The sequence below is a fragment of the Pinus tabuliformis genome, chromosome 1_1 (genome assembly GCF_031772625.1).
Source record: "Pinus tabuliformis cultivar Carrire ecotype Pingquan chromosome 1_1, CPIR1, whole genome shotgun sequence".
Lineage (NCBI taxonomy): Eukaryota > Viridiplantae > Streptophyta > Pinopsida > Pinales > Pinaceae > Pinus > Pinus tabuliformis.
The window spans coordinates 752,893,828-752,965,916 of NC_142297.1; the positions used below are offsets into that span (position 1 = coordinate 752,893,828).

Consider the following 72,089-nt stretch of genomic DNA (forward strand, 5'->3'; position numbering starts at 1 on the left):
TTATTTTGAAGGCATCTATCTCTCTTTTTTATCTTTTTGTGAGTTGGTTTCATAACAAAAAGGTAGCTGGTGGGGGTTCACAATGCCACCTCACATGAATATTATTTGGCATGGACATGGTGATTCAAGTGGATGGAAGGCCACATCATTATAGAACTTGGGACTATGAGAAAACTTGATGGAGCCATGTTGAAATAGGTCATGATATTAATAGTACCAGCAGAGTATATAGAAGTTATGTAACATAAGTGGTCTCCATTGCAGAAAAAATATATTCTCAATGCGTCATGGGAGGATTAGATAAGGTAACTCCAACAAATTGCATGATGGTGTTGTATCTTTGTGACATGGCGAGCACCATGGTGCACTCGGAGTGAGGTGGATGTGTTGTGTGGGAATCACATGGATGATCCTTGCCAATGTGGCAAGGTTAAGGGGCCCAAACATTATATGGCCATAACTTTTGATCCAAGAGTTAGATTAGGGTAAAATTCAAATCGCCAAAAATCTCTTGATGAGTTGGACACGATGGTGAGATTCAAGGTTAATTCTGCTAATTTTGGGAAAAGAAAAATAATTGCAATCCCGTATTCATAATCATACCTTGGAGGTTGGGTTAATTGAAGGTTAGACCTACCATCTAGTCAAGATTACTCCAATGGGGTGGGACAGGGCATTACATGAAGACATCCCATGTCACCCTTAAATCATTTTGTTCTAACTAATGGAAAAGGTATAGATCTCTTCATTTCTCAACATTGTATTAAAATTTAATAAGGATTTGCATGGATCATACACAATAACGAAAAATGGCATAGTGCAATAGGATGTATATTCCATGGAAAAAAGGGACTTTTATGTTATAATTCCCTCAAATATTTTGAACAAAGACTATTTATACAATGGCTTGCGATTCACTTGAGTTATAATTTGCAACCCTTTAATAAGACAAAGTTAATATGAGACCACCCTTTAATCCATTCTAGTTTAAAAACCATGAGATAGCTAATACATTCAGGACAATAGAATGAGCAAGTGAGAATAGGAATGACACTGTGAAAGAAAATAAAATTCATAATATCAACATTATATATTTTAGATAATGGAATGACTATGAAGCCATCATGAGCTGAAGAAAATAAAGCTAGTCAAACTAGGGCATTGGAAACTTATAGCTCTACATGTCAAACAATAAATTCATCCCAAGCCAACAAGTGAGAGACATTTTTCCATTACCCACATTTATACACTAGTGAAATTCTCTGACTATGGATATTAACATTTGGGGTTTTAAGCAGTGGAGAGGTAGTTGGTCATAGAACGAAAAGAATATCTCACAATATGGAATCATGGGTTCAATTCAAAGGTGTATAAGTACATGCAAAGGGGTACATTGTCCTAGTTCTTCATTGACTAACCAATAATTTCCTTAGCTGTAGTTTTAGTAGAGGAAATTGTTAGGTGGGATATAGGTAGTATCTACCTCCAAATTAGTTGAAAATAAGCATCCTATCAGTCCTATGAAAGGGTGTATCAAAGGGGAGACTCCCTTCATCCAATCTTAGGGAATCATTTAAAATTTTGTCGTTATTCTATAGCACCAGTTCTTAACTTGCAATAGAATTTAAATTGCATGACTCTTCATTTAAAATGGTTGAGCACAAATAAAAGGATGATGATGCGTATAGACTTATATACCATATTTTTGCAAAAAATTCTTCGAATAGGGATAATCTGTGATTGCTACCATAAGAGAACCCATTCAATACTACCATTTCATAGAAACCATGAAACATTGTGCATGTATGTTGATAATAAGTAAACAATGTCAAAATAAAACACATGGAGGTGAAATGGAATAGAGATAATCAATGAATGAGGGGATTAACGCAAAAATGTGACATTGACATAGAGACAACATATACCTTACTCCATCAACTATCTTTCAGGTGAAAATTTTCTTCCATGGAGTTGAAACTATGCATACATGGGCTAAAATTATCTTATATTGTCTTCCAATAACCTCAAAATGGTTACAACGCAGTTGGCAACAGCAATTCCTCAAAATTTTCCTTCATACACTAGGGTTCAAGTAGACCATAAGGGGAAAGTTTTAGTTGTAGTATCAAAAGAATGAGGAAGGGGGTTGGTGGCTTGCCTCTAAGACTCACCATCCTCCATACATGAGGCATGCATGATAAGGCATGTTTTCAAATGCACCTCATTTACCATATTGAAACATTCACCAACATAGCATTAAGATTATTTACAATTGGAATATGGATGTCCAATCGAATTCCACCAAGTTTTATCCCCAATAATATTGTTAGTTATCTATATATCCTCTATACCTAGCTTGGGAAGGTAGAGTTTGTCACAAGCTCCTAAATATCATTTTTTTTCTTCTATTTCTCCAACTTGTAGAAAGGCCATTTAGAGTTTATGAGTAAAGTGTAGGATGGTTTTAAGGCAAGGAATAGCTAGAAGAAAATATCTAGGAAGGGATTGGAAGATGGAATTGAAAGGCACCAAATGGCTTAAGATGTTAAGAGAATGGGGGGTCCAACTAGCAAGATTTAAATCCAACTTACTAAGAAAATCAAACCAAGGCCCTACTTTGAGAGAATTTACTACTAAATGGGATCCTATATTTTGATGGAATAAAATAGCATTGGTAACCAACCAAGAAGGAGACATAAATTTGCACAATATGTGGGTTTTTTAATAAGAAAATTTGGGACATGAATTTATTAATTCTAGTAATTGGGGCTTCCATAAAATCATCTAGAACTTGGATGATGTAAACTACTGCCCTAAGCAAGGGGTTTCTCGTAAAAATGGTATCATCCACAAATTGTTGGTTAGAGAATAAAATATCTTCTCCATAGATCCTTAAGCCTTTTACTTTTCTCATAAAGACTACCTATTTGATGGTGTGTCCCAATTATTCCAAACTTGGAACAAAGAGAAAATGGGAAAAGGGATCCCATTTTCTTATTCTATATGAGGGGGAGATCCTGGTTGTGAGAGAACCATTCAGAATTATTGAGAAGAAGATAACAAAGGTTAATTGTTTTTTTGAACTAACATAGGAATCAACAAAACTAAAATCCTTTAAGTTCTAAGGAATGAAAAACTAATTAAACCTATCAAAAACCTTGGAGAAATATAATTTAATGAGCACACATAGATTTCTACTTATTTTTGGGAATCAATTACGTCATGAGCAATCAAGATTCAATCTAGGAATTTTCTTACCTCCATATCGTGTCAAGGTCGAAAATGTATAAGAAGGTTGGAAAATCCTAAAAAATGTTCACTTATCTTTATATCCTCTCATAAGAGGTATACCTAACATGTTTTGTAGATTTTAATACATTAAAAAAGTGTGACAATGAATTACATATTCCTTCCAAGGTTTCCTATTCCTAGAATTTACTTGGAAAAGAGGAGATCCTGATCAATATTGGAGCTACTAGAAAAAAAAAAATTGAATTCCTATGTTTATCAACATATATAAAGAGGCCTACACATATGAATAATTGTGACCGATTCTCAAAAGCAGTGATTTATTTTTTTGAATATATGAAGAACACTTTTCCTCTAAGTTCTAGGTTGATCTTCGCTTTTTGTTTGCATCTATTATGAATTGAGCACATTAGGGCTATCTCTATGGGTAAAATCCCCATGAGCTTCCCCATTAAGGAATGATCCTACATAAATTGGATATATTCACCAATTCATTGGGATTTGACCTCATATTTAGGGTCTATATCTGACATTCGAAAATAATGGCTATGGTTTCTTCTTTTTGTTAGAATATTGGGACCCCAATTCCTCACATAACGCTATTTGTTGCTTCCTTCCTTTTTCCCTTCAAGTTGATCCAATTGATGAATAAATTATGTAGTGATTTTGGAATCTACATGTTGTCTCCTATGAGAAAATTATGGTAGTAAAGAGTAGAGATCCTTACTACAATGCTTTCATGCACTAACCTCACTAAAAACCATAATCCATAAGGATTATCGTAGTGTTTGAAAATCCATAGGAACCGAAAAACATTTAACTAGATTAGTTAGTTAATGGAAGGTAATCATTGCATGTTAGATGACTAACTTCTAAAATTTGCACCATAACCACTCTAGGCATTTCCAAAACTCATTACCTCTATTCCCATGTTTCTTTAATTTTAGGAATAGGAATTTAACATCCCCAATTAAATGAGACTTGGGAGATTCAACTTCAATAAAATGGGAGTTGCTAAAAGAATTATTAATATGGAAATATTTAAACTAAAATTATCCTTCTGATATTAATAAATGTTATTTTCAAATATTCTTAAATTTAAAATGTAAATATTTTCTATTTATTTATTACAAATTCCTACTTTGTACACATGTTTTTATTATATTTTTTCACAATATCACTATAACAAAAATATTTAGTGAAAAATAAATCATGCTCAAAATATTATTTAAATGAAAACTTAATAATACTCAATTTATAGTTGTGGAATTTCAAGTCCCACTAGCACAATTGATTGATGATGTGCCTCTTTAGTAAGGAAACCTAAGATAAAACCTCATGGGGGTGGTTGTGCTTTTGCTAGGGGGCTAAGACATGCTCAAAAATCTAGAATCATAGACAACTTGACAAAAAAAATACAAATTATAGTTGTGGATATAAATAACTTTTACTACATGTACTAAACATGAAAGCATTTTTGTTTCTCATTTTTTATATGATATTTATGAGTAAGTTTTAATATTTTGTTAAACATCTTCATATAATTATTAGCATAAATTATAAGGTTTGTTTTTGAAAATTTTAATACAACTTAAAATTCATAATTATTAATATTGAAAATATAATTGAGTATATTAACATAGTAAAGTCTAATATACTATAATATAAATATTATATAGAAAATCCATTAAATTTCAATTTACCTAAAATGATATTTAGCATTTATCGCTGTCAAAATAAATTATAGTTTACACTATTATTTATATTTTTTAATATATAATATTGTCAATATTGTCGCCTTTAAACTGAAGTTTTCTATAAAATTGACTGATAATCGTAGATATATTTTATGTTTCCTATAAATTTGAGTCAACTTTGTAAATGTAGCCAACATTGTATCTACATTTTACGTCGTTCATTTTACCTCGTTCCTAATGTTCTGTTGCAAAACAAGCTTTTTGCAATGCTTCTATTTTCCCTCATTCCAAAAGTTCATACAATATAAAAATCTGAAAATATTAGCAATTCCTCCTCTACGAAAAAAATAGATGTTATATATAAACATATTTTAAATTAAACCTGAAGAATATAAACCATTCCTCCCATTATCTACGATAAAATCAGAAATATATATTTGATCAATTATTTAAATAAAAATAAACGTATTTTATTTTTAACTCTTGTTAGTCCCTGCCTGGGACTCTTAGCGTTCGATTGTGCGTTGACCGCGTATTAATCTCTTGTTTGACCCAAAAATATCGCTGCGCATCACAACTTTAACCAAAGTTTTTATAGTAGAAAATAATATAAAATTTATTATGTAATTTTTTATTGGACAACAAAGTTGGGGGTCTTATTGCGGGCTTCGTAGCTTTCAAGACATTATGTTCGGTGTAAAAATAAGATATCCAAAGTTTTCGGAGATGAAAAGTTTTTGTTATCCAAAGTTTCCTTATATTGTGACCTGAACATTTTATCAAAAGCACAACTTAGTTTGTCCTAAGTTTTTAGTACCTGTTCTCCGTTTCCTGCATGCAGTGTCGTGCATCCTGCAAGTGCCAGCTGTTTGCATATGCAGAGGCGGTGGTCTACAAATGCCTTGTCCAGAGCCTGGAGTAAGTTCAGAGCAGGGAGTGTCGAACAGCTAATTCTCTGGAGTAACAGCAACCCAAGGAGCAAGTAGAAATGCAGAAAATTTATCTCTGGCTACAGTCCCATTTACATATGCATCGAATGCAACCGCAGAGCTAGTAATGGAAAGAATTTTATCACAATCTGTAAGTTTCTCTTGATCTTTTGTAATGTTGCTTATGGTCTGTACATTAAGCTTTGTTTTTCTTCAACGTTTGTATAACTCTGGTGCAAGATCCGTCATTGTCCTTGTAATTTAGATTGTTTTTAGTCAAAGAACGAGTATTTGGTAAGAGCATTTATTTACGCTCAGTCAGCGGAAATAGAAACCCCTCTATGTCAAACAAACTAATCAGTTTAATACCAGACTACAAGCCAATACTCTTAGCAAATGCTAGCTTCAAGCAGTAATGTGGATCTAGGCAGGTTTCTTTTGTTTTTCTGTGGCAATCGGATTTGTCTGTTCATTAGCACAGCCAGATGTTTTGGATGTTTGCTTGTTTGATGCATAACGAACTGTATAAGCTCCTTCTGATGTAATGTTTTAGCGATTTTCGATATACACAATTTATCAATCGAAAATGTTAAGGTATATATGTAGTGAAACTACCTGGTAAGGTATGCTGTCTGCTGGTGGTCTAATGTTTATTGTTGTGTCAAACGAGGTTCTGATAGAATGCTCCATGCGGTGGTTGAATTACTGAGTGATTGGTATAGATTATAAATATTGGCAGCTGTAGATTGAAATTGCTTTCGATTGAATGAAAATTATTAGAACTACGACATTTTTGGTTTCCACCCACTAATCCTGTTACTTAGCTGTGGAATCTGAACCATTAATTGTCTTTTTATTCACACCAGTGTATTCTATACCTTTTTCCTTAAAACCTGAAGATAAATAAGTAATTTAGCCATTGTTGGTATTCCATGCTGGTTCTGTCAAAAAAAAATAAGGCAATGTCTCGAAACTATAATGAGGACAAAATAACACTATAATGGCCACAGGGTGCCAAGCATGTATGCTAATTGCTGCTCAAGTAACTGTTCCGTGTTAGCAGGCACTTGTTGCATTATCTCTCTATCCTGCCACTTCCGCAGCGCAACACCCCTGTAGAGTGCACGGATATCTGCAGTCTTTCTCAAAGCTCTTTACTGTTTGCATAAGATTATACTGTCTTTAAGGGGTTTTTCATTATTTCTGACATAACGTGTGTCTTTATTCTTTTTAGAGGATATAATAGTGTAAATCAGAAGATGCAAGGGCATCTTCACACCCTTAAGAATAAGTGGGAAAGTTGAATAGAAATATATAATTTATTTGAATGATGGTAAAAAATCATAAAAGGGAGTAACATATTTACAGTTGTGTGGGGATAGTAATTTGGATCCAAGTAGGCTTCCATTGTATCCTTACTTTGCGGTCAGATTTCTTGTATTTGATGGGCTTAATGACCTTTTCTGTGGATTAATTTGTCTGACTGATATGTACCTTGCATGCTTCAGCTGCTTTGATGTTTGAAATGATATCAATGTAGATTTAGGGTTAAATTGACTTTAAATACAACTAACCTTACAAGTCTGATCTACATTTTTACTCGACTATGGAATTTGAAGTATTAATTGTTGCCTTTATTTTTGCGTTTAGATTTCAGAGATCCTTTCTAGGTTTCTGTCAGAGTCTTTGATGTCAAGATTGTCATTATATTTTGTATAGCTGTTTGTTGGAATCTCATGAATTAGTTTCCTTCACGGGAACAATGCCATCTGACATCAAGAAAGAGTCTGCATCGCAGTGGTCCACTGAGTATCCGAAGTGCTGGCTCATTTAATGGGAGTCCTCCAGTTTCACCAAGGGGATCTGATGATTTCAAGGTATGTTATTTTACAATGTTTTCTGGAGCAGATCATGAAACCTAATAAATCATGTTTCTTGAATGTATTCAACAATGATTTTATCACCTCTGTGTTGCCACACCTAGACATCAATTGTGCAAGAGAATTTTAGATATGTTATGTGGTTGACATTATCTTCTTCAAGCCTGGTTTACTGCAACAAGCTTTCAATTCTGATGTGTAGGTTTAGGTTCGTTATATGGTTCTTTGTTTCAATTTTTGTATTCTGCTACTGGGTACAGTTATGGTATTTACATTCAGCTTCCTTTACAATCGTTCTGGTTCTTATACATTTGAATGAAAAGTATAATAAATTTACAACGGAGAGCCTTACCTCTATCATTGCTTCAATCTTGGAACGCATTGGTGTTTTCATCCGTGCACAATGAAGATATTTTACCCTTTTTATGAATGTTTGATCTCTTTATAAAAATAGCTGGAAGATAAAATATATAAGCTTTTGATTCAAAGGGAATGTTTGATCTCTTTATAAAAATAGCTGGAAGATAAAATATATAAGCTTTTGATTCAAAGACTAGCAGGCGTTAGATATTCGACATTCCAATGAAAGCCATGAAGGTTCTGCGTGTTGAATGGAGTAGCTGTTATCCACCACAATAGGTCAACTTTGCCATTAAACATAAGAACAACTTTGCTATTGGGATTCTTGAATGTCTTAATATTATTTTCACTATATGGGTCACATTCCAGCTTCATTCTGGGAGTTTAAAATTTATATAAAATTCCTTTGAAACAAATTTTTGTCTGGAGTGGCGGAGGGATTATTACAGCCCCCTTCTCTTTTTCCAGTCATGCCACCTGTTGGGTAGCTCATCTAGAGAGTGCTATGGTACTAGGATACCTAGTGTTTGCTTGAAGACTCTAACCCTGCAAATTTTAATTTATTGGCAGTTCTGTAAGACTGTCAACTCAACAAAAATGGAAAACAGTAAGACGGTGGCTAAAAGATATAAAAGAGAAGAAAAAAGAAGAGACCCGGGTTCATAATGCACAAGTTCATGCTGTTATTTCAGTTGCTGGTGTAGCTTCTGCGGTTGCTGCAGTTGCAGCAGCAACTGCTACATCTTCTGGTAGTGGTGAGTGTAGTCAATCAAAGACAAGTATGGCAGTTGCATCCATACTTACCCAAAATTAAAATTTTAAAGTATTTCCCTGGCAGAATTAAGTATTAAGTAAGAAAGATGAAGGAGTATGTCAATTTTCACTGGCAGAGAGTGTCGAGCATCTAATTCTCGGGAGTACCATAACCCATCCCCATGTGTCGGCGAAGGATGGAATGCGAGCAGTATAAGGAACCACGTCTGTTGAACCACACATGTCATTTGAACGATCAATTTCTATGAAGTATGGTAATAAAAAAAACCAGTGTGGAGGGTGGCGGTGTCGGGAAGCTTACACTTAAAAACCTGTCTCAATGTGTTGTAAATGGATTAGAATACCTCTATGTGCGTTAAGACGCCTGCAGGTCCAGCCTGTCACAGTCCACACAAAGGGATAATCAGTTGTTGAATAAAGAAATTAGCTAATCGGAGCAGCCATGGACGATACTGACAGAATAAGCAAAGTGTAAGAAAGAAATGTGCGAAAGTGCTCTTTGTTTGGGTGTCAAGGTTGAGCAGCTAGTTTGGTGTAAAATTTAACTCTTTATTATTTATCTATAATTATAATTATTGATAATTAATTATAGTTTAAAAAATTATATTTTAATTTTTTTATAAATTAAAATATTTGAAAAATAATTTTATATTAAATTATTTATCAAATAAATTATATATATATATATATTAATTTATAGTCAAAATTTTATTTAAATAAAAATAATAAAGAAAAATATAATAAATTTATTAATTTTTAATTAATGAAAGTAAACTATTCTCATATACTTATTTGAATATACCTACAATATTTTTTTACTCGTAACATTTCACACGTTCTTACGTGAAAACCATGTTCTAGGGATTTCGAAAAATTTAAGTTATTGAGTAATAGGCCTAAACTATAAGGAAATATTATAACAATAAAATCACATTCATATGTTAGTTTTTTTATTATCATAAAACCATCTAATTTTATGTCTTTCATTATGAACATCCAGTTCAACATCTTATATCATGTATTCCAGAATGAACGAGTTATGAATAACAAGTTCAACGTCTTATATCATGTATTTCAGAATGAACAAATTATGAATAACAACTTCAGTGTCTTATATCATATATTTGAGAATGAACAATTAATTCAGTAATTACATCGTGTATTTCATAATGACCAAAAAAGTTCAATGTCTTATATAGTGTATTGTATTTCAGAATGAACAATTAATTCAATAACTATATTGGATTTTCTATTCATGGTTATACCACCACTGCTTTGCCAACAATAGACAAGACATATTTATTAAAAAATAAAAAAAAATTACTTCCCTTACCATTTCAGCATTGTACTCTGACCAATACAATTCGTTTAAAAACAAATCTGCAAAAATAATTTGAAAACAATTTTGACCCACCTCTTTTTATTACAAAATAAAAAATTACTCTTACGATTTCAGTATTGTACTATGAATAATACAAATCATTTAAAAATAATTTCGAAAAAATTTCGGCGGGTATGCCATCTGCAACGTAGACCTTCTAACAGACCCCGGCAGGGACTACCGGCTGCATGCAGCACTTGTTATATTTAAATGGGGAGAATATGGTTCGAATTTTCAATTTATGTTGTTTATGGTTATAAAATTTCTATTTTTATTTGTATATAAATAAACTATGATTAAATTCACCTAGCATTAACATAATATCATTTTATGAGGAATTGAACACAAGTTTTATATTATTAACTATTCTACAATGCAGTGATGTTTGATGTTCTATCTTACACTTCATTTACACTTCATCTTCTATACTTTTCAAATAGTAATATTTTCTTTTGTATATATATCTTATTTTTATTATATATATCTCAATGGTATATTATTTTTTCTATATTAAAAGACAAACTAAAAATTATTATTTTGTGTTAATATTTTAAAATCCATATTCATCAATTTATAACTCTGTTAATTTTCCAAACAATAGAAGCTCTTCATATTCCCTATTATAAGTTTTTCCATTTAAGAACTTCAATTATGTTTGGAATCAAATTCAAAGATATTTAATTTGAAGAACAAAATGCTTCAAATATGTCACCACTACATGCCATGCCATTCATGTTTAGTCACTTTAGAGATTATATGTTTAATCATTTTGGAAATTGTTTTTATAATTTGCCAATAACAAATGTGCATAATTAGCTTTCTATTTATATTCTTGTTTCCTTATCATTCATGATACAATGTTTTCATGTATTTATAAATATGACAAATAATGTTAAAAATAAGGGGAATAAACAAAAAGTAATCTCTTGTATCTTTCCCTCACAATGTCGAAGAAAAAATCCAAATATCCATCATAGTGATAGTTATACAGTGCCTAAACCCACCTAAACCCACCTTGGCATGCATGAGAAGCTACTTTGAAAAGGTGTAAGGGGATAGGAATGAGAAGCCTCTTTACAAAGGTGTTCCTAGTAAGAAATAGATATGAAAGGCCCACCCACAGATTTGTTCCCTTAAGAGAAAGGTAGAAGAAGATTCAATACAATGGCATGTCCCTTAATGGATAGGCATGTGAATCATATATACAAAGGTTCTTCTTTTGAAAAAAAACATTGACTAGTTTGAGTCCTTATTCCCTTCGAGTTGATCTGATTGATGAAGAAAATTTTTAGTGATTTTGGAATTTACATGTTGTCTCCCATGACAAAGTTATGCTACGAAAGAGTAGAGCTCCCTCCTACCATGCTTTCATGCATTGACCTCACTAAAATCCCTAAGCCATAAGGATTATGTTAGTGTTTCAAAATCCAAAAGAACTGAAAAGCATTAACTAGACAATTTAGTTAATGGCAAGCAACCATTGCAGGTTAGATGACTAACTTCTAAAAGTTGAACCATAACTACTCTAGGAATTTCCAAAACTTATTACCTTTGTTCCCATGTTTCAGGCATCTTAGGGAAATGAATGAAATATATCCAGTTAAGTGAGATTTGGGAGCTTCAACTTCAAAGAAATGCTAGCTCGGAAAATAATTGTTGATATGGAAAGATTAAAATTAAAATACTTATTGATATTAAGAAATGTCATTTTAAACTTAAAATATAAGATTTTTTTATTTCATTATTACAAATTCCTACCTTGTATGCGTATTTTTATTATATTTATTCACAATACCACTTTAACATAAATCTTTAATGACAAAAAAATCTTAAAATATTATTTAAATAGAAAATTAATAATACTCAATTTAAATTTATTATATATATAAATTTTACTACATATATTGAACATGAACGCATCAACAATCAACCACAACATTGTTGGTTAAAGTTTAATAAATTAATATTCTAGTGCGTTGTTTTATCTTTTTTGCTTAAGCAAGAGTCGTGCCTTCTATTTCATTAAAACAAGCATAATTTACAGAATTTACACCAAGCCACCAAACTGTGTGGTCTTAGGCTTGCTAGGAGCGAGCTCAATAGAACCTAAGCCCTCAAACCCCAAAAAATACACTCCCAAACCATTTGAGAACATACAAAAATAAACAATAGGAATCACAGGTTCCGAGAACCCTCCCTACAAAAAGCCCCACCATCAAAAACCTAATCGTGCCTTTAAATCTCTACCGTCCAATCTTCTTATGAAATTTGAAACCTGAGATCCATTTCGCACCATGAAGAAACACAATGGATAACCCCTGGACCCCACCAAACCACTCACTCAATCCCGATCATTGATCGGCATAATCCCATTGGACAACAGAGCTGCAACTCACACGGCTGAAGTGATCGAGCTTTAGTGTGCAATGAGGGTGGTTTTCAGGCTAGACCCTCATCCACGTGTCAAGATTTGAATGGAATCGCTGACCAAAATTCAATACCGTCTTCCGTATAAAAGAGGTGTGATCGCACCTAGACCACTTTGGAAGCGGTTTTGTGTCCCACCACTGAAAATTTTGAAATGTTTATCGCCGTCATTTGTTACTTTCCACCTCCCTTCTGATCCAGATATCCTTGTGCCCGACTCCAGGGATATTCAGGGAAGAGATTCCCACAGTTGCTGAGGCTGACCCTGACCTGTCTTCCACCATAGGCTTGTCAGACCATGAAAGTGAATCTTGCCGAAATCTGATCATTTCAAATTAGCTTCCTGAGTTTTGTTCTTATACACTTCTTTGTCCTCTTCCTCCTGGTTATGGCAAAGTTCTTTTAGGTTGCTTAGCGATATTGCTAGCCAATCCATCGAAATTATGTTGTCCTTATAGCTGACACCTTGGTTGGCAAAAATATCTACCAATTTGTTGGCCTTTCGATGCACATGGATGAATCTAAGAGTGCGCAGTCCTTGAAGATGTCCCTGAATTTTATGGAGAACCCGTAATAACCTCCAATGTTTTGTAACTTTCTCCAGCCCTGTTCCATGACTGATTCTCTTGGCCGCATTGATGACTAACTTTGAATCAGCTTCTATTATTACATTTTGGCAATTGTTCTGTTTCAAAAATTCTAAACCTTGTTCCAATGCCATTAATTCCACCATGTTGTTGGTGGCTTTTCCTAGATGACCATAGAAGAGGGAGATGATGCTTCCGTTTTCATCCCTAAGAACCCCTCCAAAGCCTTCCATGCCCGGGTTGCCCTTTGAAGCCCCATCGATATTATACATTAAAAAGCCTTCCAGGGGAGGATTCCAGAAATCTTTAACCGGTTCCCTCATGTTTATTTTCCTGTCTATACCTTGTGGAGTGAGCCCCTGCATGTCTAACCTCCTGAGAATTAATAACTCTGCTTTCGAGGGAGGATTTTTAAGGAGATCCCTTACTGTAGTGCTGACTGTCTCCTTAAGATGTTTTGAGTTTTGCTCCAACAAGCGAAGAGAGGAATTCTTCTCTTCTTTGAATATTCTTCTGTTTCTCTCTTTCCACACATTCTATATGATGAAACTTGGCAACAGAGCCCAGGCAAAGTTAAGAACTTCATAATCTGAAAAATTATTCCTCAAATTGTTCAGGGTTTTAGTGATGCTTCCTTTGTCTCTATCAGACTATTTGAAGATGGTGGCAAAAAAATCCCATAGCCTGGAGGTGAAAATGCAACTATTGAGAAGATTTTCAATGGTCCCCTCTTGGACTTCGCAGAGCTGGCATCTGGAGCATCCCAACATACCTCTCTTCCTGATATTATCCTAGCTTATGATTTTCCTACGGTGAACTAGCCACATAAAGATTTTGATCTTCATCCAGCCCTTGTGCCTCCATAGCTTCTACCAAGTTCTATCCATAGCTTGGGAATCTAGCCCAAGGAGAATACCTTTTGCCTCCTTAATGTTAAAGTTGCCCTTTTTGTTGATGCCCCATCTTAGTTGATCCTACCCTACAGTAACTAAAATCATCCTCTAATCGAACAACCTCTTAAGGGTCTCTGCTCTACTATTCAGGGTCTTCTTCTCTCTGCCATCTATTTTTTTCCATGTTCTCCATTTTTCTGTATTGTGAGAATGCTCCCAAAAGTCCTTTACTTTCACTAATCCTTGGTTGTCTGTCTCCTGTTTGAGGCCCAAAAATTCCTCTCTCAAAAGAGTTGGTTCTTGTTGCCATTTTTCCTCCCAGAATAATGCCAGATCTCCATCTCTGATTTCCCAGAAACTGTTTTTTTGGACAACCTCTCTATTCTCCCAGGCCTTGTTCCATATGGGAGAGCCATTTATGTTTCCAGACATTCTTATGATATCATGAGAAAGCTAGGCATTGGCATATTTTTCTTTCTAGATGCTTGCCCATTGAGCCTTAGGATCCTTAACCCACCTCCACCAAAGTTTGGCCCCTAGAACCTTACTTAGAATCTCTAGATCATCCAATCCTAGGCCTCGATGGTTATTGGGCTTACAAATCTTATCCCATGAGACTAAAGCCCATTTTTTCCTTGTTTCCTCTTTACCCTAGAGAAAATCTCTTTGGATGTTTCTAAATTGTTGTAATACTCCTTTTAGAGCTGGGAGAGCTGATAACATGAAGATAGGGATAGATTGGAGCATTGCCTTTGTGAGAACCAGTCAACGAGCCAGATTTAGAGACATGTTTGCCCATTTCCTGACCTTATCTTGCATCTTAATGATTAACGGTTCCCATATGCCTTTGAGCATAGGTTTAGCCATTAGAGGAACTCCCAAATACTTAGAGGGGAGACAGTCTCTTTGAAATCCAAGGATTCTGAAGACATTTCTCTGGATGGCTATATGGGTATTAAAGAAAAATATTTTTGATTTGGAAAGATTAACTTCCATACCTAATGCCAAACCAAGTCTTTCAAAATCTGTTTGTATGCTAATGCTTCCTTGACCGTGGGAATTCCTTGTAGCATGGTATCATCTACAAATTGTTGATGAGTCAGAACTTGACCATTCTCCGAAAGTTGGAGTCCTTGAATTTTTCTAGTTGCTCTAGCATGCTTAATGGACCGCCCCAGCCCTTCCATCATGAGGATGAAGAGAAAAGGAGAGAGTGGATCTCCCTGTCTGAGTCCTCTAGAAGGAAGAAAAATTTCAGAGGGAGAGCCATTAATTAAAATTGAAAAGCTGGAGGAAGTCACCAGGGCCATGACCCATCTGATCCAATTATGATCAAAACCAAACGCTGCAAGCACTTTCTTGATATATATCCAATTCACTTTATCATATGCTTTGGCTATGTCAAATTGCATGATCATACCTGATTTCCTTTCACTAGTTAACGAGTGGACCACCTCGTGAGCTTGTATGATGTTATCTAGAATTTGTCTGCCTTCCACATAACCTGATTGTTCCCCCGAAACCAGCGAAGGCAGCAAAGGTTTGAGTCTGTTGGCCACAACCTTGGAAATTATCTTATAAACAACATTGCATAAAGCGATGGGTCTATACCTCTTTGGTGTTTGGGCATTATCCTGCTTTGGAATTAGGGAGATAAAGGAGGTATTGAGAGCTTTCAAAATAGTTCTATTCAGCTTGGAGTCTTCCACTACCCTTATAATATCCTCTTTGACAATATTCCAACAAGATTTGAAGACATCTACATTGAAACCATCCATACCTGGAGCCTTACCATTTTGCGTTCCTTGAGGACCTCACTAACCTCCTTTTCGGTTACAGGTCTATTGAGATTACAATTATCATCTGTGGATACCAACTTGGGGATATGCTTAATGAGGTCCTTGATGAAAAGAACCCTATCTAAAGTGTTTTCCTGAGCAATACCTCGGAAGTGCTTAACTAACACTGCTTCTATCTCCTCATGAGATTGATGTATCTACCCAACCACGTCCTTGATCGAAGAGATCCTGTTGTGAGTCCTATTTGCTATAGTGGATTTATGGAAAAATTTAGTATTTCGCTCTCCTTCTTTTAGCCATTGAACTCTTGATTTTTGTTTCCAAAAAATTTCCTCTTGATTGCATAGCTTTTCCCATTCTTGGTGATGTTTCTCTACTTGGTATTTTTTTTCCTTGTCAAAGCCTTCTTTGATCAAAGCTTGGCTGAGCTCTATTATTTTATTTTCCACGGCTTTCTTTCCTGCAAAAATATTACCAAATTCATTCTTGTTCCAGGCTTTAAGATTCAGTGTGATGTGCTTTAATCTTTTGTGAAGCAGAAACATTGTTGATCCTTGAGTTTGCAAATCCTCTGCCCACCATTCTTCAATATTGCTGATGAATTCTGGGTGAGAAAACCACATATTTTCAAATCTGAAAGGTCTATTTCTTGGGGTGCTTATGCCCTTGATTTCCATTTGAACTGCCCAGTGATGTGAACCTCCAAAGGGAAGAATTCCTGCTATAATTTCCTTGTCTATAAGGATGAGATCCTCAGAGATCATGAATCTATCTAACTTGGAGGCTACCTGTGAGTCCCCTCCTCTTTTATTATTCCATGTATAGAGGCCATTGTTTGTCTCAATATCAACAAGCTTCATGCTTTCTGAAAAGATTTGGAAGGCTAAGGAATCTTTATTTAGAGCTCTTGTACCCCATTTTTTCTCTGAGAGAGATCTGATCATATTGAAATCTCCTCCTAGGACCCAAGGTAGTCCTGCATGTCTGACTCGTAGATCCACCAAGGAAGCTATGAACCTGATTTTGTTATCTAACCTTTCAGGGCCATAAACATTCGTGACTAGATAAGTGTCATTGTCTCCTACTAGCTGTATAACAACTGATAAATAATTCCTTGATGCCTCCGCATCAATTATTCCAATTTTTTGGGGATTCCAGAGTGTGAGGATACCCCCTGTTGTATTTTCTGCTTTAACTTATAGAAACTCAAATCTACTGAGCCATTTACTATGGATTTGCCTTAATTTCTGAATGGAGCATTTTGCCTCTTGGACAAAAATTATATCCGGAGTTGCCTGTTTCATTCTATTATTCGTCATTCTCTATTTCCTCTTGCTACCAATACCTCTAATATTCCAAGTAGTGAACTTCATAATTAAATATTGGTAAAGGAGTAACTGGTTAGGTCTTTCATCTTACCTGAGTCCACCATAAGCTTTCCACATTCCATCAGTAGCTCGTTTTGTTTTTTCCTGCCTCTTTTTTTCCCTGGATTTCTCGGTGCTAACCCTGGAGTCATTTTTACTGCTTTCACCCCTTCATTGCTCTGTCTTTCAATGTTATTTACTCCCTCCAAACCCTTTTCCTAGGTTTTCCATAAGAATAATTGTTGTATTCGATTGAGCTCTTCTTGTGGCAGTGATTCTACCCCGCCAGTTGTTCCCTGAGCCAAGAACCCTTCTAGATCCAGGTTTTCTCTGTCCAAAATCTCCTGTAGCTCATTGTCCTCCATATCCATTTCACTCTAGGTCATTTCCTAATCCATTTCCATCTCTGATTCATTCAGCATGATTCCCTTCTGTTTTTCGTTTTCCTATGTCTGATCTCTTTCTTTCTTCTTTTCCTTCTTCTCGTAATCTTCATTCATTGCTTGATCTTCTACTGATATTTCTTCATCCTCTTCAAGAACTTGGAACTAGTTCTGACTAACCTGTTGTCCTTCAGCTTGGTGTTGCTTTGGCCCTTTTTTTTCGCTTTTCCCTTTATGAACTACTTTGTGAAAGTTGTCTGTAGCTTTCATTATGGTTATTTTTCTTTTGTTCTCTACTTTATTGAGAGGGCAGTCTCTTAGAAGGTGCCCATATTCATGGAATTTCCGACATCTAAATCCAATATGTTTGTAGTCGACTGTTTTCACCCATTCCTCATCAAAAACCTCCGAGATGACTTCATTTGGAAGAGCTCCAGATAGTTCCATCTCCACACAGATCCTAGCAAAAGAGGTGTATTTCCCCCTCCTTGTGGCTTCAGAGACTTTGATAAACCATCCTAATTTATTGCCTATGGCTGCAAGGGATTCATTTTGCCAATAGTCAAGAAGTAGAGAATAGAGTCTTACCCAAACCGAAACTGAAGTGAAAGTTTCCTGGTCCAGAATGAAGTTCATCATTCATGGCCGCATATAGAGCTCTGCTGCTGCATAGAAGTAGGGCCCGCCTTCAAACACTTTGTCTTTGTCTTCAATGTTAGTGAACACCACAATAAAGAATCCTTTGGACCCCAGATGTAGATCAATGCTACCTTTGGGTTTCCAGTGGTATCTTATCCATGTTTGTAAAGCTTTTTCAGTGGGCCATAGCCCCATGAATTTTCATATGATTGCATAAGTCCACATGTGATCTCTGTGCTCCTAAAACGCTGGATCATTTAAAACTACTCTAGGAGTAATTTCAGCTCTAGGTTTGCACTGACCCTTCTGATTTTTGTCTTTTGTTCCCTGTATTTTGTCATTTTCTTCCTTGTCTTTTGTGCCATCCTTCTCCTTCGATTTGGTACTTTCTGATTCCTCCTCCCTGTTTTTTCTTCCTTCCTCCGCATCACCTTTTCCTTTTTCCGGAGGCTTCTTACCCTTGTTGGCCACCGCTTCCTTGTAGGAGGGAGTGGAGCTCCCTCCTCTGCGCCGATCCATGGAGAGAAATCCGTTGTAGTAGACAAAAACCCTAGTCACCTTCGCTCACCACCTCCCTCGATTCGTGAGGTTAATTACTTGCAAGCATAACATATGATAGTGTTGAAACATACAACCTCAGTCCATTGCTTTTGTTTCTCATTTTCACCTCTATCCTAATATTTTTGCTGATAGCAATTTATCCCCTCTTTACTTTAATGTTCAGTGTGTTGTTTTATCAACCAAACCACATTGTTGATTTTAATTGTATTTGATCCAGGTGGATATTGGTGGCCACCTGCCAAGTCCACCTGGACCCCCACCATTGTCTTTCTCATCGTTTTCAGTTTCCTTAATTGTAGCACAACTTACTATTTTTAGCAGTTTTTCGGGTCCTGAACTTCTGGAGCCGTTTTGAGGCCCTAAACGACGTTTTTTGGGGAATCCGGGGGCAACATGGGTCATGGAATGGACCAATGTTTCCCGTTCCAAAAATGATAGTGCTCGGATAGATCTTTCTAATGAGCTATTGTACGCATCAAACGGAGATCATATGCTAAAGTTACGACCCCGGGAAGTTGATGTATCAACTTACCCCCAAACGGGGCCCACAGTTTGGCGTTTCATCTCCTAGGGTTAGGTTTTGGAATGTTAAGGGTTTTCCATTGTTTCTCAACAATAAATAGGCCTTCGAGCCTCATTGTAACACAGTTCAGAGGCATGTATCCATCACATCTCTTCTCAGAGATAAGCTACCATCGCCCTAGCTAGTTTATTTCCATTTCTGGTTGTAAGCATATTTCAGTATTTTCCATTAATGAAATGAAGTATTATTTCCGCTGCATCTTTGTGTATATGGTTATCTCTGTAATTTGTTGCGTTCCTGTTTAAATCCGGATCAGTGGTATCAGAGGGGTCTGCTTTTTCTCTATTTTTCTTTGCATGTCCCCAACAAGGTCGGGATATAAGGAGTTAGGGCTTGAACTGGTTGAACCTTTGCAAGACCAACCTCGCAAATCCCGACGGCCTCCCATGGCGGACGAGAGGAAAGACGAGGGGGCAGGAGATCCCATCAAAATCTTGCTCGAAGAAGCCCTCAAGCAACAATGGAACGCGATGATGGACAGCTTTGCCCAGATCCTTCAGCGGCTACCCAGAAGCAACGCATCGGCTTCCAGCAGCTACTCTAGAAACGCCACACCCTTTAAGGTACAAGTTAATTTCGAAATCCCCATATTCGAGGGTCAGATAGATGCAGATGCCGTAGATAAATGGTTAAATCTGCTAGAGGGTTATTTTTCTATTCATGAATTTTCGAGTCGGGAAAAGATTGTTTTTGCTCTCCTCAAAGCAGCCCCCCACGTCAAGGATTGGTGGGAAACCTACTGCGAGCAGAAGGATGAAAGTATTGGCTCACTATTTTCAGCCGCACGCACCTGGGATTCGTTCTGGGATGCCATCAAGGAGCAGTACTACCCTGTCGGGAGCTATGAGGATGAATACATAAAGTGGACCACGCTGCGGCAGGCAACATTTGATACTCAAATACCGTGGCTGCCTGCACAAGTACATACAGGAAGAAATACAATTCCTAAACATCCCCTCGCTCGGCGCAGCATACCGGTATGTCGTCAAGGTCGAGCAGAAGTTCAAACAAAAGAAGCGAGACTTTGGATCTGCGAATCCAAAGCAGGGGAAAGGTGCCCCTAAACCACAAAACAAAGGACAAAGCCAAGGCGGGACAGCCCAAGACAACCAGCTGAAGCTGCAAGCAAAGAACAGCGCCGCGAAGCCGAGGAAGGACACTGGAAAATGGTGCGAGTTCCATAAGAGCTCCACTGACAACACAAGTGATTGTCGGGCCAAGCAGTCACTGGTGGCTGAGCTAAAGGTTTCAGAATCAGATGCATGTTCCGACTCTGAGTCAGAACCCGATAAGGGGTATGAAAAAGGGAAGCAGATCATTGATGCGGACCCCAGCGCCACTGTTGCTACCGCAAAGATCCAGAAAAATGAACTCGAAGATCCAGAGGAGGAGGAGCATCTCTTCCACTCCCAGATGTGGGTAAAGGGCTCCCCGATACAGTTCATTGTTGATAGCGGGAGTCAAAAGAACCTCATTTCGGCAGAGGTCGTGAAGCGGTTGGGCTTACCGACCACAGCACATCCACAACCATACACCATTGGGTGGCTTCACCAAGGACGAGATCTTCGCATGAGCCAGCAGTGTCGCCTTCCATACAACATCAAGCCCTTCACGGATGAGGTATTGTGTGACATTGCTCCCCTTGAAGTTTGTGATGTATTACTAGGACAACCATACTTGTGGAAGCGACATGTTGTGTATGAATCAAGGCCCTGTGCTGTTATTATTACATTGGGAAATAAGTTGTTCAGGATACCAGAGGTAGCACCACCTGCCGCCCTCTCGTTGATTACTGCAAAACAATGCAATAAGATCATTTCCAAAACCAGGAAATTTGTTTTCCTGATGATACGCCCTCAAGGAAAGAAGAAGACAGTGGCCGTGGCCTCCAAACGGGGCCCCTCTGCACGACAACTACAGATGGACAAGATTGTGGAGGAGTACGAGGACATCTTCACCTCCCCGGTAGGGGTTCCTCTGCACTGTCAAGTCAAGCACTCCATCGATCTGACCCCAGGTGCGCCGCTACCCAATGGACCAATTTATCGGCGCTCCGTTCTGGAGAATGATGAAATCAAGAGGCAGATTCAGGAGCTCCTGCAGAAAGGTCACATCCGTCTGAGTTCATCGCCCTGTGGGAGCCCGATCGTGTTGGTACAGAAGAAGGATGGGACGTGGAGACTCTGTATTGACTATCGGGCGCTGAACAAGATCACTGTCCATAATAGGTACCCGATCCCGCGAATTGATGACCTCCTAGACCAACTAAAGGGGGCGAAATATTTCAGCAAGATCGACCTGAAGTCGGGATATCACCAGGTACCAATCGAACCCTCCGATGTGTGGAACACTGCCTTCAAATCCAAGGAGGGCCTCTTCGAATGGTTGGTCATGCCTTTCGGATTGACGAATGCTCCTGCAACCTTTATGAGGCTAATGGATGACATCTTGTGGCCATTCACCAACTCCTTTATAGTAGTATACTTGGATGACATTCTGATCTTCAGCCAGAGTTGGGAAGAGCACCTCCACCACATCCGACAGGTTCTCCAAACACTGCGGGAACACAAGCTATGTGCCAATTTGGAGAAATGCACTTTTTGCATGACCCAGGTTCAATATCTGGGATACATCATTGATGAACAGGGGGTGCATGTCGATCCAGCCAAGATCCAAGTCATTCGGGATTGGCCCTCTCCAACCACTCTAACAGACCTCCGCAGCTTTCTAGGTCTTGCCAATTTCTACCGCAGGTTTGTGTTGGGGTTTTCTCATATTTCTTGGCCCTTGAGTCAAGTCACCAAGGGCGGGGCGAAAGCAAAATTCTTTTGGTATGAATCTCAACAGAAGGCATTCAGGGAGTTGAAGGATTGCCTCTGCACGGCACCAGTGCTCGCCTTTACCAGATTTACAACAACCATTTGAGGTCGAGACAGATGCCTCTGACTATGCTATTGGGGCAGTCCTTACTCAACATGGACATCCAGTGGCATATCACAGTGAAACACTTTCAGACACAGTCCGGAAGTACCCCACTTATGATAAAGAGATGTATTCCATTGTACAGGCCTGCCGACAATGGAAGCATTACATTTTGGGGAAGGAAACGGTCATCCACACAGACCACCGACCTCTGCAGTTCATACAAACCCAAGGGAAATTGCAGAATGATCGCCATCAGAAGTGGTCTACATACCTGCAACAGTTTCACTTGAATATCAAGTATAAAAAGGGCAGCACCAATAATGTTGCAGATTGCCTCAGTCGACCACCGATCATGGCGCTAACCACCGTGCTCAACTCTTGTGGGCACGAGACTTCTGATTGGCCACTTCTCTACAAAAGCGACCCAGAATTCGGCCACACATACCAAACACTCTTGGAGGGTCAACAGGTTGCAGATTTTCACCTCCAGGGTGCCATATTATGCCACCTCGGTCACCTTTGTGTTCCTTCAAGCGAGCGTGCCAAGATGATTTGGGAAGAACACTACAGTCGGGCTGATGGGCATTTCGGGGTCGAGAAAACAGTGGCAGTACTGCAAAATTATTTCTATTGGCCGAATCTTCGACAGGATGTTGGGAAGTACATCCGATCATGTACTGCCTGTGCCATTGCCAAACCGGCCATTAAGAAGCATGGCCTCTATACCCCGTTTCCTACCCCTAGTCGACCTTGGGAATCCATCTCCATGGATTACATGTCAGGCCTTCCTCTCACTAAGCATGGAAATGATTGTGTTTTTGTGGTCGTCGACAGGTTCTCGAAGATGGCCATTATGGTGGCCTGCAAGAAGAATATCACAGCAGAAGCCACTGCTAAACTCGTCTTTGAACGAGTGTGGGTGCACTTTGGGATCCCACAGTATATCATCTCAGATCGGGACAGTCGGTTTCTCAGCACATTTTGGTCCAGTCTCTAGTCAATGCTGAACACCAAACTCACGAAGTCCACAACCTTCCATCCTCAAACTGATGGCCAGACAGAGGTTGTCAATAGGATGGTTGTGCACATTCTGCGCATGTATAATTCAAAGCATCCACGCACATGGGACGAGAGCCTCCCCTATGTTCAACACAGCTACAACCGAGCTCTTCACAGCTCCACTGGCCATAGCCCTTTTCAGGTGGGTTTGGGATTCCAGCCACTATGCCCCATTGATGTGGCCATGCCACTTGCAGCTACTCACATGAATTCAGCTCATGTCCAGTCCGAAACAGATAAGGCCACCAGCTTCATTGAGCGCATCCAACATATTCACCAGCAGGTCCATGACATTCTTGAGAAATCAAATGCCAAGTACAAGCAGCGACATGATCAACATCGGGTGCCACACAAGTTTCAGGTGGGCGACAAAGTCTGGTTGCATTTGCAAAAGGAACGCCTTACTGGAGCCTATCGGAAATTGAGACCACTCCAATATGGTCCTTACACCATTACTAAGGCTATGGGAGACAATGAATTTGAGCTCAACATTCCCCCATTCCTTGGCCTGCACCCAGTGTTCAATGTGGACCACCTTCGGCCATACTTTCCACCATTGCTAGACACATCCGACATTGCAGAACAGCTCAAACCCACAGAATTAAATCCAGATTGCATGGAACAAGCTGCAACTGATCGGATCATGGACACACAGATCAAGAACACTCGCCAACAGAATATCCAACTGTATCGAGTTGTCAAAGCAGGCCAACTCCTCCAGCAGGGCAAGTGGCTCACCAGGGAACAAGTTCAGCAGAAGTTTCCTCATCTCATGGACGAGCTCAATGCAATGGGGAGCATTGCTTCCTAAGGGGGGAGGAATGATCCAGGTGGATATTGGTGGCCACCTGCCAAGTCCACCTGGACCCCCACCATTGTCTTTCTCAGCATTTTCAGTTTCCTTAATTGTAGCACAACTTACTATTTTTAGCAGTTTTTCGGGTCCTGAACTTCCGGAGCCGTTTTGAGGCCCTAAACGACGTTTTTTGGGGAATCCGGGGGCAACATGGGTCATGGAATGGACCAATATTGCCCGTTCCAACAATGATAGTGCTCGGATAGATCTTTCTAATGAGCTATTGTACGCGTCAAACGGAGATCATATGCTAAAGTTACGACCCCGGGAAGTTGATGTATCAACTTACCCCCAAACGGGGCCCAGAGTTTGGCGTTTCATCTCCTAGGGTTAGGTTTTGGAATGTTAAGGGTTTTCCATTGTTTCTCAACAATAAATAGGCCTTCGAGGCTCATTGTAACACAGTTCAGAGGCATGTAGCCATCACATCTCTTCTCAGAGATAAGCTACCATCGCCTTAGCTAGTTTATTTCCGTTTCTGGTTGTAAGCATATTTCAGTATTTTCCATTAATGAAATGAAGTATTATTTCCGCTGCATCTTTCTGTATATGGTTATCTCTGTAATTTGTTGCGTTCCTGTTTAAATCCGGATCAGTATTTTAATATTAAAAAAATAATACTCTTTAGATATTTTTCCAATTCAAACCAAAACAATGATTCAAATTTACAAATATGTTCAAAGTTTACATGGGTAGAATTTATTTCTATAAAGATGTTAAAATTTTATATATGTACTTTGTTTTTCAATTTTTATACGAAGATTTATGGATATTAATTTTTTATTTTATTTTGTTAAACATGTTCATATAGTTATTAGCAAAAAATATAAAATTTGATTTTGATGACTTTAATACAACTTAAACTTGATACATATTAATATTGAAACTATAATTGAGTATATTAACATAGTAAAATCTATATGCTATAGAATAAATATTATATCTAAATTCCGTTGGATTTCAATTTACTGAAAATGATATTTAGCACTTACCATGGATAAATTGTAGCCTAATATATAATTTATATTTTTTAGTATATAATATTGTCACTACTAGTTTGATCTTTCCATAAATTGGAGTGAACTTTGTAGATGTATTTGATGTTTCCTATAAATTTGAGTGAAATTTTTAGATATAGCCAACATTTATATCTACATTTTACTTTATTACCAAAGTACTCTAAAAACACAATTTTGGGTAATGGTTCTACTTTCCCTGGTTCCAAATGCTCATGCAATACAAAAATCATTGAAAATATTAGCAATTCCTCATAGAATGGAAAACATATATGTTTTATATAAATATATGGGGAAATTAAATATGAGTATAGGGGAATAAAAACTCCTCAAATTACCTGAGGTAAGCCTTGGTTTATATATATATATATATATAGATCGATAAAGTATTTAAATAGAAGTCAAATATGTTACATTTTTTTAATTTTTGTTATATTTAAATAAAGAGAAAAAAGTGGAATTTTCAATTATATGTTGTTTATGGTTATAAGTTTTCTTTTTTATTTGTATTATATATAAACTACGATTCAATTCATCTCACATTTATATAATATCATTTTATGAGAACTTTCACATAACATTTCTGATAGTAACTTTTCTACAATGAAAGCCCTACCCACAAAGTTGTTCCCTTATTGGACAAGTAGAAGAAGCTTCTTGCAAAGGCATTTCCCTTAAGGGATAGGCATGAGAACCATATATACAAAGGTGAATTATTAGAAAACAAGATTCACAAATTTGAGACACTTTTGTAAAAGTAAGAGATAGACATGAAGAGCCTACCAATAAAATTCATGTCTCATAGTATAGGTATGAGAAACACTTTTGCGAAAGCGTTTCCCTAAAAAGATAGTGATGAGCAGCCTATCCACAAAGGTGCTTCCTTGCCAAACAAACTTGATAGATTTGAAATGCTTATTTGTAAACATTTCTAATTGATTTGAATCCACTACCTTCTCCCATCATTTAATGTATTAAAAAAATCTAGACTTACCAGCTTAGACTGTCTTAAATATATCTCACACAAATACATAAAAATGTAAACTATTTAATTTAACCTTATTAAAAAATTTAATTTAAATTTTTAGTTTTTTTTTTTTCCTTTACATTTTTCTCATAAAATTCATACATAATACCTTACAGAATTTAGTGTATTACCAAAAAAAAAACTAGTGCAACTAAGTTATGCATAAAAAAATCCATACACAAATGACCTACCCAATTTAACCATAATAAAATATATTCTTTTACAATATATCTCATAAAATTCACATATGCTATTGTTTTTAAACTTTAACTCTATCTCATATTTTTAGTATTATTTTCGTACATTAAAATATATATAAAATATAACTTAAATTTAGTAATTATTAAATAAATAAATAAAAATTATAAATATGCCTAATCCTTCCCAAAAAAACACGAACATGATAGCAATAGATTTGATTTTCAATCAAATAGTTTGGTTCTTCTTCATATTAGCACATGCTAATTTAACAATGCATTCAATTAACAAATATGTTAATCTATAATATTTTCCTTAAAATTATTACATAGCACTGGGATACATTTATTGAGAGATTCCCAGTATTTCAGGAAGGATTGCTAGTATTACTTAATTGCATTAAGAAATGGATCAACGACAATGTTGGCCTTCGGGGACCATGAACCTGGAAGACATACCACAATCAATAGGCAGCCAATGACCACTATAAACCGAGGAACGGGTGGACAGAATGGTTAATAATATCGAACAGATGCAGCTTCATTACTACTGAGAAATGTTGTTGGCCAGCGTCAACGCCCTGTTATCATGAGAGAAGTTAACAAAATGATTAGGATAGGCATATAAGCGTTGATAAACATCTATCCGTAATAAACATTTATAAAGTTAATTAAATTATAATTTATTTTTTTATAATTAGTTATAAAAGGAATTAAGAGAGAATTTAAATATATATACATTTCAAAATTATATAGAATAGGATTTTTATTTTTAGAGATTTATATTTATTTTAATAAAAAATAATGAATTGGGAAGTAGATTTTGTTACAATATTATGGAATAATATTATTGTTTAGCAATATCACATGTCCATGAAAATCATCTCATTTCATATGACACTTGATGATATGATAATTTTTTTTGTTAACCAATTTAATTAAAAAAACAAGAAGGATATAGCTTATTTGACATATCTCATTTAAAAATAAATCTCGAAATTTGATTTGAATATATTATCTAGAATATTCTATGGAGTTAAATCCCTACCATCCACCTAATAAGTATTCATAAATGAATTAAAATTCAGAAAATCCTATTTCAAAATAAACACACCTATCAGCATAATTATAAAAATTTAATCTCATCTCTATTTAATAAAAATAAAAAAACACCTCTATTTTGTTGAGAGAGAATTGAGCCAAAAAACCAACACTATTTTGATCAACTCATGAAGGAATGATTGACTTACATCAAGCCACATTATGGCCCTTGTTTGAGGGATAAGGGACTCACCTCCACTCAGCGTTAAGTCTAGGAAGGCATACATACTCTACCCCTTGGTTTTTGAACATGTGACCTCTTAAGAGGAAACACATGCTCTTAACCATTAGTCCCTCTCAACGCTTTCATTAAGTACATATGCTCTTAAGGATTAATAATAATTAATCATATCAAAGTAGATTAGCACAACACCATGACAGATGGATAAATGTTTTACAGTTATTTCTTATCTATAATTTGTATAATAAGTTTATAATTGTATTATGGAAATGTGAAAAGATAAAAATAATTTTTTTTAAATATAAAAAAATAAATATTAGTTGAAAAATATGAAGGAAATTAATGTTCAATGTGTTGATTGTGCTTGTCTTCTGATTCATTTATTTTTCACTGTGCATTCTAAGTTAGAAAATTCAGTGTATTTGCAATTTAAGTTTCTAGAACAACTTTTCTTTATATTTTTGGTTTTATACTTGGAAAATTGCTACTAAGTTATTGGGTTTTAAGGAAATCTAACATGGTATTTAAAAGTGTATTATATAACTAGCTAAATATGTTACTTTGGGTATAAAATAATGTCATTTGAGTATGTCCTAAATTTTTTTTCTGAGCTAGTGTTTTTCAAATTAAAAAACTGGTTAACGACCTAAGATGAGAGGTATCTTGCACTAGTGAAAGCCTTCCCTTTCTAGACCACTAGCTGATAATTTTAGCTAGCTTATTTTTTTTTTAACAAAAAACTATAAGTGAGTGAACATACATTCACTGATACTGAACAATGTTAACTATTCCAATTCTAATTTAACAATTAAATTATGATAAATTTTCTAATAAATAAAGATAAAATAATAATCTTTTAAAAATAAAAATATTAATAAAAATAAAAATAAAAATAAATCTGCTTACATTATCTAAGGAGATTCTTATCTATGACGATTTTCCCTAATCCTCTTTGGACACATACATGGATTTGTATGCAACATCCACTGTCTCAAACTCAGTGTTTAATAGCTGTCTTGTGCAAGTGGAGTTATTACTCTGTTACTTAGCTATAAAAAGACTTTGTAAATCATAAGACATATAAAAAGACTTCGTAAATCATAAGACATACCTCTAGCCTGTGGATACCCGAGCTTGCTGTGTCTTGAAGCAATAGATCATGCTCAGACTCGTCTACTTTTCGGAGATTTATCATTCTGGGATTCACATCAGCTGTTGAACATGAACCAATAGATTCCAGATCCTCCTGTCTCTTCTGAACGTCGCTTCTGTCTCTGGAGACTGAGAAAAATGATCCAGCAACCTGTTGTTCCTGCCCACGCTCAATGTCCCTGACAGGCAGAGACAGACTTTGAGGACCAGACGATGCATCGGAAGCCATGGAAGGGTCCTCTTCCTTCCCTGTAATGCTCGACGGCTGATATGTTCCGTATTTTTCAGCATTGTGTTTATACTTCGATCTTTTAGTTCGCCGCTTCTCAATTTCAAGACTGCTGAGTTTTTCTTCACTCGGTGTATCTACAGACACATCTAAATAATTCGTCCAACCAAACTCAGAGATCCCATTGGTCATAATTTCTGTAGAAACATAATCCAGTGGCTCTGCAAATTTGGGAAAGGCCGGTCTCTGCAATATACGATCCATATTATTCCCCATCCCTTTTCGTCATTCAGAGCCACCCATAACCCTTGTGCATTTCACCAGAAACCTTCAATTCAATGGGCAGAGACTGAGGCTCGAGGTATTTAACATCGAGAAATGTGCCACTATTAACGCTCTCTCTGGGGTTAACTGGGCGCTAATGTAATATCTTTCCCCGCCATTTGTACTGTGTCTGTGATTTCTTGACGAATCCTACATTGGATCCCATCAATATTTCCAGGTATATCAGGGTACGTCGAATATTTTGCACGTTGAAGTTCTGTCCATGAACAGTTGCTTGGTCCCACCATCATCATCGGTGGACGTCTTGTGTTCAGGCACGACGGTTTGGTCCCACCGCGATCATCGATAGAGATTTAGGGATTGGTACACAGAATTTCAGTGTTGCCATGTGAAGGCTGATTCAGGAGTGTCCGTTAAGGTTACGAACCGAGGCCTGTTTAGTCAAAGAATGGCAGGGATGGGATACATTAATAACGTTGCGATTTTAATATCTTACAATAAAAGTCTTTAATTTGGTTGATAGAAAAATATTTTATTAATAAAAAGTTAGAATAATAAAATGAAAGAAAATTGTCATTAAAGATAAAACATTAATATTAAAAAAAATAATTAATACTAATTACTTTTTTAAAAGTATTATGATCTTTCTAGCTGAGAAATTCATGTCTTTTAAACTTCAATTATATTACTATTTCCACTAATTAAATTAATAATGGAATATGTTATTTAGTTTATTTATTAAAAACAGAGGTATTATAACAATTTTATGATTTTAGATTTAAAACTTTTGTGATTCAAAATAAGTTTTGTGGATTAATCACATGGTTAAGATTTAATCGATATTTTAAACAAACTAATATAATTTATCCTTCGGATAAAGTATTGTTTTTATTTTTACTTTTCTATTGCAAATAAAAATTTATTATCAAATAAAATAGGAAAAATAATACAAAATTAAAGAATTTATTAATTATTCAAAAATAATTAAAAAGAAAAAATATAGCCTAAATTTTACCATATAATTAACATCAGCGAAAATGATTTTTTTTAGGGTGTAAGATTTTAAAAAAGATGATTTACAGTTCACGAAATTTGATTTCTCCATATATATATATAACATGGAAATAATTATATATATCTTTAAATAACATGTCAATAAGATTTGTATCTAATTATTTAAATTGAAATGTTTTTGTTAATGTTTTACATTATTTTTCTTTTATAATTATGTTTTTTAATTACTAGATATTAATTTGCGATTAATAATGGGATGAATGATATTTATCTCTGCTGAAGTGAACGATTTAAATTTTATTTTCATTTAAATAAAATAAAATGATTTTATTTGAGTGTATATTGAAATGTTTGTTTGGGGTAGTTTAAGTGGCGATGTCTATCTTGGGTTCAAATCTTGAACTACCCTCCCCTGTTGCCGTGTGAATAATAAACATGTAAAATTGAAAATGAAAAAATCCTACCAAGATTAACTATATATATATATATATATATATATATATATATATATATATATATATATATTACATTTCAATTTTATGTTACAAAACAAAAAAATTATGAAATTATAATATCAATCAACAAATTAAAAGAGATAAATAAATTAAATAAATATAGTTTAAGTTAAAGAATTAATGAGGAGGTCGGGAGGCGAAGCGAAAGGAACAGTGAGTGTGCACGTCTAGGGTTTTAGCGAGTTGCAGACGGCGCTCCCCATGGAGGGTCGCAGAGGAGGGAGAGCTTCTCCCTCCTTCAAGGAAGTCGTGGCTAGCAGAGGTAAGAAACCTCTAGAAACTACTAAAGGAACTTCGAGAGGAGGAAAAGAAATCATGGAAGAGGAGATAGCAAGAGGAAATTTCGAGGGAATCAATGGTACAAAGGGACCCTGCAAACCCAAAGCTGAAATCACTCGTAGAGTTTTTTTAAATGATCCTGCCCTGCAGGCATATAGGGACCACATGCAGACATATGCTATTATTTGTAAGTTCATGGAACTATGGCCCACTGAAAAAGCTTTACAGACTTGGATCAAATATCATTGGAAACCTAAAGGAAGCATAGACCTCCATCTTGGATCAAAGGGTTTCTTTCCGGTGGTATTCATGAATATTGAAGACAAGGACAAAGTCTTTAAAGATGGACCCTACTTCTTTGTGGCAACTTGACTCTACATGAGGCCATGGATTATGAATTTTGTCCCGGAGCGGGAAACTTTTACCTCGGTACTAGTCTGGGTAAGACTTTATTCCTTACCTCTTGATTACTAGCAAAATGAATCGTTAATGGCCATAGGCAATAAATTAGGACACTTTGTCAAAATTTCCGAAGCCACAAGAAGAGGGAAATACACTTCATTTGCTAGAATATGCGTGGAAATGGACCTATTAGGAGCCTTACTAGATGAAGTGATCCTGGAAGTCTTTGATGAAGAATGGGTGCAAACAGTAGACTACGAGCATATTCCCTTCAGATGCCATAGATGTCATGAGCACGGGCATCTATTTAGAGACTATCCACAAGGGAAAGTAGGAAATAACAGTAAGGAAAATACAATGAAGGAAACAGACAACTTTCAGAAAGTAGTCTATCGAGGAAAAGGAAGCAAGAAAGGAACAAAGCAACATCAAGATGAAGGACGTATAGGTAGCCAAAACAAGTTCCAAGTTCTAGAGGAAGAGGAAGAAACCTCAAAGGAAGATCAAGCAACAGAAGGAAAGGCTGGAGAAAAGAGAACAGAATATGAAGATGACCAAAATCAGAAAACTGGGCACCAGACAGAAACCATTATGAGTGAAACAGAACCTGAGATGGATCAGGAAATGACCCCGAGTGAGATGGATCTGGAAGACCATGAGTTACAGGAGATACTTGATAAAGAAAACCTAGATCTGGAAGGGTTCTTGTTCCAGGGAACCACGGGAGGAGTGGATTCGGTACCCCAAGAAGAACTTAACAAAATCCAACAGTTGTTTTTATGGAAAACACAATCTAATGCATTGGGAAAAGGAAAAAATTCAGATAAATAGGAAAACAGAGGAGTGAAGGTGCTAAAAGCAATCCCAAGACTAGCGACAAGAAACCCAGGTAAAAAAAGAGGCAGGAAAAAGCAGAATGAACTCTTGATGGAGTGTGGCAAGCTAATGATAGACTTAGGTAAGATGAAAGGTCTTGCCAGCTACTCCTTCACAAATATTCAATTATGAAGTTTATTTCTTGGAATATTAGAGGGCTAGGGAGTAAAAGAAAGCAAAGAATTCTTAGCAATAGAATGAAACAAGAAATGCTGGACATGATCTTTATCCAAGAAACAAAAAGTTCCATTCAAAAAATCAGACAAATCCACAGTAAATGGCTCAGTAGATTCGAGTTTCTAGAAGTTAAAGCAGAGGATACTGTGGGGGGAATCCTCACTCTTTGGAACCCTCACAAATTAAGGGTTATAGATGTCGAGGCTACCAAGAATTATTTATCAGTTATCATCCAACCGGAGGGAGACAGGCACCACTATCTAGTAACCAATGTTTATGGTCCTCAAAGAATAGACGATAAACTCAAGTTCCTAGATTCACTGGAGGGTCTCAGGGGCAGACATATAGGAATACCTTGGATCATGGGAGGGGACTTTAATATGATCAAATCTTTGTCTGAGAAAAAAGGAGGAATGAGGATCCTTAGTAAAGACTCATTGGAATTTCAAACCTTTATAGACAAGATGAACCTAGTAGAGGCTGAAATGAATACTGGCCTCTTTACTTGGAATAATAAAAGAGGTGGCGAATCTCAAGTAGCCTCAAAGTTAGACAGATTCCTGACCTCTGAGAATCTGATGTTGGAAAATAAGGAAATAACAGCTGAAGTTCTCCCCTTCAGAGGCTCAGATCACTGGCCGGTTCAAATGGAGATCAAAGGTATGGACATTCTCAGAAACAGACCATTCAGGTTTGAAAATATCTGGCTCTCCCACCTAGATTTCTTCAACAATATCAAAAATTGGTGGACAGAAGACTTACAGATTCAAGGAACAAGAATGTTTCTTCTGCATAAAAGATTAAAGCATATCAAACTCAAACTAAAAGATTGGAACAGAAATGAATTTGGCAATATTTTTGCAGAGAAAAAATCAATTGAAAATAAAATTAAGTAACTCAACCAGGCTCTAATCAAGGAAGGATTTGATAAAGACAAAATAAATCAAGTTGATAAATATCAGAATGAGTGGGACAATCTGTGCAAACAGGAGGAAGTCTTCTGGAAACAAAAATCTAGAGTCCAATGGCTGAAGGAAGGGGAGCGTAATACGAAGTTTTTTCATAGGTCCACTATGGCAAATAGAATGCATAACAGAATATCTTCAATCAAAAACAAAGAAGGGGATATTCTTACATCTCATGAGAATATTGAAGTGGAGTTAGTACAACACTTCCGAAGCATTACTCAGGAAAATAACTTGTACAGAGAACAGTTTATTCGGGAGGTAACTAGAAATATAACAAAGATGGTATTCAGAGAGGATAATTTTAATCTAAATAGACCAGTTTCTAAAAAGGAGATAGACGATACCCTCAAAGAAATGAAGAATGGAAAAGCACCAAGCCTAGAAGGGTTCAATGTGGACTTTTTCAAGGCATGCTGGAGTATTGTTAAACATGATATCTTGAATGTGGTGGAGGATTCTAGAGTGAATAGTACCATATTGAAAGTGTTGAATACCTCCTTTATCTCCCTTATACCTAAGCAGGAGGATGCTCAAACTCCAGATAAGTTCAGACCAATCGCTCTATGCACTGTGGTCTACAAAATTATATCCAAAGTTGTGGCAAACAGACTTAAGCCTTTGCTTCCTACCCTAGTTTTAGGGGAACAATCAGGATATGTGGAAGGCAGACAAATTTTAGACAACATCATTCAAGCTCATGAGGTAGTTCACTCGCTAAAAAGCAAAAAGAAGGTCGGCATGATCATGCAATTAGATATAGCCAAAGCTTATTACAAAGTAAACTGGACCTATACTAAAAGGGTTCTTAGTGCCTTTAGTTTTGATCATAAATGGATCAGATGGGTAATGGCCCTTGTCACCTCCTCCAGCTTCTCTATTTTGGTGAATGGCTCTCCCTCTGAGATTTTCAGTCCTTCCAGAGGCCTCAGACAGGGAGACCCACTCTCTCCTTTTCTTTTCATTCTTATGATGGAAGGACTTGGTAGGGCCATCAAGCAATCTAAAGTTGTAGGCAAGATTAAAGGCCTTCTACTTTCCGAGAATGGTCAAGCTCTTACTCATCAACAATTTGTAGATGACACAATGCTTCAAGGAATCCCTACTGTCAAAGAAGCATCAGCTTATAAACATATTCTGAATGCTTTTGCCATGGCCATAGGTATGGAAGTAAACCTTTCCAAATCAAAAATCTTTTTCTTTAATACCAACTTGGCAATCCAAAGGAATATTTCCAGAATTCTAGGCTTTCAAAGGGATTCCCTTCCCTCAAAATATTTGGTTATCCCTCTAACAGATAAAACATTGCTCAAAAGCATTTGGGAACCCTTGATGAATAAGTTGCAGGACAAAGTCAGCAAATGGACCTTCAGATCTCTAAATATTGCAAGCAGGTTGATTCTCACTAAAGCTTATCCGCAAGCCATCCCTATCTATATGTTATCTGCCCTCCCAACTCCAAAAGGAGTCCTTCAGAAATTGAGAAATATTCAAAGAAACTTCCTTTGGGGAAAGGAGGAAAATAATAAGAAATGGGCTTTAGTGTCTTGGGAGAAACTTTGTAGACCCAAAGACCACGGAGGGCTTGGCCTGGACGATCTAGAAATACTCAGCTAGGCTTTAGGGGCCAAACTTTGGTGGCGCTGGGTTCATAACCTAGAGACTCCATAGGCTAGTATCTGGAAAGAAAAATATGCCACATCCTGGCAAACTAACGATCTCATTAGAATGTCAGGGAACATTAAGGGCTCACACATCTGGAACAAGGCCTGGGAAAATAGAAGATTAGTTCAAGAAAATAGTTTCTGGGAAATCAGAGAAGGGAATCAAGCTCTCTTTTGGGAAGATAAATGGCAATAGGAACCAATACTGTTAAACGAGAACTTCCTCGAGCTTAAACAGGAGATAGATTCACAAGGCTTAATTAAAGTCATGGACTTCTGGGATAACACTCAGCCAATGGGGAAATGGAGAATTTGGAAGAATATGGAGTGCAGAAATAATAGCCTCTTGAAAATTAAAGCAGAGGAGCTAAAAAAAATGGTGGAACAAAGGAAAATCTTAGTTTTTGAAGGGCAAGACCAACTAAGATGGGGCAAGAATCAAGAGGGCACCTTTAATCTCAAAGAAGCCAAAGGTATTCTACTGGAGCTGAATCCCCAGGTTCTGGATAAAATATGGCAGAAACTTTGGAGGCACCAAGGGTGGATGAAAATCAAACTCTTCATGTGGTTGGTTTACTGACTTGGGATAACATTAGGAAGAGAGGTGTTCTAGGGCCTTCCGGATGCCCTCTCTGTTGAAAGCAAGAAGAAATGATGGAACATCTTCTTAATTACTGCTATTTCACCTTTTGGTTATGGGACATATTTGCTAAAAATTTTCAACAAACTGACAGGGATAGAGGAAGCATCTTCAAGACCCTCATCAGCTGGAGGGGAAATTTCTCAGAGCATGAAATTCTCAACTCAACATGGACCCTTACACTAAGCTTTATCATATGGAATGTATGGAAGGAGAGGAATAAAAGAATATTCAAGGAGGAGAAGAATCCCCCACATGTACTGTTTGAGAATATTTTGAAACAACTTAAGGAGACTGTAGGCTCCACAGTTTGCAGCCACCATATTAATCCTCCCTCGGATAGGGAAATAAATATTCTCAAACATTTAGGGCTGCAGGAACTTTCTCTTCAGGGTCTTAATAGAAAGGTTACAATTAGGGACAGGGAGCAGGATTTTTGGCATCCTCCCATGGTTGGATATCTAAAATTCAATATTGATGGGGCGGCTAAAGGAAATCCGGGGTTGGTCGGGTATGGGGGAGCACTCAGGGATGATAAAGGAAGTATCATCTTCATTTTCCATTGTCATCTCGGTACAGCCACCAATAATATGGCTGAACTCATGGCTTTGGAGCAATGCCTTGATTTTCTAAGTCAGGAGAACTGCTGCAATGTGATTGTGGAAGAAGATTCAGAGATAGTCATTAACTCAGTGAAAATAATTAGTAATGGATTAGTGCCGGAGAAAGTCTCCAAGCACTGGAAGTTAATCAGGGTTTTCCAGAGAATTCAGAATCACCTACATAACTTGCGCATGGTCACCTTCCAACATGTTCGCGAAAAGGCCAACAAGCTGGTTGACCTATTAGCCAATCAGGGGGTTGACAATACAGATGTCAATGTTTCGATAGGATGGCAGGAGTTGAGACAAAGCAGTTTAAAAACTCTATGCAGTGAACAAGAGGAGGAAGACATTAGAGTCTTCAGACATAGAGTCCTGGAAGCAAGCCCTTAATTTTGAAGCCTTTGCATGTGTTTTCAGAATCTAGCTTACAGGTCCTTGAAGAAGAGTCGATCATCGAAGGGTGATAGATACCTGAGTAGAGGTAAGAGTGTTAGCATTGATCTCCAGGGAATGCAAGTTCAGGCTAGAAACACAAGCAATCTTGATAGGGATTTCATCGGTAGCCGGAATCAGGGTTTTTGTGGGTCTTGGAGAGAAAAACCACTTCCTAAAAGGTTTTTTGATGATCGCACAACTTTGAAAGGGAAAGTGGTTTTAGAGAATTTGAAGCGAGCCCATACATCTTCCCACACATGGCGGAGGAAGGATTGGAAAACCACCCTTTTTGCGCATTATAGTATGGTTAACTCGGGTGATGCGACATTCTGGACAACTGTTGGATTTTGCGATTGGTTCAATGATCTAGATCGGTCGAGCAGTTTTGAAGAGCGACAAGGCAAACCTAGGTCGGCTTGGCTGGGCATTACCTTCCAGATCTGCTGGGTTAGGGGTCAGAATACAAGGCTCCATTCAAAGATTCTCGTCAAGGGTCTGTTGGGAGGAAGACCTTGCAGGTTTCACAATTTCTGGGATCCAGTTTTACATTTTTCTTCTGAGCATCTGGGGCGGGGAGGAAGGATTAAAGAGATTTCAGGGGGTCCTTATGTTGGAAGTTTCAACAGTGTAGATGGGGGATTCCGCATCCTAATTTCTATGATCGGGTCAAGGAGGGTTGAAACAGTGACAGGTCGTAAGCCGGAGTCCATTGGTTGCCGCAAAGCCAGAGGTTTTCCACGCTGGTATTCTATACCATGCCCCGAGCAGTTTCTCGTGATCGCAGTGCGCAAAAGTGGAAAGTGGTTTTGTCTATTTGGGAGCGATACCATACAACGTGCTCCACATGGCGGTGGGGGTGGGTGGAATACCACCCTCATCGCACGCTAAAGTGTGCGAAGGTAGGTGGTTGCGAAATTAATATCAACCGTTGGATCATCCTAAGCAGATCAACGAATGGGATTGGTCATGAAAGTGGCGGGTCCCTTTGGTAAAAGACGGACTTCTTGTCAAAGCAATGGTTCAGAGCCGTTGGATCAGACGGATAGTTTCAATAGTTGAGATCAAATGGATGTTAGGATTTGACGAGAAAGATCTGGCGGGAAGGGGATGTCCTAGGTTTCTTTTGACTTTTTACTCTGGCCTTTGTGCAGCAGGTTTTGAAGACAGGGGGAAACAAAACCTTTATATTTTTGACTCTGTTGTTCTTTTCGGATCCGTTTCCTTGCTCGCTCTTCTTTCTTGAGAGAATTGTATAGTTTGGTTGTAGGAAGGCTTATACTTTTAGCCTGGTTTTCAGGTTTTGATGTGATCTCTTCATGGTCAACGACCATGTGGGAACTCTTGTATTTTATGTTCTTTTGTTGATGATTAATGAAATTGAAGGTCCGACTCTTGCATTAGCAAAAAAAATTAAAGAATTAATGTTTTATAATGTATTTAATTAAATCTTAAAAAATATTTATTTATTTTTTGTTTAATTATATTTTATATTTTTTTATATAATAAATATTTTAATTTTAAAATAATACATGTATTAAACAAAAAGAAAAGAAGAAAGAAAGAAAGAAAGAAAGAAAGAAAGAAAGAAAGAAATTACAAATCTCAGTCAATCAGAAAAATCAACTAACCACTAAAATAATTATTCAATAATGAAAAATAGATTTTTATATATAAAAAAAGGGTTTACATTGACACATTTCATTTTAACAATTATATTGCTTTAATATTTTTAAATAACATTATTTATACCTAAAAAATTATACTATGTAATAAAACGCTGCAGTCTAATAATTATGTTTTTTTTCTGAAAGTTATGGAAATCATATTTTGAAAAAATATGGCAAGGATTTTTGTAAATGCTGTCAAAATTCATAATTTTAGGTGTCTTGGAAGTTTTTGATGGAGCTGAATCCATTTCCACCATAAAAACATGATTCAAACACTACCTCTACAAGATTTTTTACGCAGTCTTTCAAATAATTCCAATTCCTCCACCTCTAGTATACTACTCCTAATAAAAAGACCAACCACTTTGTAAATTTAAATGGGAAGACATTTGTCCATGTCGAGTAATAGCATTTAGTATTTCAAGAAAGAGGATCATTTGAAAGATAATTTCTAAGAAAAAGAGGAGCTAATTGTCGACGTAATCAGTAGAATCACCTATTTCTTATTTATGCACTCAAAGGGTGGCAACTAGCGATGTCAGAGGAGCTTCGAAATTGTCATATCACAGTCACATAAAAGACGAAAATCATTGCGAACTCAAGGAATTCGATGAGGAGATTTCCTGGGGACGTTGTCAATAAAGGGATATTACAAAGAGAAGAAAATACTTGAGGCAATCAGTGATGAAATAACTTTAGTGTCATGCCATGCCACGTTGTGCGTAATTTACTGTACATTACATTCTTTACTTTTTATATCTTATTTTGAAGGGTATGTGCTTTAGACATATTGACATTGAATTTTTCAATATAAATATTTTAACTTTCTTTAATAATTAAATATTTTCCTTAATAATTCTTAATGTTTATGAGAGATTTTTCGACACAAATCACAAGAAATTTCATTTGTCCACGCATTTCAAACCAACCAGTGTGGTTCATCGCCAGGACAAGTTGAAGAATTGGATCTAGCTTAGCATCTTAGATCTATTTAAGATGCTAAGCTAGATCTGATTCTTCAACTTGTCCTGACGATGAACCATACTGGTTGGTTCAAATGAAATTTCTCGTGATTTATGCCGAAAAATCTCTCATAAACTTGATATGGATCACAGAAGCCTCAATTCAACAATTCTTAATGTTATAATTGTAGACAATTTGCATGGTGTTAAATGAATCTGTTTAAATTAAAAGTTTTTTGGTATTGGTTTATGTGAATGGAAATAAGACCATTGACTTAAGAGTATTAAGGTTGCTAAAGTTTTATTTAATTAATGGATTTGTAAATAAAAATCTATTAAAATAGGTTTGCTATGTTAGATCTTAAGATATATTTACCTGAGAAGATAAAACAAACTAACTAACTACTCATAACAATTATTCGGTAGAATCTCTAGGTATCTCTACTAGCTAGTCAATATCAAAAGAAGAATATTTTGGTTGATCTCCTCACTAGAATGGTAAGTGTGTGGTCTATATTGTCAATTTTTTCCTCCAAATCTTCAAATTCAATAGAATAGTGTGTGGTCTATTATTAAGGAGTTTAGACTTCTGTGATCCATAACATTGTTTAGATAATCTTCGGCAAAATCACATAACCAATTTATTGTCGACGCATTTCGAACCAACCAGTGTGGTTCATCGTCAGGACAAGTTGAAGATCGGTTCTTCAACTTGTCCTGACGATGAACCACACTGGTTGGTTCGAAACGCGTCGACAATAAATTGGTTATGTGATTTTGCCGAAGATTATCTAAACAGTGTGTGGTCTATATTGTCAATTTTTTCCTCCAAATCTTCAAATTCAATAGAATTCTCTTATTGATTCGTCATGTACCTCCTTATGTCACTTAAAATATTCAAATGATATTTAACCTTATGCCCAATTCGTGTCATGATGAATGAAGTGATGGGAGGAAATGCAATATTGTTAGAAACTAAGAAAATACTAAGAAGGGGTTTCAAATAGTATTTTAACAATTTTCAAAATTGTTTGCCCAAAGTAAAAACAATTAGCAACACAGTAATCAACAAGAACACACAATTATCATTAAATGATCAATGAAGTGGCCAAAGCACATGAAATGTTGTGAGAAACTAGAAAATACTTAGGGGGTTTGAATTAGTATATTAACAATTTCCAAAATTCTTTGCCCCAAGTAAAAAACTTAGCAATGCAGTAATCAACAATAACACACAATTCTCATAAAATATAGAAACAATCAATTCACGAGGAAATCGAACTAGGAAACCACAAGTTATTTTGATTGTGATGCAAAATAAAGATCTAATTTCAAATTACATTAATTTTGTATAGGCTAAAACCTACATAAGGCTTCAACCTTCTTTATGTTTGCAGCCATGAAATTTCTGATTTTTTAGTCGCCAACCCGAAGGAAGAACCAAGTCCCTGTTTATTAGCACCAACTAAAAGGAAGCTCTAAATTTGTGTTTATCAACATGAACCGAAAGGGAGCACAAACTCCCCATTGTGCAAGCACCTACCTACCCAACCCTTCATATCTCTCTTTCATATAGTTTTAAATCTTAGGTTAAAAAGTATTACATGGCATACACTCATAAATAAATTCCCTATTCTAACTACTGAATCAACTATTCTGAAATACTCAATTCTTAGATAACTCAGATACATTTTCTATAATGTTGTTATTTTTTATATATATTTAGAGGTACTTATATATCTAATTGATTTTTTAATCTTAGGTTTAACAATAAGTTTTACTTCAATTCTGTTATTTAAATTAATTGTTATCCACATTATTGTTCTATTTCTCTTTTCTTTATATTGAACTTCCTAGTCACCTCTATTTCAACTTCAGGCTCTTTTCTAAATTGATATTGCATGCCAATTTGACCTATTATCTTTTCACTACATGTCATTCTTTTGTTCATTTGATTTAATTTAGTAGTGGAGCACTAAGTTTACAATGCAAAACACCAAGTTTACTTCAACACACAAAACACAAAATTTTGGATTGTGTCACGCTCTTAACTTTTAGCTCTCTTCCACATGAGATCGCATCCTCCAAACCTACAACTTAAATGTAAGAGGGCAGTGAAGCTTCTCGCTCTGTAGCACTCTCAACCATATGGTTCTGAGCCACAACTAATGACTTGATCAAAGGTGTTTATCCTCACAATGCACTAGTTTATCTACAACGCCCTTATTCTATAATAGTTAACATACATATCCATTTTCTGGAACTATGACTTAAGCATGAAGAGTGCTTAGTCCTACATAGGCTTAAAAAAAAACATTTTTCACCCTTAAGTTTTATTTTTTAAGAATTATATGCCAAAGAGCTAGAACCATGCTTTAAGTATAAAAGTGCAAACACTCAGCAACTGCCCCCTTGGTGCAAATTCCAAGAATGTGCCACAATATCAATTGATGCCATGCTTATGTCATGATGATGTTTTCATTGCACATGGTGGTACTTAAGTGATTTCACTTGTCATATAAAAATAGGCCACTTGGCCACCTAATAGAACCAAAACAACCTATCATGTGTCATGCTCTCGAAGCTCCACATCATGTAGTGGCTTCACTCAATGAACCTCTGACATATCAGATGCATTTGTAACATACTAAAGAATACCCCTAATTTGATCACATATTGGAAAATACCTGTAAAATCACATTATTAAACTCCTACCAATATGAACCCAATATACCTTCCCAATTTAAAAAACCCTACTTTCACTAGATATTGTAGGTACCATTTTTCATTAACTTTTTCTATACCCCTTTATATTTTTTCATTAACTTTGAGCTCAATTTTTTTATACCTTCCGATATAAACACCCTTCACCCCCTAATATATGCTCAATAATATATGTAATTTTTTCCTCAATATATATCCCCCAATATGAACCCATGTGGTATGGTATTTCTCCCGCAGTGAAACCCTTGTTTCATGTGCGCTCATGGCATATTAAAAAATACTCTTAATTTTATTACATATTGGAAAATATCTCTAAAAATGACATTATTCAACCCCCTACCAATATGAACTCAAAATACCTTCCTAATTTAAAAACCCCTCCTTTCACTAGACACTGTAGGTATATATTTTTTCATTAACGTTTTTTATAACCCTTTATATTTTTCATTAACTTTGACCTCCATTTTTTATACCTCACAATATAAAAACCGTTTCCCCACTATATGTCCCCCAATATATTATGTCAAATTTTCCTCAATATAAATCCCCCAAAATGAACCCACGTGGTATGGTATTGCTCCCTCACTAACACTCTCATGCCACACCATTTATCTACCATGTCACACGCCACCTACCATATGTCTTCTTATCATTAAGCCATGTTTTTTTCATTGTTGCATCACTGCGCATCATTGTCCAAGTGTGTTATTATGTCATCATATGAATACCACGTTGGGTGAATTTCATACATTAATTATCACACATATAGAAATCCCAATGGAATCCTCGGTCGATCTCCACCTTTATATCCATCACATGTAGGTAGGCATACTAAACTCCACACATGTTGTGCACCCAATATAGATATTAGTCATTGATCATGCTAGTTAGGATGAATAATGGCCAACGAATATGAATTTAGTGCTTACACCATGTGTCCTCACTTGCCACCTAATTTTCATTTATACCAATCACTATGCACCACATATCGTTCACGTTACCTTCAATGTGTTGTCCAATCTCAAAACCCCGCAAACCTTTTTAACTTTACATTACGACGAGATGTGAATTCTGACATTACCTAATAGAATAGAGACATTGCAATCTCCCAAAATCTATCTAGCGTTCCCACATTCCCATCTGTACAACATGAATTGAACCATGAGTTGTTGGGAAAGTTCTGGTTCATTCATTTTGTCAACCATGCATCCGTCGATATCCAAGCTAAAACCTTTCGTAGCATGACGTGAATTTAACTATCTAATAATGGGAAAAATCTTATCTCACTCATTCTCTTAGCGTGTATGGAAACATGCGCCCTTGTAACCCTACAAGACAATAAACTATCACAACTTATGATATTTTGGGAGTTTTTCGTAACGTCATACACTATTGGAAAGGTCTCTTAAAGGGATATTCAAATTCCAATTTTCATCGACATTTGAACATCTTATCTATAAGGGAAAATGTCTTCAATAATAGGCTACATCTCAATGGTAATCATCAACAAACTCATCAGAAACTCCCCTTTTAACTTGTATTTATTTTTTTACTTGACATTATGGATGAGAAATTGACACGAGTGGCAACACTTTGATTAACAATCTACCCTTTTGGAACTGATGGAAACACCACTAAGTATTTATACCAATCATTGAATATTCATTTATCGCAACTCTGTCGCTTGGCAATAAACATGGAATGTTGCTCATTTTCCTTATTTATTATTTTATTGACTGCCCCTTTGCTCCTTGGAAGCCAATTGAATCCCCTAGCAAGAACTATAATATATCTCATTATGCCAATACTCGCTCATTCAATGTTTTCTCATTCTCTCCCTTTGACATGAACGGCAAATAGTTTAAACACTACCCCTGTAACTAATCTCCCTCTATGATTATTCTATTCCTATGGACAAATAGACTACTCTTAAATTAATCTTTGTTATTAATTTATCCTTGTATTGATTTAGATAACTTCCTTCTTTTCCTCTTGAGAAGATCTATTTAAGAGAGGAGAGATAAATTACCACCAACCTATACCTTAAACGCTCAAAATGTTCTCGCGCTTGTGGTTTGGTGAAGATATCGACAACCCCTATTTATCTGGAAATATACTCCAGTTTCACAACCTGATTTGCAACTAGCCTTGAAGAAAGTGGTACTTTATGGGAGTATGCATGATATTTCTATGAAGAACACGATTCATATATTTGTCGATAGCACCTTTTCTACCACAATAATAAGAATATGATGTATATAAGTACCTTCATATCTTATAAGTTTTTCTTCATCGATAAAATATGAGTGCAACTATATGATGCTATAACGTTCTTTGCCTCATTAATAGAAAGAGAGATTGATGTTTTTCTTTTATTGAACCAAGGCACTAGGCACTATATGAGAAATAAAGCACCTCCACTTGTGATTTTACTATCATCTACATCTATTTTCCAATCAAGATCTATATATGAAGTTACCAAGAAGTTTTTAGCTTGTGAATACCATAACCCACAACCCATTGTAGCTCTAAAATATTTGAGCATTTTTTTGCTACGAGGAAATGAATTTGTTTCGGGTATGATTTATATATTCCTAAAACACCAACAACTTGGCCTTGAAGTTGTTGAATGTAAAAGAATTCTTATTATTGAACTGTACATTGTCTAAGCTACCTTACGTGACTCGTCATCTTTGTTGAGCGTGCATCCAATGACCATTGGAGTACTAACAAGTCAACATTCTTCCCTTCCAAATTTCTTCATTACCTTTTTTTGGTACTTCGCTTGTGAAATGAATATTCTTTTTGTTGATTGTGTAATCTGCAAACCAAGAAAGAATGAATGTTCTCGGAGCATGAATATTTCAAATTCAACTTACATGCATCATCATAATTTCCTAAATGTTAAAATCCTTGAGGATGCTTAATGTAAGCTTTTTCTTCAAACTACTTAGATTATTTGTATATTTTTTCTTCAATCTAGAAGTAGTTGATTTCCTTTGTGTGAGTTGTATTAGTTATTTAGATTTGTAGGAGTTAATGATTTATATATTATAAATGTGTAACCATTGAGATCAATAAAATATACAATGTGTGATTTGTATTGTGTAAAATCTTGCTTTCTAACCATCTCTCAATTTCTAACATGGTATCAGAGGTGGTTTAACCCTGACTCTTTGGGAGGAGGCTAAGACGACTTAATTTTAATCATGATATTCCTATTTACATAGGCTAGCCTAGAAAATTGAAAAATATTATTTTATTGTGTGAGTAAATTTTATTATGTAATCTATTCACATCTGTTTGAGCGAGATAAGATCTATAATTTAGAGGAAAAGTAGATGTAACCCGTGTTGGGTTTTATAGATCTGAGTAGTCGGAGAAAACTACACGAGATTCAGATGGTTGAATTGAAAAGTGATTCCAAAGATTTAAGAGTAGCGAATGTAGAGGAGATTCCAGTTATGGCTCACTGGTTTGGAGTTATGAAGTTGCGTATAGTTGCGTGGGAGACCGCCATTTTCCTGTCTGCATGAGAGAATAGTCATCCATTGTTGTATCACTTCCCAGCGTTGTCAATTCCTCAATGTGCAGAAGATCAAAATCTGGACGGAGGTGATCATAAATCATTGTCCAATGAGCAGTGAATGTCGTGTGGGCAGATCTGGTAATGAATCTGCACGAGAGAACTTAGTTGCACGCAGATTAGTGGGACGCAATGGTGCAAGAGCATCATGATGGTTCTGCAAATCGAAGCAATAGATTCAATGGGTAACTCAACAAAATGGGAAATTTCATCGTTCTTACAACGCTCGGAGGTGCTCAAAAGGGCACAGGAAGAGTTGGACGTCATATTTGGAAGAAAGACGTATTAGAGGAGTCAGATCTCCCCAAGTTGAAATATTTGGAGGAAGAATATTCGTCATTATCCTGTAGTATCCCCGCTCCTTCCCCGCATGGCAAAGGGGGCGTCCACAGTTGGAGCGTATCAAATGCTCATGAAAAATCAATATTTTTGAGACCCCATTGAGTGGAAGCGCCCCCCTGGAATTCGAGCCGGAAAGGTTCTAAATTGTTCCATCTCAGACGTGATTGAGTATGCTCAAGGAGAAGGCTCACAACTGCAATAATTTTAAACCATAGTGCTGGTGGATCATGAATTCAGGCCTTGGAGCGGATTTGTTTATGCTTCTAATGGATGCAAGCATATATACTCATATCAAAAAGGGAATATGGAAATGGTACGACAATATTAATAATTATTTCCAGTGCATTGGGACAATTGACTGAAAATATACAGTTCTGCGAGAGTCGATGGAGAAATCTGACGAGACCAATGCTCAAATTTTCTGGAGGCCTCCCAAAGATGAAATAAAATGTCAATTGTGGCATTGGATGTCTCACATGGGCTTGGAGTTTTAATTTTCATTCAGAAAGGAGTTGTTATTGCTGCAAAAAGAGCACTTTGCATCCGCATGTCTTTCACTATTTGTCACGTCCTCAATTCTTTTTTCGTTAAATTGGCTGAGTGCGGCCGCCTAAGTAATTAACATCTTCCATTGTTAGCTTACTTTACGAACTACGCCTTAACATTCATCATTATACATGAATAACATATTAATGTGTGGAATCCATTAATACCATAACAATACAGAACAGCAACATGAACACATTCATATGCAATGTAAATCTTTTATTATATGAGAGAATGATTTTACAAATGACCGGGAGTATAACTCGACCAGCATTACATCCGAGTCGGGTGCCCACCCGTGCAAGACTGCACGGTGGTCTCACCACAACCCAACAATATACAACACAAGTTTCTTTGCCAAGATGGGCAGGCATGCCTGTGCACGACCCTCATCCAAAATACAACCCACACTCGTTCTAGTCGTTCAGTGGGCGGGTGCTTTAGAACGCCCCCCACCCGCACCTGCAACCTTTGTGCCAAGTCTTACAACCATGCCCGGCAACCGGGCGCATGACCTGTGCCTTTTGCTGTGGTTATCTCCTTGCTCGCACCTTATGTTGATGACCTTGACCGAAAGTTCGATGCTCCAATGGCGACCTTCGTTCACATGTATATATCCCTTCGTGTGTGGAGGTCACGCCCTCGGCCGACCCTCCATACTTCTTCCAACCGCCACGTCCATCAAATGTTATAGCGTCTTATGTGGGTCGGCCCGCCCATGGCGCGGGACCGCCCCCCAACTCACCCTCCATTTTCCTTACGCCCTTCGGCCGGCTCATGGTGTGACGAGCTCCCCAACTCGCCTTATAAATTCGGAACGCCAACTCGTCCTCATAATATATGTCGCGCCCTTGGTCGCTCCTCGCGATTCTTCATGACTTATTCGCTTCGCACGGTGGATGGAGGGCGTGCCCGGACGTCTGCCAACTGCAGGGCATTACATCCTCCCCCACTCGAAATAATTTTCGCCCTCGACAGTCTCGACTGCCTCAGTATCTTCCATTCATACTTCACAATCTTCTTCTTCCATCTCCAAAGTGAGTCCTCTGATTCCCAGCTTTCCTCCTCCGGTGCATTCTTCCACCTGACAAGAAATTCCCGTTTCATGTGGCAACCAATCCCTGTAGTTTTGAAGCACAAAATCTTCTCCAACTCCAAATCTGACTTGTCCAAAATCCCGACTAGTCCTCTCGGTGGTTCAGCTCTCTCTGGAAGATTAGCATCAAGTCTACATCTCTTCAACTGACTCGTGAAAAGCCGGATGCTTCATGTGTATATGATGTGGAAGCTCCAACTCGTAAGCAACTTCCCCCACTCTTTTCTTCACTCGAAATGGTCCCTCATACTTCCATGTCAGCTTGTTCATAGTCCCCTTAGGTACCTGAAACTGCTCTCTAGTTATCCTGAGGAACACCATATCTCCCACACTGATGTGTACATCCCGTCTTCCTTTATCTGCCCATTTCTTCATTCTCCTTGCAGCTTCGTGCAAGCGCAACCGTGCCTGCTCCAAGGTCTCATGCCAAGCCTCATGAACTTCTTCGCATTAGGGCTCCTCAAGAAACCTCCTGTCACTACGGTATGCGATGTGACTGGCATCTATCCATTCACCAACTGAAATGGACTGTACCCTGTCCCAGAACTCTTTTGAATGTTGTAGCTGAACTGAGCAACATCCAAGAGTTCAAGGCAATTCTTCAGATCAGCCATCACATAATGTCTCAAGTAGTCCTCCAGCAACGCGTTGATCCTCTCGGTCTACCCATCTGTCTGTGGATGGTAACTCGAACTCATCAACAACTCTGTCCCGACTAACTTGAACAATGTGGTCCAAAATTTTCCTGTAAAACTCGGATCTCGGTCCGACACGATGCTTAATGGCATCCCAAAATACTTCACTATGTTCTTAAAGAACAACTCCGTAGTCCACTCGGCTCCACAAGGTATCTTTGTTGGAACAAAGACAACATACTTGGAAAAATGATCAACCACGACCATAATCCCATTATACCCCTAAACCTATGGCAATTGAGTGATGAAGTCCATCGAGACACTCATCCATAGTCTCTCAAGAATTGGTAAAGGCTGGAACAAACCTCCTTGCCTCTGAGTATCCAATTTGTCCTTCTGACAAATGATGCACGTATGTACATACTCCTCTACATCCTCCTGCATCTTCTCCCAAAAGAATCCTCTCTCCAACAATGCCAAAGAACGACGCATCCCTGGTTGGCCAGCCATGGCGAGTCATGGCACTCCTTCAAAAGGTGCCTCGTGAGCCCAGATGACTTTGGAACATAGAGCCAGTTTCCAAAGAACAATAATCCATCTCGGAGAAAGAACTTTCATGTCTTCCCCTCCTTCACCATAATCTGCGCCTGAGTATCAGTCTCAACACTTTCCTTGAGCTTATTCTACATCTCTTCTGACATCTGAACTCGACTCCCACTCCTAGCTGCCCGGTCTTCTCCCTACAATGCTACAAGTTGTCCATTCCTGCTAGGGGCATCTGCTACCGCATTGTGTCTTCCCGGTCTATACTCGATAGTCATGTCAAACTCTGCCAAGAAGTCTTGCCAATGAGCTTGCTTCGCAGAAAGATTCGGTTGTGATGCAAAATAACTTGCTGCAATGTTGTCTGTCTTGACAACAAACGGCTTCCCAATCAGGTAATCCCTCCACACATGAAAACAGTGAATGATTGTAGTCATCTCCTTCTCATGGACCGGATACCTCCGTTCTCTATCCTACAACTTTCTACTCTCATACGCCACTGGATGTCCATCCTACATAAGAACCCCTCCTATGGAAAAATCTGAAGCATCTGTGTGTACCTCAAATGGTCGCTCGAAGTCAGGCAACTTCAATATCGGTGTTGTAACCATCCTCTTCTTCAAGTTATCAAATGCCTCCTGACATTTATCCGTCCACTTCCATCTCTTGTCTTTCTTCAATAGGTCTGTCAGTGATGATGTTACCTTGGAGTACCCCTCTACAAACTTCCGTTGGTAGTTGGTCATGCCCAAAAACACCCTCATCTCATGGACATTCTTTGGTTCAACCCAGTCCTCGATCGCCTTCACTATGCTCGGCTCCATCCGTATGTACCATTGACCAACTATATGCCCAAGGAATGAAATCTTGGTCTGAGCGAACACACACTTAGACTTCTTCAAGAACAATTGATTTTCCTTCAGTGCCTCGAACACCATCGCCAAGTGCTTCTTATGATCCTCCATGTTGTCATTGAACACCACTATATCGTCCAAATATACTACTACGAACGAATCCAAGTATGGTCATAGGACATCATTCATCAAAGTGCAAAACGTAGCAGGAGCATTACACAACCCAAATGGCATAAGGAATTCAAAGCTACCATACCTTGTTACTATCGTGGTCTTCTTCTCGTCTCCTTAAGCTATCCGCACCTGATAATACCTATGCTTGAAGTCCAACTTGGAAAACACTCAGGCTTTCGCAAGCTTGTCAAAGTAATCAACAGCCAATGGCAAAGGATACTTGTTCCTTATCGTCTGCTTGTTCAATGCACGGTAATCAAAACACATCCGTAGCTCATTCGAATCCTTCTTCCACTGGAACAATACCAGAGCTCCATAGGGGTACCTTGAAGGTCTGGTGAAACCTGCATCAGTTAACTCCTTTAACTATCATTTCAACTCCTCCAACTCGGGTCTTGACAATCGATAAGGTGCTTTAGCCAGAGGCTGCTTTCCTGGCTCAAGCTCAACGCTATGGTCCATTGCACGCCTTGGTGGAAGCTTCTTTGGTAGCTCATCAGGCATCAAATCCACATATTTGGCCAGTACCTCAGAAATCTCGGTTGGAACAGGCGTCCCCACTCCATCACCTTCAACATCCTTAAACATCACCGCATACGTCTCCATACTTGACTCCTTCATAGCCTCCTCCAAACTCAGTGCCAAAACATGCCGCACCTTGACTTCCCTCCTTTGCCTATGAGTGGGCAAAGTCCAAGTTTGTGACTGTCCAACCAGCACCACCTCATCACAGAAGGGGACAACAATTGCCTTGTTTCCCTTCAAGGAATCTTGCTCCAATATCATATCAAAGTCATTCATCTCCATCACAGGGAAGTCCAACTGACCTTCCCAGTCTTTTATCTGCACAGGCACTTCGTGTGCCAAACTTGCCACTTTAGCTCTAGAGTTCACGGCCTTGACTTCCACATTCGATGGGAAGATCATCAGTCCAACCACTTTTGCTAACTATGTCGTCATGAAGTTATGAGTGGCCCCCATGTCCACCAGAGCTTGAATGGTCTTTCCATGCACCATTAAGTCCACGAAACCTAGACTAGTAATACAAGATTTCTCCATAACTTTTCCCTACATACATGTCTGTTCTCTGCATTCGTCATCATACACCGGCTTCACTACCTGTGAACCTCCTCTGATACCACCTGTCACGAGCAACCCTGCTCTGATACCACTTGCCACGCCCCCAATTCTTTTTTCGTTAAATTGGTCGGGTGCGGCACTGCCTAAGTAATTAACATCGTCCATTGTTAGCTTACTTTACGAACTACGCCTTAACATTCATCATTATACATGAATAACATATTAATGTGCGGAATCCATTAATACCATAACAATATAGAATAGCAGCATGAACACATTCATATGCAATGTAATATGAGAGAATGATTTTACAAATGACTGGGAGTATAACTCGACCGGCGTTACACCCGAGTCGGGCGCCCACCCGTGCAAGACCGCACGGTGGTCTCACCACAACCCAACAATATACAACACAAGTTTCTTTGCCAAGATGGATGGGCATGACCGTGCACGACCCTCGTCCAAAATATAACCCAAACTTGTTCAAGTCGTTCGGCGGGCGGGCACCTTAGAACGCCCTCCACCCGTGCCTTCAACCTTCGTGCCAAGTCTTACAACTGTGCCTGGCAACGGGGCACATGACCTACACCTTTTCTTGCGATTATCTCCTTGCTCGCACCTTATGTTGATGACCGAGACCGAAAGTTCGATGCTCCAATGGCAACCTTCGTTTCCATGCATATACACCTTCATGTGTGGAGGTTGCACCCTCGGCCGACCCTCCATACTTCTTCCAGCCATCACATCCATCAAACGTTATAACGCCTTATGTGTGTCGGCCCGCCCATGGCGCGGGACCGCCCCCTAACTTGCCCTCTGTTTTCCTTACGCCCTTCGGTCGGCTCATGGTGTGACAAGCTCCCCAACTCGCCTTATAAATTCGGAACGCCAACTCGTCCTCATAATATATGTCGCGCCCTTGGTCGCTCCTCACGGTTCTTCATGACTTATTTGCTTTGCACGGTGGATGGAGGGCGTTCCCGGTTGTCTGCCAACCGCAGGGTGTTACACTATCCATGGTGTCAAATAGGTTAAAACCGTTGAGTTGCCACAGTGACAATTTTTTGGCAGGAGAATATTTCTTTTGTTTTTTTGGTGTCTCATGTAGAACATTGTTCACATGAATATGTTATTGATTTTGTGCTATAATGTAAAATATTAGTTAATGAACAAAAACACATTTTTCAATTGTTCTCAAGATTTTTCAGTGTTGGGAGAACACATCATTGACTTGTTTATGTGACTTTGTTATATGCTAATGAGCCTTGTTGTGTTTTGGGATTCAAGAGCATCAGTGACAAGATATTTTTGTGAGAATGTGTGTGTAAAAACTGTTAGTTGTATGATGGACTGTTGGATAATCTTACTACATAGACAACTTACCTATATAACTAGAAGCATGTATTTCAATGAATACTACTAGGATGGAAGCATGTCCATAGAGATATTCAATATCTAGGCTATTCTTCACGGTACTCAAGAAGCGTAAATTGTACAAAGTTCATTAACAATGGTCAGAGGTAGTTATGCTTTAAATGGAGGTCAAGTGACATCTCGAAGATGTGATGGTGAAGAAAGAGCAGTGTTTGCGATATTCGAGAGTAGATGTGAGCGTTGATGAAGACCAGTTAGAAAGAGATCATATTGTTGTTGTAATATGTGTTTCAATGTCTACCATGTAAGCATTAAGGGAGGGTGTTGTAAATAATTCTTCCATGTGTTTTAGGTTGTTGTGAGTTGTCTTTGTGAGTACCTAGGTGTCAATTTAGAAGTAGACACTTTCCTATGTGTAAGTTGTATTAGGTATCTAGATTTGTCGTAGTCATTCATCTATATACTATAAATGTGTAACCATTGACATAAATAAAATATACAATATGTGATTTGTATTATGTAAAATCTCACTCTCTCATCATCTCTCAATTTCTAACAGTTTAATCATGGACAACATAGCGATGTGTGCTTGATTGGGGGAATTTATCACTCTTTTTCTAGTTTGGACTCATGTATAGAATAGTAATGAGAATTGGCAAGTTTAGAGTAAAGGTGTGAATGGGTACAAAAGAAACTTTGTGCAATGGTTGATCTAGTGGGTGATCTTGTAGATCCATAGAGAATAAATTCATAATTTTTAGAGCATCTGCAAGTTCTAACCATCACGTGTATTTCATATACAATCCATTGTTATTTTATTCTTGTATTGTGACCTCAATTATATGAACATGATCAAGGGAACCACTTTTAGCAAGAAGTTATCTGGAGAGAATGCTCTCTTGATGGAAAAAACACTTGGGAATTGGCAACTTTTCCTCTAAACAAGAATATTTTGAGATGTAAGAGATTTCAAAACTAAAAGTGTAGATGATGAGATGATTTTAAAGTACAATGCTCACTTGGTTGATAAGGGATTTTGTCATGTTAAAGGAATTGACTATAAGGAAACCTTTGCATTGGTAGCCAACCTAGATATTATAAAAGTGGATTTAGATATTGCAGTGGTTTTTCAATGGAAAGTACATAACATAGATATAATAAATGCATTCATACTTGGAGACCTTTAATGACAGAAATATGTTGACGATTTATCAACAATTTCAAACTAGCATGTATGGCAAAAGTATATTCTCCCTTATGCCCAAAATACGAGCATTATCAAAAATGTATCACTATCATAAAACATGTCTTTATCAAAGTTTGAAAAAACAAGTAGTCATAAATTCAATAAAGTTTCATAGTCAAAATATCTATGGATGCATGTCTAAATTAGTGGCCTTCCTTTTCTCATCACTTTTCTTCTCTACATGCAACTTAGGATGCATTTCTAAGAAAGAGATATCTCTTCTTCCTTCATTATCATTTCTAGGTATGTTGGTATATTAGTGGGATGAAGTAGCCTATATAGATGATAAGGAAGGAGAGGAAACTATAGGTTCTTCTCTTTTTCTACATGTGTAGGGGAAATTACAGGGTCTTGTTTGAGATTATGATCAATGTGAGATATATAAGATGGGATTTGTGGGCCAATAACAGGTCATGAGATAACTTGCCTAGAATTGGAGGGTCAATGAGCAATGTTAGAAGTTGGTTTGATGGAATTTGGCTCCCATATATCATACCATTATGGTTTCTACTGTGGTGGTGGGTGGGGTTTGGGAATTTATATTATGCTGGTATTTTGCTAAATATAGAAGTTATGTGATGCATGAGGGTTAGGTAGATGCCCACATATATATAGATTCCTAGTTTCATTTAAATTGTTGAACTCAAAATTATTCATCAAACTAAAGAGAAAATCTTATTCTCTTGTTCTTTCCTTCATTCCAAAACATGTTTTCCATTCTTCCCTGTCCTAACATGTTCCCTTTGGAACCCATACTGAAGAAACTCATTTATGGAAAGGAGAAAAAAATCTTATTATGAAATTTCTACTTCAATTACATGATAACTAAGGCCTAAAAAAATTAAATAGTAACATGCATAACTCTTAGCTAGTAAAAAAATTTAGGTACTCAGAAACAAGTGTATCACAGGTGGAGTGAGTAAAAATCTTATGACATAAATGGAGTAAATAGAGTTATTTCTAAAAAAGTCATCATGGGATCCATCATGCAAGTATATAAAACAATTTGAATTATTAGTTTCCGCTCATAGTTTTCTGTATGAAATCTCAACAAAGACTACTTTCTATACCCAATTTGATTGAATGTGCATAGGTAAGAGGACTAGTATAGCTTCCCTGAATCGAGAAAAATATAGTTTTGTAGCAAACATAACAAACCCTTGGTAAATTTGTATGGTTCATCAAGTAAAAGTTCCCATATATTTCGTTCATGCTCTCATAATGAGTCATATGAAGGCATTTAGAGAAGATGGAATTATTACGAAAGTATGAAATGAACAAAAATGAGATGTGGTATTTTTTGAGCAAATAAGAGGTGACTAAGTAGCAAATGATTGAAGTGTGATAGCCCTTGTTACTAATCCCTTTTGTAAATTGTTCTATGAATTATAATTCATGTAAATAATGTGGATATATAACACACTGACTCGCTTAGGGAAGTGGAAAAGGATTTAGAGGACTAAGCAGGAGGAGTTGCTTATAAACCCAAGTCACTGTATTTGTTTCACCACCTACCTCCCTCATGGAGTTATGGCACTACTAGTGAAACATAGAATTTAGCGAATGGGCTCCCTAAGTTAAGGATGAGCATGCAGTCATAGTCCTTTTTGAACCAAAGGCATGGTTAACAAAAATGGCATATGAGAGGAGAATCTTGATGGGAGATAAGGGTTGAGAGGAGAGTGATTATGGCATTATGCATAATTCTATCAAGGGAGCACACAACGTAGTACATGAGCAAGGAAGAATGATTTTTGAGAAAATGAATGAGAAATTTGTCAAAAGAAGTGAATACAAAGTGTTAATGGGCAGTGGATGTGAATCGTTTGAGAAGAGATAACCTATGAAAGCCCATTTTCTACTAGAAGAGAGTTTTCTTTGTTTACATAATCCTATGAATGTGCCCATGAATTCATTTTCTAGAGAGATTTCAGTGGAGTCAGAACACTTAGGTGCAAGCCAAGGCTGATAAAATGGTTAAGTGCTTGCTCAGAGAGTCGATAAACACCTAAGTAGTGGCTTTCCTTGGGGATGAAAAAATGTTGGAATACTAGTTTGGATTTATAAACTACTTGATGAGCCAAAACACTGAGGAATTAGTTGAAAGGTCAAATAAACCCTTAAGTGGCTAGACTTGGGGTTAATAAATGGATCGTATAATTTCTCATTAATTTGTTAAAGCTCCTAGAAGCGAACGCTTTACTGCTAGAGTAACTTATCTAGTTGATAAACCGCCCGTCAAACATTAATCACGGGGGTTCAACAAAGGCCTCGAGAGTTTCAGCTCAATTATATATATATATATATATATATATATATATATATATATATATATATATATATATATATAGATATATATCTATACATACATATATATATAACATTAATCACAGGGGTTCAACAAAGGCTTTGAGAGTTTCAGCTTATATATATATATATATATATATGACTTTGTTGAAACTCTCTATTCCTTTGTTGAACGCTTGTGGTTAATGTTATACTATATGTAGAGTCACTATTGTTTTATTCCTAGGGTGATATTGGAAAATCAACTGAGAAATGGACTCTACCTCTTACCATATGTTGGATGGTTTTTAGTGAGATAAATCCTAATCATTTACCTCCTCAAATGCAAAATCTAGCTTCAAAGTAGTCACCTACAAGAAAGATTGTAATGTAGTTGGCCTACACTTGGGTGGAGAGTTGAAGTCCCTCCCATACTTTCTAGTCATTGAGATAAATAGATAATTGTATTTACATGGACCTCTATTGGATTAGGAATGTTGAATGTATTATTTTGGGTTATAACAATCAATGTGTTATCATTAATTATGGAGGAATGGTGTTATTCCCGGTTGCTTCTAATGAGTTAAATGTGTTAGTACTTTTGTGGTTTGGAAAGGAGTTGTAGGTACCTTGTGACTGCTGAGAAACTCTTGAATTCATGTCCACTCACCTACTATGTATGGCTGTCCAATTGGATAGTTTAATGTAAATGTGTGAGTGATTTTATTAATGAAAAGCATGAATAACATGGATAATGATTATGTATGGATTGTTGGAATTCTACAGTCGATGTTTGTGAGACACACTACATTAGTGAATTTGGTAATTCTTATTGTGGGGCATATAGATAGTTTTATTTTTCTGTTGTCTCTATGTTTAATACCTAAGGAGTTATTTTGACATTGATAGATGTATCCCTCTTATATTAATGATAACAATAATTGTTTTTCATCTAGAATTACTTTGTGATCCATCAGTCCTTAAGACTCTAAGGTTGGTTGTCGTTGAACATTGGGCTTACACTCGAGGCGGATATTTATTAATACATGCCAAGAATTAGAGACTTGGAGGTTGAAGAATATATATTTATTGTTCAATACACTTACCTCATACAAAACAGAGGTGTTCCTTGACAAGACGAAAGACTTGGCATCATTGGTAAAAAACTCATGAGTTTATAGGAGCGCATAATGGGAAAAATTTTGTTATCTATAATGTATATTCATTTCATGCCCCACAAAGTTTGTAATTATACTTCACAGAAAAATTGGTGCCATTGATGGATGACACGGGATGGTAAAATCCCATTGCCTGTTGCCAACATTTTCCATTGTGTCATCGAGGAAAGTTTAGGGTGTCACTGTTGTGAGTTTAATGAAATTGCTGACATAGTGAAAAATAAAAAGTCCTTTCTTTTCATTGAAGAGGAAAGTGTTGGTTCACACGAAGGTTTAGGATTCAATGAGGCTTAGGATTTTAGCTGACGTGTCATTAAAAGACATCTAGTGGTGGTTCACAATGTGACCTGAAATTCAATGCTATGCGGCATGGATGTGGTGATTCAAGTGGATGTAAGGAAACATCATTATAAAGCTCATGACTAGGAGGAAAAATTATGGAACCATTCCCAGGTAGGTCATGAACTTAACAGTACTAGCGGAGTAGACAAAAGATGTATAAGATAAGTTGTCTCCATTATAGAAAAAATATATTCTCAATGTGTCATGGGAAGACTCTTTAGTCTTTGATGATGGATGGAGTTACCATCCGAAACATTGGATGGATCACAAATATTACAGAGTTCTATTCTAGAAATCTCCAACAACAAGATTAAATAGGGTAACTCTAGCAAATGGTGCGATGGTTTTGCAGCGTTGTGATAGGATGCTCAATGGTGTTGTAGCTTTCTGGCATGGTGAGCACCATGGTGGACCTAGAGTGAGGTGGGTTTGTTGTGTGGGAATCACATGGATGATCCTTGATAATGTGGCAAGATTAAATGACCCAAACATTAAATGGGAAAAACTTTTGATCGAGTTAGATCATGGTAAATTCATGTCACCAAAAATCTATTGATGAGTTGGACACGATGGTGAGATCAAAGGTTTATTTTGCTAATTTTGGAAAAAGGAGAAATTGTAACCTCATATTTATGATGAGATCTTGGAGGTTTGGTTAATCAAAGATAACATCTACCATCTACTCGATATTCCTCAGAGAGGGTGGGTTGGAGCATTACATGAAAATATCCCATGTCACTCTTAAATCATTTTGTTCTAGAGAATGGAATACGTCTATATCTATTCATTTCTCAACAGAGTATTAAAATTTAATAACGAGTTTCATGAATCATACACAACAATGGAAACTGATAGTGTGTGATATGATGTATTTCCCTAGAAAAATGGGACTTGAATTATACAAGAATTCCCTCAAATATTTTTAATAGAGTATATTTATACTATGGCTTGTGATGCACTTGAGTTATAATTTGCAATGCCTGAATAAGACAAAGTTAATATGAGACCACTCGTTAATTTATTCTAGTGTAAAATGCATGAGACAACTAATACATTCTGGACAACAAATTGAGCATGTGAGAATAGGAGTGACATCATGAAAGAAAACAAAATCCATGATATCAACATTATATACTTTAGATATGGAATGAATCCCAAACCATCATGAGTTAAAGAAAATAAAGCTAGTCAAACTAGGACCTTGGTAACATATAGCTCTACATGTCAAACAAGTAATTCACCCCAAGCCAACAAGTGAGAGGCATTTTTCCATACCCACATTGATACATTCGTGCACTTCTCTAAGTATGGATATTAACATTTGGGTTTTTATGTCGTGGAGAGGTAGTTAGTAACATAAAGGAAAGAATAGCTCACAATATGGAATCATGGGTTCAATTCAAAGTTGTATAGCTACATGCATAGGGGAAAATTGTTTTGGTGCCTTTTTGACCAGCTAATAATTCCCTTAGGTGTAGCTTAAGAAGATGAAATTATTAGATTGGATATTGGTAGTCTCTACCTCCGAATTAGGTTAAAATAATCATCATATCGATCATATAAAAGCATGTATCAAAGTTGAGACTCTATTCATCCAACTCTTTTTGTCTTCGGGAATCATTTGAAATCTTGTCGTTATTTAATGGCATTGGTTCATCACTTGCAATATAATTTCAATTGCATGAATCTTTATTTAACATGGTTTAGCACAATCAAAAGGATGATGATGTGTATATACTTATATACCATAGTTGTGCAAAAAATTCTTTAAATGGAGAAAAACCATGGTGCTACCATAAGAGAACCCATTCAACACTACCATTTCACAGAACCCATGAAACGTTATGCATTCATGCTGATAATAAGTAGAACACTATTAAAATAAAACACATAGAGGTGAAATGGAATAGAGATAATCAATGAATGAGGGTATTAACCAAAAAAATGTCACATTGACATAGCCACAATAGATAAACTACTCCATCAACTGTCTTTCAAGTGAAAATTTTCTTCCATGGAGTTGAAACTATACATACCTGGGCTAATAAGATCTTATATTATTTTCCAATAACCTCAAAATGGTTACAATGCAGTTGCAAAATACAATTCCTCACAATTTTCTTTGATACACTAGGGTTCGAGTAGAGCATAAGGGAAAAGCTTCAATTGTAGTGTTAAAATAATGAGGAGGTGGGTTGGTGGCTTTCCTCTAAGGTTCACTATCCTCCATATATGAGGCATGAATCCTAAGGCATGTTGTGGGATCCACCTCATTTACTATACTAAAAAATCCACCAACATGGAATTAACATTATTTACCATTGGAATATGGATATCCAATCAAATGCAACCAATTTTTATCCCCAAGAACAATGATAAGTATCTCTATATATTCTAACCCTAACTTGGGAAGGTAGAGTTTGAAACAAACTACTAAATATCAATTTTTTTCTTCTGTTTCTCCAACTCATAGAAAGGCCATTTAGAGTTTATGAGTAGAGTGTGAGATGGTTTTGAGGCAAGCCATGGCTAAAAGAAAATATATAGGAAGGGATTGGAAGATAGAATTGAAAGACACCAAATGGCCTAAGATGCTAAGATAATGGAAGGTCCAAGTAGATATATTTATATCCAATTTAGTAAGAAAAAAAACCAAGGCTCTACTTTGAGAGTTTTTACTACCAGAAGAGATCCTATATTTTGATGGAATAAAATAGCATTGGTATCCAACTAAGAAGGTGACATGAATTTGCACAATATGTGCCTTTTTTAATAATAAAACTTGGGACTTTCATTTATTAATTCTATTACTTGGGGCTCCATAAAATAATATAAAACTAGCTAATGTAAACTACTTCCCTAAGTAAGTGGTTTCCCATAAACATGGTATCATGTAAAAATTATTGGTCGGAGAATACAAAATCTTCTCCATAGATTCTTAAGCCTTTTACTTTTCTCATAAAAACTACTTCTTTGATTATGTGCCCCAATTATCCAAAACTTGGAATAAAGAGAAAAGGGGAAAGGGGATCCCTTTTTCTTATTCTATGTGAGAGGGAGAACCTGGTTGTGAGGGAACCATTGAGAATTATTGAGAAGAAGTTAGAGGAGATAAATTGTTTATTCGAATTCACATAAGAATTAACAAAACTAAAAGCATTTAAGTGCTAAGGAATGAAGAAATAATTTAACATATCAAACACATTGGCTAAATCTAATTTAATGAGGACACTTAGATTTCTACTCTATTTTCAGGAATCAATTACCTCATGAGCAACCAAGATTCCATGTAGGAATTTTCTTACATGAATATCATGTCAAGGTAGAAAATATATATTATAGTTGATATATCCTCAAAAATGTTCATTTACATGTATATCATGTCATAAGAGGTATATCTCCCCTGTTTTGTAGCTTTTAGCACATTGAAAATTGTGGCAATGAATTACATATTCATTCTAAGGTTTCTTCTTCTTAGAATTCACTTGGAAAAGAGAAAATCATGATCAATGTTGGATCTAATAGAGAAATATTTTTTTAGGTTGAATCTCTATGTTGCTAAACATAGATACATACCTATTAATTTGAATAATTAAGATCCATTCTCAAAAGATCTGATTTTGGTTTCTGATTGTCTGAATATTGTTGTGAAGAACCATTTTTCTCTGAGTTCTAGGTTCATATTCTCTTTTGGTTTGCATCTATTATAAATCCAGTAGTTTAGGGCTCTCTCCATGGGTAAAATCCCCATGATCTTCCCTGTTAAAAAATGATCATGCATAGATTAGATATATTCACCAATTCATTGGGCTTTGACCTCGTATTTAGGCTCTACATCTAACATTGGAAAAAAATGACTATGGTTTCTTTTTTTGTGTTAGAATATTGGGTCTCCAATTCCGCACATGAGGATATTCATTGTGTCCTTCCTTTGTCCCTTCAATTTGATCCAATTGATGAAGAAATTTTGTAGTGACTTTTGAATTACATGTTGTCTCCTATGACAATGTTATGGTAGGAAATAATACAACTCCCTCCTACAGTTCTTTCATGCACTAACCTCACTAAAAACCCTAAGTCATAAGGATTATTCTAGTGTTTGAAAATACAAAAGAACCAAAAAACATTTAACTAGATTGTTTAGTTAATGGAAAGAAATCATTACATGTTAAATGACTAACTTCTAAAATTTTCTCTATAACTACTCTATGCATTTCCAAAACTCACTATCTTTGTCCCCATGTTTCTTGGATCTTAAGAATAGGAATTGAACATCCCCAATTAATTGGGACTTGAGAGCTTCAACTTCAAGAAAATGGAAACTAAGAACATAATTCCTTATATGAAAAGATTTAAATTTAAATTATACTTTTGATATTAATAAATATCCTTTTCAAATATTCTTAAATTTAAAATGTAAATATTTTCTATTTCATTATTACAAATTTTTACTTTTATGCATTTCATTATATTTATTTACAATATCACTATAAAATAAATATTTAATAACAAATAAATCTTATGCAAAACATTATTTAAATGAAAAAATTAATAATACTCAATTTATAGTTGTGGATATAAACAACTTTTTATTACAAATTTTAAACATGAAAACATAAACAATCAACCACATCATTAGTTGTTAAAGTCTAATAAATTAATATTCTACTTTGTTATTTTATCAACTAACCACATTATTGACTTTAATTGTAATTTTAATATTACAACAATAATACTCCTCAGCCACTTTTCTAATTCAAACCAACAGACCTATTCAATCTTACAAAGATGTTCGAAGTTTCTATAGGTAAAATTTAATTATTGAAAGATGTTTAAATTTTATATATGTAGTTTATTTCTTATTTTTATATAATAAATATGGATATTAAAGTTTTAGTATTTTGTTAAACATGTTTATTTAATTATTAACATAAATTATAATATTGGATTTTGAAGATTTTAATACAACTTAAAATTCATAATTATTAATATTCAAAATATAATTTAGTATATTAACATAGTGTTGACAGGCCAAAATGTACCACCAAGTGTTATGGGGTCTCCCTGGTGTGAAGTCCCAATTTGAGCTCACATCGTTTGGGATAGGAACCCTATCTGATATGTGGGCCCAATCGCCACCATGAATGTTTATGCTCTTGGTTATCAAATGAGAATTCGTTAGAGGGGGACAAGAATGAAATGCTCACGCAATGAAACAAAATTAGCCTAATATTGACAAATTACAAAAAGAGGTACAAACAAGTTTCAGCAACAATAAGAAGAGATATCCCAAGAGGGGAATTAGTGAGCTAAAATCCCATTAGACATAATAAAAAGGAACATGCCAGAAGTCAATTGCAAAGTAGTTCACAATAGGTCACCAACATGGCAAGGAACAAGTAAACACATATTTGAAAGTGAAACATACATGCAACCACTATGTATCAGTCCATAACATATTGTGTATATGAAAGCACACATACAAATATAGTGAATTAGCAGAAAACTAATACAACGACCATGAGTAAGCATTGGAATTGGTGCCAAAGATAAAGAACATCTTATTAATATTGTTGCAACTTCAAATACATATCATGAAATTGGTAAAAACCCATTAGTGGAACATGGGCTGTTCATACTGTTGCCTGATGCCAAAACCTTAGCCCCACTGCAAATCCACTCTACTAGCTTCCAAGAGCTGAGTGGCTCTAGCTCTCAAGCATAAACCAGATATCTCTGGCCTTAGCTTCAACTCAAGTTCTAAAGTCCCCTGGAAATGAGGCATGAGGGTGCATTTATAGAGGTTAGGTGATCGTTCACCTACCGTGACCTTTGACCTCCCCTCATGCCCTTTCGACTATTTCGTGACTCTTGAGATTACATGCTTGCTTCTCAAGCCTAATCGACTGTTACATGCTCAAGTCAGTCTTAGCATAGTTGTTGATATTATGGTGATGAATATTTCCATCATGATGGAGAAGAGGAAGTGGATGTAGAGGGATTTTGTAAACCCTAGAACCCATGTTGTGTATATGTGGCGAGGTTGCGGATGCTCAATCCTAAGACATGCCTATTTTCCTACTACTATGCTTCACTCGCATTCATCAATCTTCTAGTGATGCGCTTTGAAGTTTATTGAAAGGTTATTGGAAACTAAAAGGGGGCATCTGACTTGCTGAAAGGAAACCCTAGTGTTGGGTCTCATTGCTGACATTGTTGAGAAACCATGAAGACATGAATCGTTCAAGTGCCTGTCATTGCACCTTGCCCACACTTGACCACCTCTTGTTGTTGTGTTCTTCGTTGAAACCCTATTTGTGTGGGTTCTGTGGAAACCCTAGCTCCCTTCATCTAGGTCATATTTTTTCTTCCTCCCATGATCCTTGTTTAGACCCTTTCAAAATCTATAGTGTTGTTAATGAATCTGATTTCTGACCATATTCTTTAGCTTGAACCAATCTCATCGAGTGGTGTTTAAGGTGAAGGTTCTCAAACAATGTTATATTTTATGGGGGAGAGTAAATATAGCGTCAAGAGGTATATAGCTCTCTCCTCTTTGGGTTTCAACACTCTAACATGTGAGGTTTACCCCCTTGAATTCTCTTTTGGAAAATTATGAAGGTTTCTTCAAAATGTCATAGAGATTTATCCATGATCCAAGTGTTATAACAGATCAAAAGGTGACCCCGCATACTTGAAACCAATGAAGTAACTTCCATAAAATGAAGTATAACTCTATTAAGAAGATTGTTCTCCCTTTCTTTGTTTTCTGTGCATGACACCTCCCAGATCTCCTCATCATTTAGATATTGAGAGTATTTCCTTCTGCCATAGTCCCCCCTAAGGTCACAACAATGGAGGTCACATATTTGGTCTACTTCCTCAAGGCATAAAGACTGTGATTTTGCAGCCCCTGTAGAAGTGTGACTCACTGAAGGTCGCAAAGTCACATTTTCGGATAGGTCACACTCCTAGGAGGATCGCTTGAGGAGTTGAAGTATGACTCAATGACTGTGGGTGGGTGTGTGACTTCTTGTTTCCTCCATTGGTTTAAAATTGAGTTTGAAACCTTGTTATGAAACCAGCTCAAGAAAATATTGAAAAGATAGATCAACGCCTTAGAATTCAGCCTCTTCGAGGGGGAAACCTCCTTTACATTACATAAATGAACAACTCTTGGATGATTCAAATGACAAAACCTCCTTTCTATATATAGGAGTCTAAGGAGTCACAATATAATCTAGCCGACCTAACAATAATAATATAAAGCCACAAAAATAACAATAGAGGGATTCTATGGGGCACAGTAATAACAATATGGGGGTAATAGGGGCACAAAAATATTAATAAGGGGTATAACTACAATAGTAATGGGGTAATAACTAGTATTATAGGGACCCAACATGCCCCTCTCCTTCAAAAAAGTGTTTTCCTCAATGCTTGAGTAGTTCTGGATACTTCTGCATAAAATTCTCATCCTCCCATGTGGAATCTTCAGCGGATAAGTTCTTCCACTTGATAAGATACTCTGAAAGTGATCGATTTCGTAGCTATCAAGTTCTTGTTTCTGTGACTGCTTCCGGTTCCAATATAATTTTTCCTTCCTTGTCAAGTTCTGGAAATATTGTTTGAACTGGGAGCTTGTCGCTTATAACCTTCTTTAAACATGAAACATGGAAAACTGGGTGCAATCGAGAAGCTGTAGGAAGCTCCAATTTGTATGCCATAGTACCAATCTTTTGCAACACCTTGTATGGACCATAATACTTTGGTGATAATTTATTATCCTTCTTAGCTTGCTTGAAGGACATTTGCTTAAATGGTTGTAGCCGTAGGAATACCCAATCACCTACATCAAAACTTCTTTCACTGCGATGTTGATCTGCCTGTTGTTTCATTCTATTCTGTGCCAACACGAGGTTATCCTTTAAGAGTTGGAGGACTTGTTGTTGATGTTCGATGTGATGTTCCACTGCCTGAACCTTAGAATTTTCTCTTAAATATGATGTGATGGATGGTGGTTGATACCCATAAAGTGCCATAAATGGGGTCATTTTTGTTGCTGTATGGAAGGAAGTGTTATACCACCATTCAGCCAGAGGCAACCATTTGACCCATTGTGTCTGTTTATCAGATACAAAGCAACGAAGATATCCTTCCAAACATTTGTTTACTATCTCAGTTTTCCCATCAGATTGAGGATGATAAGATGAGCTATGAGCTAACTGAGTACCAAGACAAGAAAATAATTATGTCCAAAAATTTCCAGTGAAAATGGGATCTCTGTCACTTACAATAATCTTTGGGTTTCCATGTAGCTTTTGAATTTTTTCCATAAATGCAGTAGAAACTGTACTGGCTTTAAATGGATGTGATAATGCACAAAAGTGTGCATACTTGGTAAGTCCATCAACTACCACCATGATGACACTCTTTCCCTCAGACTTGGGTAAACCTGTGATAAAATCCATTGAAACCTCCTCCCAACGTTGGCTTGGAATGAATAAAGGTTGTAATAGACCTGGTGTCTTAATTGTTTCAACTTTATTTTGTTGGCAAACCAAACATTCCGCCACAAACTTTTGAATATTTGATTTAAGGCCATCCCAAAAAAATTCCTTCTTAACCCTGTGGTAAGTTTTTAAAAATCCTGAGTGCCCTCTTAAGGGAGAAGTGTGCAATTCCATAAGAATCTTTTGTTTTAGCTGGGAATTCTTACAGAGGTATAAGCGATCTTTGTACCATAACGAATCATTTTTCCAGCTAAATGTATCAGACATACTGGAATCTTGTTGTAACTTTTGAATAAGTGCCCACACTTCTTCGTCATTCTTCCATTCCTCCCTTGCTTCATTTATCCAATCTGGTTGGATAATAGAAATGGCGCACAACAATGCTTCCACATCCTCATCCTTTCTTGAGAGTGCATCTGCCACCACATTTTGCTTCCCTTTTTTGTAGATGATTTCAAAGTCATAACCCAACATCTTTGTGACCCACTTTTGTTGCTCTTCAGAGGATAATCTTTGTTCTAAAAAGTATTTAAGGCTATCATGATCCGTTTTTACCTTGAAGTGTCTTCCCATTAGGTAGGGTCGCCATTTCTTAAGTGCATGGAGTATTGCCAACATTTCCTTCTCATAAATAGCTTTGCTTAAAAACTTTCCCTTGATTGGACGACTTTCAAAAGCAATGGGTCTTTCATCTTGCATTAGAACAGCACCAATTCCATTTCCTGAAGCATCACATTCCACAATAAAGGTTTTTGTGAAGTCTGGTGTAGCTAAGACCGGTGCTTGGCACATTGCCTCTTTAAGATGTTCAAAGGCCTTTTTTGCTTCCGGAGTGCATAGAAATGCATCTTTCTTCAATACTGTTGTTAGAGGTGCTGCTATTCTCCCATATTCTTAACAAACTTTCGATAAATACCTTGTCAACCCGAGAAATCCTCGCAGATGCTTTATGGATGTGGGGATTTTCCATTCCTTAATGGCTTTAATTTTGCTAGGGTCTACCTTAACTCCTTCATGAGATACAAGATGACCCAGATATTCCACCTCCTTGACTCCAAAGAAACATTTGGATCTTTTTGCATATAATTGTTTCTCCTCCAATAGTTGTAGCACCCTGTCAACATGTTCAACATGATCAAGACTTGCTGTAGATTAGTATATCATCAAAAAATACTAACACAAATTTTCTAAGGAATGGTTTGAAAATTGAATTCATCAAACCTTGAAATGTTGAAGGTGCATTGGTAAGGCCAAATGGCATGACCAAAAATTCATAATGACCCTCATGAGTTCTAAATGTTGTTTTCGGAATGTCTTCAATCTTCATTCTGATTTGATGATATCCTGAACGAAGATCCAACTTGGTGAAGTAAATTGATCCATGCAATTCATCCAGTAATTCATCAATGACAGGAATGGGGAACTTATCTTTAATAGTGAGCTTGTTGAGCTCCCTATAATCCGGACACATGCGCCATGATCCATCCTTCTTGTGCACCAATACTACTGGAGCAGAGAAAGAACTTTGACTCGGTTGAATTATACCAGCCTCTAGCATTTCTGCAACCATACGTTCAATTTCACTCTTTTGGACATAGGGATATCTGTACGGCCTGATGTTTGGAGGAACACTTCCTGGAATCAGATGAATAGCATGATCATGATCACGCATAGGTGGGAGACCTTTGGGAGTCTCAAATACCTTGGAATGATTGTCCAGGACTTTTTGGAGATCTGGAGAAATAGATGATTCCGATGTGGAAACATCTAGCGAACATAATTGTGCAATTACACCTCTTTGCTCCTTTTTTAGAAGCTTTGTCATACCATTAGAGCTGATTATCTTTCCTTGTTTCCCTGCAATACCCCTTAATTCAACTTCCTTTCCTTCCGTAGAAAATTTGATGAAAAGTTCTTGAAAATTAAAAGCTATTGTACCCAAGGATTGTAGCCATTGGACTCCTAGTACAACATCAACACCTCCCATTGGAATGGAAAGCATTGGGCTAGTCAATACATATTCTCCCATGGATAGCTTGATATTATGGCACTTTCCAGAGCAATTTATTGTTCCTCCATTTGCAATCATCACTTGACACTTTGGTGCTGGATATAGGAAGCAATTCAATTCTTTTGCTACCTTACAATGAATAAAATTGTGGGTGCTTCCTGAATCAATCAACACTATTACCTTTTTCTTCTTGATTTGTCCTTCTATCTTGATGGTTTGAGGAGTGGTAATTCCCGCAAATGCATTACAAGATATGGTCGGATTTATTTGTTCTTCATCTAGGCTTTGTTCCTGGAGTATATCCTCTTCTTTTGACCTTTCTTGCTCCTTTTCTTCTTCCTCTTCACAATCTATGTAGAATAATTTCTTCTCAGCACACTTATGACCTTTAGTGTATTTGCTATCACAACTGTAACAAAGCCCTTTTGCTCTTTTTCTTCCAATTGTTGTGGTGTCAACCTTATAGGTTGTGGAAGACTAGGGGCAACAACACTTCCGTCTTTATAGTTGTGAGTGGTATGCTTCCTAGTTGCCATAATTTTGCTTTCCATTTTTCTTGCTAACCTGAATGCCTTCTCTAATGAATCAGGTTCCCAAAGGCGAACATCATGTTGGATATTATCCTTTAAAGACCCTATGAACACATCAATCCTATTCTCCTCTGGAATATCTTTTACCCTTATGTTCAATTTTTGGAACTCCTCAATGTGCTCCATTATTGAACCCTTTTGTTTGAGACTTATCAATTGGCTAAAAAAAGTGTTGCTTTTTGTATCCTCATAATGTGCTATCAGTTCTTCCGTAAAAATTGCCCAAGTGATAAATTGTTTACGAGAGCAAAGCCATTGATACCATACAAACTGATTTGGTTCCAAATATAAAGTTGCCATACGTACCTTTTGTGTGTTTTGCACATTATTGAGATCGAAGAATTTCTCCATCTATAATATCCATGTGGCGGGATCCTTGCCATCAAACTTCCTCATATCAATTTTTGGAATATGGTGAGTCTTCGATCCAACATTAGAGTCCATGGAATCATGATTAACATTTCTTTTGTTCTCATCATGAGTTTCCTTTAGTACCCTTTCACCCTTAGTGACCATTTCTTGTAGCAACTTATTCATATTTATCTTCAATTCTTCCATCTTATCATCCATGCCATCAATTTTAGCTTCTACGCCTTTCTTTAAACAATCCAACTTAGCTTCTACACCTTTCTTTAAACCATCCATCTTCGCTTCTACATCTTTCCTTAAACCATCTATCTTAGATTCTGTTGCTTTTTGTGCAAGTGACACCTGTTGCACTTGTTCCTGTAATTTTGATATATCATATAGCATTTCTTCTTCTTCTTCATGAGTCATGCTAGAGCTTTCAGGTTCCTTACTAGGTGTTTGCATTTTCTTTCCTTAGGGCATCAGTTACCGATAATAATTCTTTATTATGCCCTTTGAATTCCTTCAAAATAAATTTTCAAACCAAGCTTAAGCAAAAATTTAAGAAAATCTACACTCCTTTTTTCACTTTGTAGGAGCTCGATATTGACTCTGATGTATCTTTGTATTTTCTGATCATCTAGTTTTGAATTTGTGACCTGCAGTAGCCCTTTTTGTCCTCTTTCCAATGCCACAAGTCTGACCCAAATTGGATTCTCCAAGGAAGAGTTATGCGAAATCTCCCACAGTGACTTGATTATAGATTAGTTTAGTAGAGCGAACTTCTACGACGTGCCACGAGTCCCTGTTTCGACCTCTGGATCTGAAAAATTCATACAAGAAACTACAGTCCATCCTCTTTCTGTATCTTCTTACGAAATTTCAATCCGATCCCCAGAGAGAAAGTTATGACGATTTTCCCCAGGTGACCTGTTTGGAATGTAATTCAGGAGTCTGCAAAAAGACCAACTTCCTCAAATCATATCTCTGCAAATATAGCGCGAAAAGCTCTGAAATTTGGACCTGAGATTCAACGCGATTTCTTCTAAAATGGGTTTTTTTTTTAACTTCTGAAACATCACAGAAAAAATTTATAGCGAAAACGCCACGATGACCTATTTGGAGCAGCGAAACCCTAGAATCCAAAGCTCTGGTACCAAATGTTATGAAACCAGCTCAAGAAAAGATAGAAAAGATAGATCAACACCTTAGAATTCAGCCTCTTCGAGGGGAAAACCTCTTTTACATTACATAAATGAACAATTCTTGGATGATTCAAATGACAAAACCTCCTTTCTATATATAGGAGTCTAAGGAGTCACAATATAATCCAGCTGACCTAACAATATTAATATAAATCCACAAAAATAACAATAGATGGATTCTATGGGGCACAGTAATAACAATATGGGGGTAATAGGGCACAACAATATTAATAAGGGGTATAACTACAATAGTAATGGGGTAGTCACTAGTATTATAGGGACCCAACAAACCTTGCCTTCAATCAATGCTTATGAATGCATCTTATTCATCGTTGTTGGCGGATAAACAAGGAGAAAATTTTGGTGCCTGGAGCTTAATTTTGCCTACAGCATATATGGACCTCTTTGCATGCGACATCGTGCACGCAACTCGTCCCATCGTGATCACCTGTAGCTTGCTCATTAATATTCAAATATGCATCCTTCTATTGTAACACCATGCACATCCTTTAGTTAGCTTTTCGCAATGCCATAATAGGTAGTGCTTCCATCGTGTCATTGAAGTGGTCGGAGTTATTGTGGCCTCAATTAACATGTACCCAAGCCACTTTATTTTGATCTCTGGAAGCCTTTTTGTGTAACTCCTAGTCGCATAAGTCGCAAAGAAGGAGCAATCGCATTGGCCCCTGTATTTTCTTGGAGTGATTTTGTGACTTGTCTACCACAACAAAGGTCGCACATGCGCATTATATTTGGGGTCACAGATTTTGGATACATGAGGGGCTTCCTAGTGTGACTTCATGACTTGTGGGGGGATCGCTAGGTCACAACTCAAGTTGGGTCATGGCTTATGGTTAGGTGACGAGGACGTGGGATGTGACCTAACATCTTTCTAGGAGATCAGTGACTTACGATGAGGCATGATTTCATACCCAAACATCAATTGTAACTAGAACATACGCTTCAGCCATAAACTGGGATGAGATTGGTCTATACCAATCTCTAAACATGATGATATTTGCAGGGTTGAACTTCACGTAGAAAACACTGGACATAATGTGACATTAGATGTATGAGTGATTCATTTAAACGATTTACCTATGCACTAATACATGTATTAACCACCATGGCAAGGAATGAAGCTTGCGGGTATATTCGCAAGTCTATCCGAGAAAAGCCGAATTCAAAGGCATATCCAATGCTTTGAAATTCTCAACTGAAATTTATCTGACAAAGGAACCAATGCCGATGTAGATTAAAGCATTTACATGGTCATCAAATGACATAGAGAGAAAAATAAGAACTAAAGTCTGTGCTATCACAGGGATGCGTAAAACAAGACATTGGGTTAGCAACAAGGCTACGCACTTCCTCAACAAACTCAATATCCCTCTCTTGGGGCATGGGTAGAATAATAGTGGTCGAGCTGACACACAAGGAACCAAAATGAAATGCTACATATTGCAGTGCCTCCCTTTGTTAATACGCACAAGAACTGCGTTGTCAATGATGTCGACTGCCTTCAAATGAGTCGCCAGAATTGATGGAGTGCAAGCGTAAGCTGTAATGTTGGCTACCTCTCTGAGAGGTGTGGTAATCATGCGTGCTCGCCAAAGTGGCTCATAGAACTATGAGTAGCCTCCTATGCATTTTCATCCAAATCTGTCGCCTTTTGAAC

General features: G+C 36.9%; 1 protein-coding gene across 1 annotated transcript; it reads right to left on the reverse strand.

Moving 5' to 3' along the window:
- Nucleotides 1–26,793: 26,793 nt before the first annotated feature.
- On the reverse strand, nt 26,794–29,897 carry LOC149216198 (uncharacterized). Its single transcript, XM_089391159.1, has 2 exons — nt 28,983–29,897; nt 26,794–27,170 (listed from the first exon to the last, which is right to left on the reverse strand). The coding sequence occupies exons 1-2, from the start codon at nt 29,526–29,528 to the stop codon at nt 27,075–27,077; spliced, it is 642 nt and encodes a 213-aa protein (XP_089247285.1). The 5' UTR covers nt 29,529–29,897; the 3' UTR covers nt 26,794–27,074.
- Between the last annotated feature and the right edge of the window lie 42,192 nt (nt 29,898–72,089).

Coding starts and splice junctions, on each gene's coding strand:
- LOC149216198 (XM_089391159.1), bottom strand. CDS start 29,528: ATGGGGAATAATATGGATCGTATATTGCAGAGACCGGCCTTTCCCAAA. Junction 27,171..28,982: donor CGGGTATCCACAGGCTAGAG/GTATGTCTTATG, acceptor TCATGATAACAG/GGCGTTGACGCTGGCCAACA.